The following is a 51,683-nucleotide window of genomic DNA, read 5'->3' on the forward strand; positions in this document are numbered from 1 at the left end:
TAAAACGAGCAGCATTAGGAAGCAATTCTAGCCTCCTTAAAAAAATTTGCCAAATTGATGCCTATGATTTTACTCTATAATACATTTATGTAATACTGCAAAATTGTTAACTCGTACAGTTACCCAGTATGGACAGAATAATAATTTTCCATATACATAAACACAGCCGCACTAATGATTCTATGAAGCAATTTTAAAATATTTCGATTCTTTTTAAAATCCAAAAGCATCTTCTATTTCTTGGATTTCAAAGTTCAAAATTATTATTTAACTGAACTTAATAAATATATTTGCATGCCTTTTGTGTTTCTGACAATGGCCAAGTTCATGATAAACGACAATTTATTGTTAATGTAATGTCATGAATTGTTACAAAACTATTGTAGTATCTTTATAATAGGTTAAATAGTGTTACCTATATTTGTGTACATATTAAATACACCAACGTAACCAAATTTTATGTCTCTTGTACTCATGGAAACAAACATACTTCAACTTTAAACCATACAAAAAAGTCGTACGATGAAAAACTATATGAGCATTAACTACTTATGTTTTATACATAACTTACTTGGAGAGAAGAACATCATCATGTAGTACAATTGAGTACAACGGGGTTTTGTCCCGCATGGACCAGGTAAGGTAATAACATTAATTTCTAATATATTTAGGCACGAAATTTACCTTTTAAAAAAAGAAAATGTGCAAACCCATCCAATAAATGATTATCAATGCTACAGAGAATAAGAATAATTTATTATAGATAATATTTATTACGACTAATTTAATTTTCTGAGTGTTTTTTTTTTTAACTTATTAAAATAATTAAAAGGTTAAAGTATTTGTGAGTTAGTAAGTCCATTTACATATAAGCCTATGACCTAACAACTTAAAATATTTTCAAATTTTAATATTTAAGTTGTTACACGTTTAAGGTTTCAAATGGACATCTTTCACAACTTTCATCGATAAGCAATGAAAGTATTTCATGTTTACACAAAAAGGCTACTATTTCCAGCGAACACCGATCAGTGCGATGGAGACCAGATGTAAAAACCGTTACTGATAGTCTAGATATGACATTAATGGCTCTTTACAATCATTCGAGTATGACATTTCCCCAAACTAACGAGGTCTACTTACAAGAAAAAACGTTCACGTTAAGTTTACAGTAAGTTTTTAAAATTCGTGTGGAAAAATTATATAGCTAATTAGTACATTTATTTATATTAATTAAGTAAAGTTATGATGAAATAGAAAATTATTCTTAGTATACCTTAGTTTCATATATATTTCGATTTATCAGTTATTAATTACTTTTGGCATCATCCCATATAATTTACTTTAAAGTGTAAACTTTTTAACTTCAATGCGAAGCCGAGAAGGTATTAATTTTATTATGATGAGGTTTTTTTATGTTTGTCTCCACATTTTCTCAGCTCTCGTCATACGCATTTCTTACAACAATACGTCAAAATATCACAAATCATATCTAGTTTAAGACATTACCCTTAAAAATAAAAAAAATTTCACTCGTTTCCTTTAAATGGAAAAAATCCACAAAAAATTACAATTTTTGAAATCGGTAAATTTTTACATTTTTTTCTATTAAAACTTTTTGAAAAATGAACATACCAAAATAATAGTTTTNACTTTCACTTTAAAGAACAAAAAGAAGTAGGTTCAAAATGATTACTTTTAACATATTAAAAATCAATAATAATTTGAAAATAATTAATTATAAAAATTATATAATATATAATTAAAATAATTACTAATCTGGATATAATTAAGGAAATAGGAGTTGATGTTGGGTTGGGTTGGTTACATTTTTAACTTTATAATGCTATAACTCATTGAAAAGTGTACGAATCAACACAATTTTTTTATGAGAAATAATATTTTTTAATAATCCCTTTTTCATTCGACATACTTTATCTTAATCAGGGTATTAATAAGAAACTAGCAGATAATGTAGCTTTTGTAATTATCCACCAATTTCTTAGAATTAAACACTATCTACTGATTTGCATCGAAGCGTTTCTTATGATAGTGATTTTAATCACTGTCAGATTAAATCTATACTGGACCCAACTATGCAACATCTCCACTATGCCGCGACTCCACTGTGCTGGGTTTTTTGATATAGAAACTTTAGGTATTTCCCTTTTATTTTACATACATTTTTTGAAAATCTGATCCTTTACTAGCCCTCGGGGGGATTCAAAATAGAAACTTTTTCACAAAATTCAATTTTATCAACTTAATTTTTGAGAATGTTCAAGAAATTCTTCGTCGTTTAAACATATGTTAAATTAAAGCTTATGTTACGTACTATGAATTAAAAAAACAAAATTTGTTCCGGTGACTTGTCTTTTATATACAAATGGCAGTGAAAGTTAAACAAAAAATAAGAGTTAATTTTGCTTTTGGAATAATCCACCAATTTCTTAAAATTAAACACCATCTACAGAATTTCATTGAAGTGTTTCTTATATAGTGATTTTAATCACTGTCAGATATCATCTATACTTATGATATTTCCAACTATGCCACGTTCATATTGTGCTACGACCCTACTGTGCTACAGTTTTTATTCATATCAGTGGCCATAAATTAAAAAGTCTCTGAATAACTTATTTTAATGTAGTTTAATTGATTCACTTTTTTAAATAAAAATTATATTTTTTGGTAAATATCATAAACAGAAGGCAAGGGATATAGTTTCTCCTTTGAAAAAAATAACGGTTAGGGTATATAAACGGATTATGTCTCCAGTCACTCAGCGACTTTTGTTAATTGCTAGGAAACCCACCTCCCTATGATATATTATAGTTTTAGCCTACTGGACATTGTATGAAGCCCGTGCATGATATAAACAGACAATGATAGTTGATAAATTATATCAACTCCAAACGTTCAAAATAACTCTAAAATTGCAAAAATGTTAGATAACAAATTTTATCAGTGGCAAAATGCCACTGTTATATGTGGATTTATTATTTTAAATGTTAATTTTTTTATTTGAATTGCATCTATGTAAATATTTTGTAAGGTTATAAAAAAAGGTTTTCTATTATTTCCGTTTTTTTTTAAATTTACCTGTTTCTTTACTTTTTAAACAATTTGTACAACGAAGTCTACTGATTTATGCTCCTTCAAAATATTAAATCATTCACCTCTTTATAAATTACAGTATAACTTAAGTATTTTTTAAATTTAATAATATTATTTCTTTCCTCTATTGTAATTTTCAAATATGCCGTCGGTGAGCACGGGATGCATAACAGTAATTACATTAAAATTAAACCAATAGTATAACTTATTATATTTATTTTTTTATAGAAAACAACAGAAAAATAACCAGAAATTTGAAAAATTATTTAGAAATCATCCATTGAAAAAAGGCGGTTTAATTGGCGTACGCAAAGATGCCAATAGCATAAAGCTTGGGCAAGGCGGAAGCCATATTTCACAGACAAACCATGGATATTCTAGAAAAGAAGATGGAACATTTTATAATTATTAAAAATAGTTTTTTTTTCCCAAAAAATAAAATTCTCTAAAAAAGGCATATCAAGATATAAGAGATATACCGGGATTTATATTACAATTATTTTCGACACTTTATTTGATTTACATTTAAGCACTTTTTCATAAAATACATGATGTTTGAAGAGCTTTTACAATTTTACTGTAGGTAACTTTTTAATTTCTAGTATAATATTAAATTTATATTTAATATTAACACAGTACTTTTTATTGTTATTATGTATTAAAATCTTTAATAAAAATTGTATCTTATTGTAATAATATTTATATATTCTATAATGTACTTTTAATAACTTCTGATTACATACAAACGCTCTTCAGTAACAAATTTGAGTTTTTCAGATTTTTATAACACGCCTAATAATATAATAGTTGATTCTAATGGAATTTCGCCGTTGATTACAAATCTGGTCTTGGAATTTTTAGTTTATTTTAGTTTTTGCGATAACCAAGAATTAGTGAAAACCAAGTGATAAATTTCTCATTAAAAAAAATATTTTTCAAAAAACCCTTTTTAAAACTTTTAATGGGCTATATTTAAGAATTATTTGTAAAATTTGAGATCTATATCTTAAGTTTAAGCCACTACACATTGTCTTCAAAGTTGATTTCAACTGTCATTTTACAAATAAATATATATGCAGTGATCTGTTTTAAGTTTAACACAAGGAAAACACATGTTTTTTTTATAAAAAAAAAACCCAATTAATAAAAACACATGAAAGTAAAGAAAGTTTAGAATAAATTTAATAACTACCACAGTTTAAAAACCGGCATACTTCAAAATTTACTTATTAAATAGTCAACTAAATTTAAATTGTAAACCTATTCAGAATAATTGATGGATTTTGCCGGGTACTAAAATTCATTAAAACTGTTTTGTTAAAATTATATTAAAAATATTTAACTCAAAATAGCACAAAAAAAATATTTAAAACTAATGAAAGTACAAAAAACTAATTAACTAATACTTAATAAAAGTCGATAAACATTTAATAAATGTGTTAATTGATATAGTTTTAAAACTCCTACAGCAATTATTTACAATTTGTATAAACAAATTGTTTATCAAATAAAAGAAATATAAAAAATACAACATATAATTTAATAAATAATGATAATACGTGAAACTTAATTAAAATATTTTTCGGAGTTAAAAAATGTATAGAATTGAGCACATATTTATTTTAAAATACATTTAAGTTTAGAATTAAAGATATAAATTTTTATAAAAAATTTGTGATATTATCGAAATATTAAGCTTTTCACATTTTTTTACTGTTAATAGCAATTATTTTGGTGTCTAATTATGCTAGATACATAAAAATTATATTTTTAAAAACCTTATAAAATTACCTGTCAGCCACAAAAAATATATAATATTGGGTTTAAGCAAAAAAGTTATAAGAAAAAGTTCAGCTATGATTTTTGCAAAATGACCAACAAAATTAACTTTTAAGGCCATATGTAGCAACTTAAACTTGGGATATAAATCTCAAATTTTTGAAAATATTTAGTAAATATATCCTAAGGGTTTCTTAAAAAGACTTTTAATATTATATGTGGCCTATTAAAAGTTTTAATAGGATTTTTTTTTAAATGACTAATTAATTAGGTAATTAGTGGTTTTCTCTAATTATTAATTATTGTAAAAACTAGAAACAACTAAAAATTCCAATGTTACGCAGTGAATTTTGTATAGAAAATAATATTTTTTATAGTTTTTTTCATAAAAATACTAATAATATTAACAAGGTTAGATTTCTTCACTTTAAAATTTTACTAAAATTGTCATATCAGGTGAACAATAGCTATAGAATTGATGTTTATTTTTTAATTTTACTAGAATTATTGATAATTATTTTAAACTCAAAAGGTTAGTTTATATCATTTTTATTTATACACAAATTTTTATTTTTAATAAAAATATGTTAAAATCTAACATTTATCTCAGATCTCTAAGGATATTAACATAATTTACATAACTAACACAAATAATATAATACTGAAAAATTAAATGACTGGTAACCAGTAGCACAAAACAATGTGTAACTCATATTTTTAAATATATCAATTTGTTACAAACTTGAATATTAAAACTTAACTAAAGCTTAAATTATACACAATATACGACAATACAATTAGTTTTAAGTGATATAAATCATTAGACAATAACTTAAACTATAAAACATTAAATAAGTAAAAGATAAAGGAACATAAAATAAATAAGAAAATATATATTAAATATTTAGGCAATAATAGATATTAAATAGTAATGTACATATAACAAAATGAATGTGTTACATATTAAAACTTAAAAGAACAATAAATTTAATTTGTAACAAAATATATTATGAATAAAATTTAATTATGAAACAATTAAACAACAGTACATAAATATAAAATGTTTAATATTATAACATTTAATAGCAATCAAAAATAATATCAATTTTTTTTTATATAATTTCAAGATTGTCTTAAATTAAATCTCAAGATTTAGTTTTTTTCATTAATATCAACAAATATTTATTTTCATTTAAAACTTCAATATATACTATTTATAATTATTGCTCAATATTAAGAAATATTATAGATTATAAGTTGTAAAAAAAATATTCATGTATAAAAATTAATAAATTATGTATAAAAACAATATATATATATTGCTTAAACATTTATCTAAATATAGAAAGGGAATTTCAAAATATTTTTAAGAAAAATTAATCATTAAAACTAGAAATATATGTGTCAACTAAAACGCTATAACATGCAATATTACACATGCAGTAGTTAAAATTTAAATAAAAGTAATTTAAAAATTTATTTAAAATACTCTAATGGCACTAAAATAGTAAAAAATAAGCAATTGAATTAACTCAAACTATTCAAATGGCCAATAGATTTTTTAGATAATTGAATAACAATTTTCTTTATGAATTTTAAAACATAATCAAGGACAACAATAAGCTTCTTTAAAATCTTGAAACATAAATAAATATAACAAAAAATAAATTATAGTTTAAAGTAATTATAGAAATTCTACTTTATTTACATATAATGGAAATAGGAAAATTTCTGATGGTTCTGGGGGTTATTATTATTATTATTGTTTTTTTATATAATAATATGTACTTAAAACTACTATATCGGAAGTTGCTCAAAATTGCTCTTTTAATTACAGATAAAATTATAGCTATTTTTCATTTTTTCTTAGTTTAAACTGGTATCGAAAGAAAAATTAAAAATCGTTGTTTATTAGAAGTTGTGCTTTTCAAGTTTTTTTAAGACTCAAACGCCTTTAATCATATATTTACGAAATAAATTTGGCAGTCAATTGTATTCTGATGAGAACTTTGAAAAAAATGTAAAGGGAAAAATTAAAGAATTTTTGTAGTTCGTTGAGTAAAAAATGGAAGGTATCAAATTAGAACATGTCAAAATTTTTAATTAAAAACGAAAACTTGCTTGAATTACATTTTAACTTTCATATTAACGAATAAAATGTTTGTCAGCTGTCAACAAGACATGCTAGGCCACGAAAAATTATTTTCTGATTTAAGTGATCATTCAAAACGTATAAGGAACTATTTCATGATACGAAAACAACGTTATACGCGGAATTTAAACGAGTAGCATCTGAATTATTTTTACAAGTAACTAAATATTCTCCTCGAAGATATCCTTGAAATTAGAAAAATGCATACATTTTCATTGGATATATATAAAATTATCAATTCTTATACAGAATAGTATTATTTACTCAATACTCATAGGACGAAAGATTAGATTAGGGGCCAAACTATGTGGAATTAACATTTATCGTTCTTATGATCGCATTTGTTTAGCTAAAAAAGATGTTACCCCGAAAACATAGAAATTAGTGAAGTAAAAGCTACCGTTTCACACCAAAATTTATTAGGTCATCCACTGAATAGATTATGATAACATCTGAGTTTAATAATACTATAATTTTTGTATATGATTACATTAAGTTTGATTTTCTTTGTAATTGGGGTTGTGACGGAAATTCCGAACATAGTGGTGGGTACAATTAAACTTTCGAAATTTTGAAAAGCGGTTAAAATATAACAGACTAAATGTTTTAATGTTTTCCTTTATCCTTGCGTCTAACGGGTACCACTGAAAATTCAATAGTAAAAATAATTTTATGGGAAAATACAATACCTTTGTCTACTTGCTACTGTAAACTAAAATAATTTATGCATGAAGAAGACATAGGAGGCTAAAAAAAATGAACTAGAAGTTAAAAAAGATATTTCAGAATTAAAATTGTTTAAGTTAAAAATGTGAATAAGGATGCCATAATTAATTATACAATAATTATGACAATGGTGGATGAAAAAATAATTAATACTTTAACTGATCTTTAAAACAATTTTCTTTATTTGAATGGGCTTATATTAAAAGGTCATCATAGAACAGAGGTATGTTTAAAAGCATTTTTTTCCATACCCTGTAGAACTAAAAAACTAGTTCTACAGTTTTTTAGTTCTTAGTTTTTAGTTTTAGTTAGTTTTTAGTGAGAATACAACTATTGCTTATGCCAAGTCTCCAAAGGATCAAATATACTATTTCACTCGAAACACTGCTGTTAGTAAGAGATCATATCGAAGGTTTTTCTACTTAAGAAACTCATTATCTTGATATGGTTATAAAATATTTGAATAGAAGGTAAAACATTCAAAGAATATATCAAATGTTTTAAAAATTAAGCACCCTAATGTTAGAATTGGCAAATCGGTTTTTTTTTAATTGTTATAAAAACCAGTATGATTTTGGATTTTATGAAGTTTGGATCACCCCCACAGGTTGATTTATACAAGGCCTTGGTTGTGAAGATAAAAATTCTAATTTAAGTAACGCCAATAAGCGTGTTGCAGTGGCTAAAAAAAAAAGTAGCGAGGAGCTAAGAAGTTTTACAATCAACTTAAAAATGACACGGTAGACAAAAACCATAATATCCTATCGTTGTATTTCGACTTCATGCAAAACCGGACAGTTCCATTGGATCCCAATGCCAGAAACTTACCATTTATATCAAGAGAATGTTAATGTTTTTGGTATACATAATAATAAGAACAATGCTAAGATTTATTTATACCATGAAGGTCAGGGGAAAAAAGGTCCAAAGGAGGTTTGCTCTTTTCTTATGGATTATTTAGTTAATGAAGTACCCGTCAAGGTGAAGGAATGTATATATAATCAGATAACTACCCGTAGCAAATTAAAAATCATGCATTTTCTAAATTTCTTTGTGCCCTAACTGACATAAAAAGATTAAAGAGATGGAGCACTCCTACTCAGTGAAAGAACGCAATTATTTACCCTGTGATAAGGGACTTTAGTTTGATTAAAAAATTTCTAAAAAATTAAATCGATTGTATTCAATATACCAGATCATAAATCAATTTTGCACTGCTCAACAGACATAAAATTTAGGCCCCATAACTATATAAAATCTTCTATGTCAGATAAAACTTGGGGCCGCAAAAAAAAAAAAGAAAATCGTTTTGTTATATTTTCATTTTCAGAATTTACGTATGATAAGCAATATAAAGGTATAGTTACGACAAGAACTTTTATTCATGGTTTCATAAAACATACATTCAAGATTTCCTACATAGGACTCTCTGTCGCACTTCCAACAATGTTAGCATATGAATCGAAAATTCCTATAAAAAAAGGAAAATTATGTCGTTCTCCAAACTTTTAGAGATGGGAGAATTTATAAATTGAATTAAATAACTTTTGAAATTGTAATTTATAAATAAATTTAAATTAAAGCATGTTTAAAACTATTCACTGAAATGTATTTTAGTAATCATTTTTTTTTTATTATTTGTAGACATCTTGAAGAAAAATTATTCTACAAGAATTATAATTTGAAAAGTTTGTATTTTTTTTTTAATTGTTTTTCTAACAACCATTCATACTTGCTAATTATTATTGCTATTTTTCATACTAAAGAATAAAGCTAATAAGAATTTTAAATCTGTAATTAAACTGATGACTACTACTTCCATACTGTGATACTAAAAATTCAATGAGCAAAATGTGAAATGTATAAATAAGCCTAAGTGGTAGGCTTATTTCTTTAGAAGGTGATACTACTACAATAGCATGAGGAACAATAACAAAACATTTTTTACAGCAGGTACATACAAACACTGAACTAGCCTTTTTCAGCTTTTACTAATTCTCAATCTAAAAAAGAAATGAAAACCAATTCTATAAATTAATTTTGTTATTAGTGTACCTGATTGGGTGCACATCAAATTTATATTAGCTTAAACATTTGTTGAAGTTTTAGTTCGTACTTGTCTTTTACGATCTGCATATATTAAACAGTTCATTTGAGCCTTATCACCAACAATAACATTTCCACCAATATCTTCTGCAGTTTTTTCTTGAAATTCAAATTCACTATCTTCTTCTGAGTCCCAGTGTTGCCATTGCCTTGAATAAAGAAAAATATCATGAATAAAGACTCTAAGGTTTATTATTTTAATATAAATATAAGTAGTTACTTATATTTAATATTAATTAATTAAATTTTTGAATTTAATATTTTAATTAAAGTAATGCTTACTAATAAACAATAAAATTAAAATAATATTGATGAAAAATTGGACTACTACAAAATTTAAATAACTTGCTCTGGGATTTTCTTTTTTAAGTTATGGAAATTATATAAAACTAGTAAACAAATGTACATAATACAAAAGTTTACATGTAATGATAAAAAATCACAAAATATAATTTAACTATCAAAAATATTTGTTAGTAAACATGTTTACAAGAAACTTGGGCAAGTATTTTGAAGAAGGGCATAAGTCATAATATACCAATTTTTAAGAGAAAAATTTTCATATTTTATCATAATAAAAAATAGAGCATAGATGACATTGTGAGGTAGCTAATTAAATTTTTATATTATTGGCATCATTTAAATGTAATACTTTAAAACTGCTAGAAAAAAGAAATTTTCCAACCTGTCCCTCTAGTTTAAAAACATTAAAAATTAATAATAAATTTTAAAATAACTTGGTAAAAAACCATTTTAAGTTTATTTTGATATAGTTATAATAGTTTTTCAACATTTTCAATAAAATTTAAGTATAAAGTAGATTGTTGAAAATGTATCTTAAATCTTAGCCAAATAATTAATAAATTAATGTATTATTTTTTCAACTTACTTAAGTTCTGGTCTCATTTGAACTTGTTTTCTCTCAAACTGATCATGTCTTTCGCTTTTTTTCCAGAAATAGTAAAAATGTACTAACTCAGCAACCGACCTGGTTTTAACCTAGAGAAATAATTGAAACAAAAATTATAATCAAGTAATTTAAAATTTATTAAAAAATAAATAATGTTATATATATTATAAAACAGTTGAATTACCTCTTTTTGTATCGCATGAAAATTTTTTCCATTTAATATAAGCCCCATTTCAAATTTCTGTGTTTCGTCTTCTGACCAAACGCTTAATGATTTTTCCGTTGGTATAACATTTAAAGACATTCGGCGAATAGCCTCAGCAACATCATGTCCACATTGAACCAACAAATATAATGCCTAAAAATTATAAGAAATTCAAGTAAATAAAATCTTTACAGACTTCTTAATATTAGTTGATTAAATATACGAAATAACATAAAATAAAATATATAAGTATATATATATTTCATTAAAAAACCTAATTTCAAATACAAATATAAATCCTTCTCTCCATATTCTTTAGCAAGGTTAAATATAAAATTTGAAAATTTCTTGTGGGTCACCTACTAAGTAGAGAGTAAGATAAACTCTAAAATACAATTGGTAAATTTTGTAGTGAGCTTCATAAAAATTTTTTAAAGGCTGTATAGATGTTATCACTGTTCTATAATAAGATTTAACTTATTTCTATCTAAAACTTTTTATAATGACTCTGTTCTATTTATAGGTATTAGTATACAAGTTAATTTAACTAGTTTTTTAAATTGTTTAATATTTATGTATCCATTTAAAAAAATAAAGTAGACATGCTTATAAGTTAATGATGCTAAAAAGAAATTAACAACTGATAAATTAAGAAATTTATAACATGCGAAAATACCAAAAATAATTTTCTTATAATATTAATTTTTTTAAGAGAAATTTAGTGGTTAGCGTTACAAGAATCATTCTGTATAATAAGGCGTCAGGGTACCGACCTTTTTTCAGGGGTCAAATATGGGAAAATTTTCGATTATTTCATGTTACGCGGTGTCATGTGAGAAGTAAATGATTATTAGTGTGAGTGTCCATTATTGGCAGTATTTCCGTCGTGTCATGATCGATAACAAAACCGGTTGTGTACCTGCCTACCTTTTTGATGCAATACGATTATATTGATCTAATAACGACACACGTTAATTTTATATAGTATAAAATTCATAGCTTATCACCAGCTTCACAGTAAATACTTATAGACGCCTTTTGATTTCACAAATTTTAATTGGCTATAAAAATAATTAAATTATCTATTTTCGACGAGTATGAAAAACTAAATATTTACAGATTATGCGCTCTGAGTACAATTGTACAAAATAATTATAAAAACTAATATCTCCAATTTTTCAATAAAAAAAAAAAAAATTTTCTAATAAATTATATTTTAAACTTGCCCTTCTTTAATAATTTTTTATTATGAAAAAATTACTCACTCATTTATTAAATTCTTCTCGTTATTTGTTTAAGGTACGTCAAGTAAAATTTTGGTTTGAGAATTGAAAACATTCTACCAAAATAATACAGTGGGCCAAAAGTCTCCGTACACCGATGTCAAATTTATTCAACAACATAAAATAGCGACTCAAAAGTTAAATAACTTCATATTTATAACACACATTTATTCAGAAACATGTTAATATTTGTTAAAAAAAAAATGATGCATATATATTAATTAGTTTACTTTATACATATACATATATATATAAACAATTTTAGGAAAATTATAGCAAAAAAGTCACCATATATTTAAAGATGTCTATGAATTACAGATAAAAATAGGACTATAATGGGGAAAACCCATATGAACTTTTACGTATGGAGCACCACATATCTGAGTGCATGTCATCATTGTTTCTGTAGCCATTAAGGACGGTAGACAAACAGCGCGTTTTATTCAGTTTATATACATTGAACAATTTTTGAAGTGTCGAAAAGTATTGACTCAACTGTTACATCAAAATTATTAGAATCCATGGAAAAACGTACGAATGAAGTTCTTAGGGCTAAAGGAGGGCCAACTTATCATTAATAATAATTATTATTATAATTAATTAAGTTTAAAATATTATTGTTAACATGTTCGGAGACTTTTTTGCTATTACTATTTTTAAATTGTTTATATATATATATATGTATATGTATAAAGTAAACTAATTAATATATATACATCATTTTTTTTAAACACATATTAACATGTTTCTGAATAAATGTGTGTTATAAATATGATGTTATTTAACTTTTAAGTCGCTATTTTAGGTTGTTGAAAAAATTTGACATCAGTGTACGGAGACTTTTTTGACCCACTGCATGTATAATATATTGTATTTATTTTTGCTTCGATGCGAAGCTTAGATGGAATTAATTTTATGTCTGCCACTTTTTCTGAGCTCTAGCCAAACCGATTTCTTACAACAATACGCCAAAATATCACAAATCGTGTCTAGTTAAAAACATTAAAAATTCAAAAAATTTTCCTCGTTCACTGTAAATGAAGGAAATCTTTCAAAAAGTTACAATTTTTAAATACAGTAAATTTTGACATTTTTTTTTTTAAACTATCATAACTTTTTAAAAAATGAACGTACCAAAATAGTTTTTGATATAGAAACTAGTGATGGGAAATATCGAATAGTAACTATTGAACTATTCGATAGTCATTCAATATATTTTAACAAATTATTTTATTATTTGAGCAAGTAAAAATAATTTTTGAAAATTTTCGTAAATACCATTTTAGAAGAAAATATTAAAATCTATAATTTATATTCTTACATTGTTATGCTAAGTGTGTTAGTTTTAAAAATAATAATCTAAAAATGAAAAATTACCTTTTTTATCAAATTTTCATCCCCGATTCGGACCTGAAGGGGATAAGTAATCAAAACCAAATTTTACACAAATAACTTTCATATAATAAAAAACAAAATTGGCGGGTATGGAGATTGATCAATGAAAGTTAATAAAATAAGAGCCACCCTAATATATACCTGCGACTCACCCTAGTTCATTTTTTAAAATGCTATAGCTTCTGAAATACTAGTCCAAAAATTGTTATCGATTAGTAATTTTATTAATAATATATTATTATCTAACTTATAAGTTAGATAATTATATATATTACCATTTGAAAAAATAAATAATGATACATTTACAAGGCATAAGGGATGAACCTAAAACGAATTTAATAATGAATTGACCCATATTTATCAGATTTTACCAATGACTCACAAACTAAAAATAAATAAAATGGTAATTTTTAATATTATTAATTGTATAATAATTTATTTTAAGTATTTGTTAATTATTTTCTTATTATAATTAAGTGTACTTAAAAAAATGTTTAGATAGAACTAATCGAATATTTTTTGAAACCATTCGAATGTTTTAAAACTATTCCATAGTTTATGCTAAAAACACATTATTCGGTTCATTAAAATATTCGAAAATGCCCATCACTAAATAAAACCTTAGATATTTCCCTTTTATTTTACATAAATTTTTTGAAAATCTGATCCTTTACTTGGTAACAAGGAGGATTTTAAAGTAGAAACTTTTTTACAAAATTCAATTTTATCAACTTAACTTTTGAGAATGTCCAAGAAATTCTGCGTCGTTTAAACATATGTTAAATTGAAGCTTATGTTACGTACTATAAATTTAAAAAACAAAATTTGTCCCGGCGACTTGTCTTTTATATACAAATAGCAGNAAACATATGTTAAATTGAAGCTTATGTTACGTACTATAAATTTAAAAAACAAAATTTGTCCCGGCGACTTGTCTTTTATATACTATTTTTTGTCAACAAAAAATAGGAGTTAATTTTGCTTTTGGAATAATCCACCAATTTCTTAAAATTAAACACTATCTACAGAATTTCATCGACTCGTTTCTTATGATAGTGATTTTAATCACTGTCAGATATCATCTATACTTGTCCCAACTATGTCACGTTCATACTGTGCACGACCCCACTATGCTGCTGTTTTTTTTATTGTATGTAGTTTAAAATTCACTTTTATAATTAATGTGAAAGATTTATGTATTTGATGATCAAGTAGTTTACTAATGTGTTGAAATAAGAAGCTAATCACATTAAGTTACTTAGTGTTAGTTCTGGTTGAAAGCATATTGTGCAATTGAGAAAAACACGTTATTGTGTCAGATTTAAAGAGAATTTATTAAAATATAATGCTAAATACATCAACAAGGTTAATTTTTTGATCTTTTGGCGTATCGTTGAACAATAACAGTCCAGTAAATACAGATATGGATAGATACAGGCAGAAAACACATCATAGTAAAACTAATACTTTCTCTGTTTTTTATCGAAGCTAAGAAACTGTATGAAAATTATTTTTATATACACGTAACTCCCAGGTATTTTTTTTGAAGCCATTTATTTAATGTTAATACATTACCTCTATTTTATTTTTGATATTTGTTTTATGATTCTCCATTTCTTTAGCAACACTTATATTAGAAAATAACAACAAAATTTGATTCGTACTATGCATTGATAGCTTTTTCGGTCATTAGATAAAAGAAAAAAATCAAGTATCATATATACAGGTGTAATATCAGGTACGTATTAATGTGCAACTATTTTTACGAATTTGGTATTGCCCTACGCAACTCTAAGGGCAATAAAATAGCTGCTGCGGATAACGCACATATGAGTACGAGCATGTCAGAAATGATAGCTACTGTTTGAAAACCATTTGTTAGAACATATAAAATTACCCGTTTTTATTCAATCAGTACGACAAAACTACTGATACGATAATAATTCTGAAAACAAATCTGAATTCAGCATTATATTACGTAAATATCGGTCAGGCTACTTTTTTGAAATTGTGATTCTTCAACAAAAATATTTATTTTGAAAAAAAATTGTAAACTGTACTTAAGGGTTAAAGACATCAAAAATTTCAAAAAAGGGCCTGAACGATACTTAAGTAATATAATGCTGAATTCAGATTTGTATTCAGAATTCTTATTACATCAGTAGTTTTGTCGTACTAATGAAACAAAAACGGGTTGTTTTTTTACTAAAAAGTGGTCGGTACACAGACGTCTTGAAATATAATACATTTTAAAATCAGTTATTAATATTTAGTGTAATGATTTATAAATTATATTTAACTACAAAACATTAAGAATATAGAAGTTTTGTAATTTTTGGAAATTAGTCTAAATAATGTTCGACTAATACAGCTAATATTAGTCTTAACCTAGTCAAGAAGATAGAAATATATGATACCTAATTAGACATTAAACACTGCACTTTAATTATAAATATACATACTTTTTCATTATCACGGATTTTTTGTTCTATGACTTTGTTAGATGGTTTTAATGCTTTTGTTATGTGTTGAATCTTGACCAAATAGTCTTCTATTAATTCTTCGCATAAAACATTTGGATCCCATAACAATTCATCATTATTTTCATAAGGTAAAGCATCACCATAAGTTGACAATCCATCAGTTACTAAAGCTTGGAAATTTAATCCCACATTTACACTCTTAAAAAAAAAATTTCATTTAAGGTTTATTATAAATACAGTAGAACCTCGATTATGTGGGGCAATGGTAGGGAAGGGGTCACACGGATAAATGAAAATCACAGTTAATCAAGACTTTATAATAACAAATTTTTTTAATTCTAAATTTAATCATGATTATAAAAACAATAATGTTATACATTCATACATATTACACATAATAAATTATCAGGGCTTTGATATGAAGATATCAGTCTTTGTTTCTTTTGGTTTGAAATAATTTTCCTTAGTTTAGTTCTTATTTTTCTTAAATCAATAACGAAATGGAAGTCAAAATCTTCCTATTCGTAGAAGTTCAGAAGGATATCAATTGCTTACATTGGTTGACTTGTCCGTATTTTTTTAAAACTATCGTAATTATCAGTCTCAAAAGAAGAATCAGACTATTGTAAAGTAGATGATGTACTTATTCTGCCAAAACGAGCTACTATGTCATTGCCACTTAAATGTTAAAATCCTTCTTCGTTATGATATTTTTGTAGCCAATCAACAATGTCGTCTTTATCAACGTTAGTGAAATCTGGAATAAATGTAGCCAAGCTACATTAAGTTTTTTCGATTTTTTTCGTCATCATAGTCTTGATCTAAAATTTTTTGCCCGGGAAAGACTTAACATACTTGCAGGTACATTTTCCCAAGCATAACATACTGCAAAAATGGCATATTTTATGGTCTACTTTTTAAAAGTTCTTTCATTGAATCAAAACAATTTTCTTTTAAAAGATAACGAAGACAAATCTTTTTATACCTTCGTTTCAAACAAGAAATCACACCTTTACCTAATGGCTGTATTAAGGAAGTTACGTTAGGTGGTAGATAATAGACAAAAGTTTGACTATCCATTAATTTCAGGGTAGAGTTTAAGGGTTGTGAAGGAGAATTAACAAGCAGAAGACCAGCTCTTTTAGGTATTTCTTTTTTATCCTGAAATTTCGTTATAGATGGTACNAAGGGTTGTGAAGGAGAATTAACAAGCAGAAGACCAGCTCTTTTAGGTATTTCTTTTTTATCCTGAAATTTCGTTATAGATGGGGTAATACAAAAGCATTGAAAAACCATCTACTAAAAATAATCTGGTTCATCCAAGTATTTGAGTGGTATAATAATCACATGAGAAATATTTCATTTCCGTCCCTTTAAAAGATCTTGGTTTCTTAGCATTCCCAATAACAGTTAATTTAATCTTATATGTATCGATCGCGTTTAAACATGTCATAATAGTAAATAGTTCTTTGCTAGATCCAGGAGCTGTTTTTTACAAATCATTGGCTTGAAAATTGGCGTGTCTTCAATATGACACGGCCCGCGTCGCTTCGTTATACACGATGCCCCGCGACTCGTGCCACCTTTATCAGCCGTCGCCCTACTATGAATATTTGACTGACCAACACCGCGTGTTATACGCTACGGTGCAAAGTCCAGCAAATGCCGCACGGCCGACGACGACCCGCCGCAAATGGTGCGAGAGTCTTCCTCCTGTTGTGAAAGCGACAACGCCGACCAACCGAACCGCACCCGCGCACCGTCGCCTACAACGCTGCTAACCATTTTGCCGTTCAAGGTTTACGCCGGACATCGCGTCGTCGACGCCAGCGAAAGTGCCGCGATATTATGCGAAGATTATTATTACTGTGTTTATCTTTTCGGTTTGTTTTATTTTTGTTAAAATAATCTGTTGTCGCTCATTTAATAAACGGCCCACGGGTCTCTACCCTCAAACCAGTGTCGACCACATTTTTGCGACGTAAGTCGTGTCAAATACTACTCAAAAAGAGCACATTTCATGTCAGATAATGATAACTTTTTCATAGTTTTTCTCGTAGCTGATAATTCTTCACATGATATGAACTTGAAAATTTTTATTTTTTGTTTAATTAAGTCACGCACTGTCTGTTGACCCACTCCGAGCTCACCGCTAATTTTTGTACACTTTCACCACAATCTACCGTCTGGTTAATAATCAACACTTTTTTCTCTAGAGAAAGAATGATACGTTTTCGTTTAGCACATTGTATGGTTACGTCGGAACAGCTATGTTGAACAAATATGTTCAAAAGTAAACTAAAGGTAATTGATAAATATAATTCATTAAACAATCTATAATATTGCTTATCTTTATATTGTTATAGTCAAAAATGTCATTAATATATTTGTCATAATACAGTCTCTACTTATTTCTTAATTTTTGGAAGAGTGAGCAAGGTTAATCGCGAACACAGTTAATCAATGTTCTACTGTAATAAAAGTGAAAAAAAAAATTAAGAAATAATTTTATTAAAATGCCACTAAATACAGTTTTAAATATTGTCTCAATTTCAACAAAATATTTGGAGGGACTTATTAAATCCAATGTCTTCTCAATAATATATTTTATATAATTATATGTTTTTCTGAAATTTTAGAGGGACTAAATCCTCACAAGCCTTCCAATTTGCGTCTGAGGCATTTAAAACTTTTTGAGCCTTTTATTACATTAAAAAAATAGAAGCATTTTATACATTTAGATTGTTAATTAAAAAAACGGTAGCACAGTGGGGTCGAGGCACAGTGTAGACAAGGCATAGATGGGACAAGTATAGATAATATTTGACAGTGATTAAAATCACTATCATAAGAAACGCTTCGATGCAAATCTGTAGATAGTGTTTCATTTAGAGAAATTGGTGGATTATTCCAAAAGCAACATCAACTCTTATTTCTTTGATTATATCCTAATTAGTAGTTCTTTCATTTTAAAATATAATATATGAATAAATACTAATTATNTTCTTTGATTTTAAAATATAATATATGAATAAATACTAATTATAATTATTAAATTTAGTATGAAATTGATATTCAATAATTTAATATTGTAATTTAAACGGAGAAATTATAAAAATAATAAAGAAGTTGTATTTAGCTTTATTTTTACGTGTATAAAAATTTAAAGGGCTTGATACAATAAATTTAAATAAAAACTGTTTGTTAATATAAATAAATGCACTGAACTACAAGGAACTTTCATCAGTAACAAAAATATACCATTCTAAATCAACTTTTCGCGATTATTTCAAATCTGCAATTAGACTTTTTCTATCACTTCTAAGTTTTAATATTATTAAAAATTAGTATTTACACATAAAAAATTCGCATCGAAGCTAAAATATTGGCTATTTAAGCTAACTCAAATTTAAAAAATTTAATAAGTTTAATTTCTTATGTCTTACNTTACTTTTTCGACTTTAAAAAAGTAAAAAATGTTAATAAGTATAATATCATATGTCTTATGAACTTTATTCTATGTCAATTAAATTATATAATATTCATGAAAGTCAATATATTCTCCTAATAAGATATTTTAAAATAAAATAAAATACAAAACCTAGAATATTAATAGAAAAATAACATATTTTTGAATACGGTAGCCATTTGCGCATAGAAGATAGGTCGTCGGGACAAATTTTTTTTTTCATTTTATAGTACATAAAATAAGCTTTAATTTGATATATGTTTAAAGGACGCAGTATTTCCGGAACATTTTCAAAAATTAAGTTGAAAAAGTTATTTTTTGTAAAAAAGTTACTATTTTAAATCCCCCCAGTGAACAGAATAAGTGGTAGATTTCCAAAAAAAATTATATCAAATGAAAGGGAAATATCTAAGGTTTTAATACAAAAAAATATTATTTTTATTTGTTAATTTTTGAAAAAGTTATGGCAGTTTTAAGCACAAAAAACATCCCGATAAAAGGTAATTTTTATCGCAATCATTACATTTTTTTTTAATTTTCGACAGCCATTTGCACATAGAAGATAGATCGTCGGGACAAATTTTTTTTTTTTATTTTATAGTACATATAATAAGCTTTAATTTGATATATGTTTAAAGGACGCAGTATTTCCGGAACACTTTCAAAAATTAAATTGAAAAAGTTTTTTATACAATATTTCAAGTTTTGAACGCCCCCTATATATGGGGACATTGTCCAATTTTAATAAAAAGTATGTCAAATGAAAGATGTACTTATAATGTATTTAAAAAAAAAAAATTTGTGCTGATACTTACATTTTTCGAAAAGTTATAGCATTTTTAAGTTGAAAATTTAAAATCGAAAATTTTAACACAAAAATAGCGTTTTTTAACTACGGCAGCCGTTTGCATGCAGAAAATAGTGTCGGGACAAAATTTTTTTTTTTCATTTTACAGTACATAAAATAAGCTTTCATTTGGTATATGTTTAAAGGACGCAGTATTTCCGGAACATTTTCAAAAATTAAGTTGAAAAAATTAGTTTTTGTAAAAAAATTGCTATTTTAAATCCCCCCCCCCCAATGAGCAGGTTAAGTGTTAGATTTTCAAAAAAATGATATCAAATGAAAGAGAAATATCTAAGGTTTTAGTATAAAAAAAAATTATGTTGATTTGTTGATTTTTGAAAAATTTATGGAAGTTTTAAGAAAAAAAAGTGAAAAAAATGACAAAATTTACCGATTTTTAAATTTGTAATTTTTTTGGATATTTCCCCCATTTGCGGGGAACGAGGAAATTTTTTCAATTTTTAAGGGTAATGTCTTCAACTAGATACGATTTGTGATCTTTTGACGTATTTTTGAAAGAAATCGGTCCAGTGAGAGCTGAGAAAAAGTGGCAACAGACATAAAAAAAAAACACATCATAGTAAAATTAATACCTTCTCAGCTTGGCATCGAAGCTAAAAAATAAATTGAACTATCATAATACAGAAATGCAGAATTTTCATTAATTTGAAAGACAGCCATTATATATTCCAAAATACGTAACTTATCTATCAACATCAATAATTAATGATTTTATATAATTTTAGTCAGTAATAAGTAAAAAAAATTGTGTTAACATTAACTTAAACTAAGCTATTTTTTATTAAAAACACCAATATATGAATAATACTAAGAACTTATTACTACCTTTTATTTATTGTGGAATTATCCTGATATTAAGTTATTTAAACCCTTCAATGTACCTTGCTGCACATTAAAATAAGTATAAATCTAGAATTATTTCATTTATTAGGCATGCATTTTATAAGTAACTAATTTTAATAAATACATTATTAAATGTTTATAATCTATATGTATTTAAATATAAACCATTTTTATGTAATAATTTTAATGTTAAATAAAAAAATATTTTTTTTAATTTTAATTATTTTATTGAAAAATTATTGATGCAGGGTTAATTTACTGATATTTGAATGCTTATTTTTTTAATACACCAATTAATAATTAATATATTTTTATTCACCTTCCAATGTATTTCCCAGTGTGGTTTATAATCTTCATCCTCTTCTTCACTTTGTACTTGATCTAGAAAATAGTTTAGTAAAAAGGTCAAATGTGAACAGCAAGTGATTAAAAAATCATTGTTATAAAATTCTTGGGTGGTTAAATTTACAATAGTTTAAAGATAACTTTCAAAATAAAATTATGATTTTTAGCTTTGGTAAAGATAGGATAAGGAACGAACATATAAGAGGAAGTAATATAGGTGTAACATCAATCGTAGATAAGATGAGAGAAAAAAGACTTAGATGCTTGGTCATGTTATGAGAAGAGAGGAATCGGAAACGTTAAGAACAGTTATAGAAATTAATGTTGAAAAAAGATGAGGTAGAGGAAGACCAAAAAAGAGATGGAGTGATGTAATTGAATGCGATATGAGGATAACTGATGAGAACGTAGATGATGTGGGTGATAGTGTCAAGTGAAAGTTTAGGAAAGGGTAGCCGATTTCAATTAGTTAGGACTAAGCGAGGAAGAAGAAGAGCTATGGTGGTCTGTGTAACTCATATAAATAAAATTTTTGGATAGTTTTTCTTTCATCTTAAAGTGAATTTTAATAATTATGAATCTATATAGGTTTAAAGAAGTTAGGTAATTTGAAACATTATCAAAACTGTTTGTAACTTTTTAACTAGCACTTTTATATTAAGATGGAAGGAATAGTGCAGTTCATAATGACCAAAGATAAAAATAAACAATCTTTCTTTACCCCCCCCTACCCAAATATAAAAGTGCTAATATCTTTTAAAATACTGGTTCAAAAGTTGTTATTGACCAGTCATTTTCTTAATTAGATCATGATTTATAAATAAGCTAGTTAAATAGGGGTGTTGCCATTTGAGAAGTTATTGTTGAAACCCTTATAAGGTATAAGTGATGGACATAAATAAAACTTTACAATTGAAAAATTGAGAGAAATATTGAACTAAAATAAAATAAATTTTTCAATATTATTATTATTTTTCGATTAATTATGGGGTTCACAATAAGTGAATCACCCTGTACACAAAAGTTATGATAAAAAATGTATAAATTAAACAACACAAAAATACATTTAGCCAATTTATAACTCACACAACAATTAATTCAAGTTTCCCCAATGTTAATACTAGATGACACCTCTACCCACTTCACTTCAAGACATGGGAAATGATACCATCTAGTACCTACATATATATAGTAATAAGTTTTACCAAGTTCTGCCAAATACAAATCAAGTAATTTAGATGGAGTTTCGGTTTCTTCATCACACTCATCAACATTTGTTTTGCTATCAACAGTTTTATTTATTTTTATTTGGTCCTAAAGATTTAAATAAATAAATTAAAATTTAATCAAATAAAGAATCAATTTATAACAATATCTTTTTTATTATATAATAGAACAAGAAAAAAAACGCTATTCTGAAAAAATTAGTTAGCATGCTCGGATTTTCAACAGAAGTACTTGGTCACTAGACTACGAGAAAATTATTGGCGAAGGTCGGAAAATTTTTGAGGCTTGCTCGCGAGCGTTTTAAAATTTCGACCATTTTCGAGAAAAACGTTCGCTGACGCCAGTGTTTTATGACTTAAGGTTTGAAATTTTCACCAGACCCGCCCAATGATATTCCTGAGATATGATAGAAAAATCAATTCAATCCGTTCATTTTTTTTCTCATATATGATGTATGAGTCTATGAGTTTATCGTTTAAATTGGGAATCATCTAAGACAACTATGCTGTCTAACGTTAAATCACAGCTACCAATATTTTTATCAAAATTAAATTTTTTACATAGTCCCACGTATTCTATAATATAAACACGATTATTATAATTAGAATATTAATAATTTTTGTGTATACCAGGGGTGTATTTAAGGGAGATATGGGTCCCCTTTGAAACAGTGCTATCAATATTTTTTTATGCAACTTCTAAGAAATAAGGACCTAATGTCCTTTTTTGATCATCACTTTGTTTTTTAGTAAAAAAAATTCTATAGCATGTTTAACAAAGTAAAAAAATATTAAATACCCTAAATTAAATTAAATTACCCTACTAAAATAATTTTTGAATACGCCTAAAGGGAATACCTCATTAACAAACGTCAACCTTATACCCAATACATTTTACTATGTTCTCTTTTTGAATTTTTCTGATTTTGGTAATAACATTTTTAATATATTTTTGTTACACTGATTCTGATGTAATATTTTTTCTGCAAAACACTTATTGTTCCCGGCATACCCGGGTACTTCTAATGTAATCAGTAGCCTTCTTATGATGACGGCCCAAAGAGGCATAAGGGTCATAGAGGCTCAGTTCTGGAGCGGAGCTCTAGCTAAGTGGAGCCTAGTATATATATATATTAACTTATAACATAGCTTAAATGCTTAAGTATTAATAAATGTTTATAAAATTATATAATTTTAATATAAATAAAAAATTCTTTTTACATAAATAAATCTAAGATTTAAAAACCAATGAAATGTTGAATTTTTTCCATCTCAAAAAGAATCAAGAATAAAATGCAAAAAACGTCACTTTGATGCGTGAGGTTTAAACCTCGTACCCCGAGCATAAAGATTTAAGTATTACTGACACAGAAACCATATATCACATTTATTGATTGATAAAATGGATAATTTAAGCTAGCTCAAAATTTCATAGTGGTTTTTTTTTTCTTAATTGAAGAAAATTATTTAAATAAATTTAACTTATATATTCTATGCCAGTTAAATTTATATAAATTTTATGAAAGTCAGTGGCCTCCCTTTGTAAGGTATTTAAAATTAAATAAAATCTCCTAATGAAACATTTTTTAAAAAGCAACCTTGGAAAATTGAAATTGAAAAAAAAATTTGCACAAAGAGAATTTAAATAAAATTCTAATATAAAATTTAAAGGTGAAAAAATGAGTATTATTACCTCTGTTGCTCCTTCGGTATCCTTAAGAACAGATTCATTTATAGTTGAACCTTCTTCATTTAATTTTTCCTGTTTAAACTTATCCTCTTCTCTTAATTTTATCTTTTTCTCTAAAAAAAAATTAAAATATAATTTAAAATTAATAAGAACGAGCTCATTCCAAAGCTATTTTTACCTGGTATTTTATGAATGGTTGTCACTGACACCTTCTAAAAATATATATAATTATATAAGCATATTGCATGATGTAAATTATAATAAAAATTAAATAAAACAAATTTGTTTTATTTTTTACATGATTGAATTGAATTTTAAATGAAGTAAATTTTATTTTTATTTATGATACTTAATTTTTCAACATTAAACAACAAATATTTCATTTTTTAGGACTATTTTAATATGGTTCAATAAATTTTAATAAAAAAAATCAAACTCAAAACGGTAGTATGTAAGAACTAACACTACAGTAATATTAGAAAAATGATAATTAAAAAGGTTATATTATTTTACTTTTAGTTTTTTATTTTTATTTTTTTTAGATAAACTTCTTTTTTTAGTATTTTTATTTCCAGCATGCGCAGTTTCTTCTAAAGCACCATTTGTATAGCCATACATTTTCATAAGCTCATGAATAGGCATATTACTTTCCTATTATAAAACAATTTATGATTATAATTGATATTGAAAAATTTCTATTTGTATCAGGATACAATATATATTTCAATACCTCTTCAAGAAATTTAATCTCTCGTAATGGATCCTCTAATTCAGGTAGAGCTTCTTCTTCTTCCATTGTAGTTTCATCATCATTTTCATCACCACGGTTCTCATAATCTTTATCTTTATTTTTATCATCAGTTAACTCTTCAGTATTCAATTCTGCCAATTTAATTAATATTATTTATTATAGAATTTTTTCACAATTACACTTGTTTAAAATAATGTTCAATAATTACCATTGAGCTTAGATGATACATTGGGCAGCTTAGAGTTTATCTGAAAAATATTCATAACTATTATTTTAATTGAATCTTAACACTAAACTAAAAACAAGACACCTTAATTCAAAAACACTATAAATGTTTTTAAGAATTCAATTTTTTTTTCGTAATATGTATGTAAACTCAGGAAGAAGAGCAAGGTTAAACTACTAAAAATTAAAGTTCACCTTATTTTTTTAATAAAGGAATAATTTTTAATAATTATTTAATGGATTTTAAATCTACAATAATTAAATAGTTAATTTAAGGTAGAAAAAACGTACGAATACTAAATTATAGGCTATATTCAGATATTTTTATTATTTATTATAACAATTATATTAATACTAAGGTAATAATATATCCACTGACGCGGGCTAAAAAATTCAATTGATTAGAAAACTTACTGATTAAATAATAATTATCAAATAATTACCTCATCCATAGTGATTAGAAAATGTTGTATGATGAAAAGTTATTTTAAAGAATAATTATACGGTAAATATAGGAAATAAGATTGTATCAAAACCAGTAAACAGTTGAATCTCATTTACACATATAATAGAGAACTTGAATAATATATAATTAAAATGATGTTCTACAAAAATAAATTGTCAAGTGAATTATGAAATTTTAGTAATAATTAAATTTCTGAAATTAAATGTTGCGAAGTTACCAAATGGCGGTCAAATTGTTGATAGTGTAACACAACAAACCGCTGATAACGCTTACAATGTTTGTTATTGTTATTTTCCATAACTTTACCACCAAAATGGCCGACGTAATTATAGTTTATTATATATAGTAGGAAAGGGCATGCAGTAGTTGTATAAACTAGTGGGAACAATCGAATGGTTAATAGTCGAAATTGAAATTTATTTCATAATATGCAATAGTCAAAATTGGATACGAAATAAAGATTGTTGACTTTTATTAATAAATGACTTAAATAATAATACGTAAAAAGATAACTTGACCAAACGGGTGTTAGGTACGGAGGTGCCATTCGACAAAATCAGGCAGGATTTTAATCAAACAAATCGGACGTCACATGTTATTTAAATTTAATGATTAAATTAGAGTACGCTGCATAGTGTCTTTATAATTTATTTTGTTTTTAAACTTAATTTAATGATTACTTTGTGTTAAAAATTAAATTTAAAGATAAAAGATTATTTTCATTTATTAAATTACAATTTTACGGTTTTATACATTTTTATCAATTTTGATTATGTAATTTTAAATAATCGTATTATATTTTCAATTATTTAAAATGAATGTTAAATAATACCACTAGAATAAAGTAATAGTGGTTCTATTATTTCAGCTTATGTCGATTTATTGTCTTATACAATTTTTTGAAAATGTTATACTTATTGATATATATATATATATATATATATATATATATATCGTATATAATTAAAGGACAAAATTTATTGATGAACTGTTAATTTATTTGGCACATTACAGGTTATTTCTGTAAACAGTCAAACAATATTTTATGTATCAAAAGAAAACTTGATTGATTTGAATCACTCGTACTACAACTCTAATGCATTGGTGGTAACAAATAATTTATATATGCGAAAAAAAGAAAAATCATAGGATAACAGAGTTAGTGAGCCTATTACCGACCAAAAAGCGCACTTTTGGGGAAACTCAGATCATATAAACACCCCTATTTTTGGAGATATCAAAAAAAATTTGTAAATTCTAATTTTGCGATTAATTATAAATAAAAAGCCTTGACGTTATATATAAATATTTAAGCAGTTCCAAAGTTTAAATTGAATGCGCACATACGAGTTCACTTATTATTTTAAAATAATGAACATATTTTAAGAAAAATAGATTTATTTTTTATAAATAAATAAATTTTAATGTGAATATCGTATTCTTAAAGCGCTAAATACTGTTATAATATAATTTTAAAAAAATCCTTAGTAAAAGAAAGTCATTTTGCATAAACTATTAATAGTTTACAACTGGAATCTAATAGTTCACTATTTGCCCTAAATATTAAAAATACTTAAAACATATAGTAGTTTAGTACTAAAATTAGTAATGGTAAATTTTTAGTCTAAAAAATTTGAAATATAATTTTTCTCAGCATCCTTTCAATTGTATACTTATCCTACTATTCAATTATTATAGTAATCACTAGTTTTAATGCTTTCACAGAAAAACATTATTAATGCATTAAAAATATATAATTTTTCATAAGTTGAACTATATGAATACACATTACTCAGGTTCTATACACACCATGAATAACTAGTTTTTTCAATTAAATTTTTTTTGGGGATCATTTGTTTTTTTGAAACTTTTTACAAGAAAATTTCTTAATTCTATTTCACTAAATACCATGAGCATTAGATAACCAACTAGCTTTGAAAGTAACTTTTGATTGAACGGACAATTAACCAGTTTATTAAAACTATTCTATTGGTAAATAAATAACTATAAATCAAAATATACCATTAAAGAAATTTTACAAACTGAATTAGCACTAAAATTATTTGTATAAGAAGCTGCATCAATTAAAATTTGAGTATCATCAAATGTAGTTATTTGTTTATTTATTGGATCTGTATTTTGAATAATCATTTTTCAATATGCTATAATTTTCATTATTATTATTTATACACAGACTAAAGTAATTTAGAATTAATAATATAAAATATAAATAATATTGCACTAACCAAATTAGCACTTAAATTATTTAGGTTCATTAACGTTTTCCTTAAAATGTGTGCATCAGTACACATAGACAATTGTTCATTTAAAAGATCTCTATTTTAGGTAGTCAATTTTTCTACTTGATATAATGTTATAATTATAGTTAATATGCAAAATTATGTATAATTAATGTAGAAAATTGTAAAAAAATATTTATTACTGAAAATTTATAACATGTTTATCAAGTATTTGCCTCGTATGTATCTTTTTCACCTTGCATCAAACTATATTTTGATGACTTTAAAGATTTATGGATATATCTATAATTTTTAATAAACAACATAAAAGTTTCAAAAATAACTATTTTAGAGTACCTTCATTGATTGAATTACCTTATTATCATTAGGGATTGATCTAAATATATCAATACCAATGTTTGCAATTCTGGAAATTTGTTTGCCACTTTAGTGATTGGGTGTTCATTTTTCAAAATTCAAAATAAACATTCTTATCTTAAATATCATAGTACTTAGATTTTGATTTTAAGTTGCAAAAAAATCTCAAAATACAATAAAATATTAAGAAATATGAAGTTTAGAATAGCTATATACTTTTTATCAGCTAAAACATGCGGAAATAATGATAAATATATAAATGTTAAAGTGCTTTTTAGTTTAAACAAGTACAAAAAGTCACAAACATATATCTTTAGCCTTGAAGTATATACAGAATTTATGTATATTAATAATTCTACTTAATAACTTTTATTATGTTATTAAGATTGGTACAAGTAAAATCAGTGATGAATTATTTGAATAATTGAAAATAATAATAGTAATAATTTTAAATATTTTTTCTCACATTGGGATGCTTCTATAATAGCTTGTTGTTTAACTAATTGAGTTCTCAAATTTTTGTTTGCATATTGTTAAGTTTTTATTTTATTAGCAAGTTCAACCTTGGTTTCTTCCCAAGTTAGATTCTTTTCATTAGTGTGCTAAAAACACCAAAGTAGAAAATGTGAATCACAATGAACACAGAATGTAAAATCTTTAACAAACCAAAAAATATGCACTGCTTCCTTTGACTGCTTTTTTTATTCTTTTTCTCTTATAATATCATTGTTCTTTTTTGTACTGTTTTTCATTAAATTTCTTTATAATATCATTGGATTTTAATTTTTTAAATAACCTTTTCCTTTGTCTTTTTTTTATGGATCTAAATAAATTACACAATATTATTGATTAGTATAATTAATTGGATAGTCATAAATATTAAACATTTTACTTATTATCTAAAAAATTCATTATTTAAGTAGACTTCAGTTTTAAAGTTTCCCATTAAAGTAACAGATTTATTAGTAATCTCATATTATGAAAAAATTTTAAAAAGGAAAACAGATGAGATTGACTTTCCCATACATATATTATTTCTTTAATTATTTGTACAAAAAATGCATAAATAGTAAATTATATTATGTACATAGTATATTTTTGCAATAGTTATGGGATATAGCTGAAGTTTGTGTTGTATGTATATAATTTAAAAAATATAACAGAGTACCATTAATATGAATAGTATTAGTCTTCCCAATTGTATCAACCTTATAAAAATGTATACAAAAAATTTTATAGGTATTTTACAGAGAAAATTTAGAACATATAAAAAAAATTTTACCATTTATTATTAATGTTGTTTTTGTTAATAGCATCAATCTTATGTCGTTTACATTTGGTATTACATATTAAATTCGTTACACCAAAGTTGATAACATGGTTACTTTTGTCATGCATTTTAACCTATGCTGTATTTATACATGATAAAAATTAATAAAATATTTCTTTATAAAAAAAAACCTTTGAATATTAAATATAGAATAACTTAATTTTTTCAGTATTTTGTTTAATACTTAAATCTTCATATTTATACATTCATAAATTGCATAAATACAGTATTTTTTATTAAACTAAATGTTCAAACTGGAAGACAAATGAGATATAATAAAATTCTAAAAAAATGTGTGTATTTTTTAGTTTTAGTTTAAATTGTTTAAGAGGTGAGCAAGAACTGCGTTCACCACTATAGGTCTGTTGTTCATACCTTGTGCATTTTTTTAATATTTATAGCCAATTAATATTTATAGAATGTAGAATTTAAAAAAAGAGTAGAAGGTCTATTATCTGTGTATAAATGTATTAAGAAACAAGTTGTTTAATAACAATTTGTAAAAACTTATAACCACAAAAAGCCGTACCGATTCATTGCTCCATTCAACTTGTTTATTTTTGAGCTGTAAGTAGACACATCACACACTGGCCATTTCATTATTACAACAATTTCATCATTATAGTTATTCTTATAATTTATTGTTATTTCGGCATAATCCATCTCAAATATCTTAGTTGGACATTAATATCACAGTACAGTCACAGCACAGTATGGACGTGACATATATGAATGACCTACTGCAGAAACCAGACATGTCCAAAAATCAAACTTTTCAGGAGAAGCAAATAACTAATTTTATCGTTGAGCTTATTTTTTTTTATAAAAAAATTAATCAAGATACATAGCTTGCTGGTTAATGTTTGATCATGTAAAACAATTAAAATTTTACATGTTTAATTAATTGAGTTTTTTTAGTATTTGTTTCGTGGACATGTCTGTTTTTTGTGGTAAAATTGTAAAAAAAATACTTAAAATGCCTGAAAAAGTTTTTAATAATTTATTTGACTCAATTGATATGCCGACAGACTTTGGATCATCCTTCCAAGTTTTGGTTATAGACTTTACCTTCTCATAAAACTTTTTTGCTTTTCTCTTATGAACCATTAGCTCAGCAACGGCAACTTTTTTTGCATTGTCATTCAGTGTAGGATTTTTTATTTTTGTTTGTAGCTCCTCGCATGTAACACAAGCGTCAACAACTGGTCTTCCAAATCCTAAATCATAGTTAACTCTAAAATATTCACAAAAATATTTGTAAGAGAAACGCTTCTCGTTTCCAAGAATAGCTAACAGAAAATCACGCTCTTTAGCGACAAACATGTCGTAGATTATTCTTTGGTTTAGATTGGCGGCCAAATAACGCCTTTCACTGTTTGAGTAGTGAGACACTTTTGTTGGGAAACTTTCAATGTGTTCTCTGACTTTTAAGTTTTCACTTTCAGGTATTGCATTTCCAGATGGACCTTTCCCTCTTTTATCTTCGGGGGTTTTGTTTTTTTGCAACAAATGTGACAGCCTTTCTAATTGATTTTTAGAGTAACTGTATGTCTGCATGAATGATTTCTTATAAACTACAGTACGTACCCCATTGAGCTGAATGGAGTACTTTACGTTAAAAGCCTTTGGTTTTGACTTTTCACCATAAGATCTTGGCCTCGGTCTTGCTATTGGCTCCAATTCCATCAGCGACTGGATATAAATATCTTGTTCCGTCTTTGAGTTAAAGCTATAGAGGTGATTGAAGATTTGCAGCATATTGTCCTCCGTAAAACTCTGTAGGCAATTGTAGCGGCAGCTAAAAACAATTCACACATAAAAATAGTAGAAGGGCCCATGTACAATTCAGGATCATGATCCTACACATAATAAACTATTTATATTGGTTTGATGTAAAGCATGCTGTGTTAGGTTATGTTGGGTTAGTTCAATTAGATTAGGTTGGAATAAAAACTTGGCTAGGCTATTGGTTAAAACACTTCAGTTTTCTCTAAAAAGCTGAATTAATAATGTTTTTACAATGTTCTTGTTAAAAAAACATGCTTGTTCTAAGTGTTATTTTAGTAGGCCTATATATAAAATAAAAAATGTCTTACCCGCAATTTGTTGTGCTAGGTTGCTTTGCTTGAATATTTCTTCCAGCCCAGTTAACATGTTCATCACCTTTAACTTTTGCTGTTTTTATAATATTCCTTTTATAGCATTCTGTATTCAAAACCCCTTTCTTTCTTTTACGAGATTCATTATCAACATCACCTTCTAAATTACTCATCTTACTGAATAAATTACGCAGTGAAATGAGATGTAGGTTAATAGTTGACAACAAGTAAACAGACTACGCACAGTGATGTTGGAAACGGGGAAGCGAGGTCCAAATAAAATAAAAATAAAAACAAAATCAGCTGTTGGGTACGTTTTTTCAGGTGCTATCATACACTGAGTTGGCAGTACAGAGAGTAAACACCAGCCACTCAAACCATAGAGTTAATTGCAGATATCAGACATGTCCTGGACATGTCTGATATCTGCAGTTAAGAGTAAATTTTAACCTGGCTTTACTCCTATACTAACAATGGTAGATGTCTGGCTGTTGCAGTAAAAGATGTGTCTATGTCTCTAGTTTCTAAAAATATGATAAAAGTAATTTTGATTTTTTGGACATGTCTGGTTTCTGCAGTGGGCCATTCATATGGGACAAGTATAGATGATATCTGACAGTGATTATAATCACTATTTTAAGAAACACTTTGATGCAAAAGTGTAGATCGTGTTTAATTTTAAGAATTTAGTAGATTATTCCAAAAGTAACATGACCTCCTATTTCCTTATTTATATCCTGATTAGTAGTTTTTTGATTTATAAGTATATAAATCCGAAAGGTTGGAGTAATTATATGATTGCATTAATGATCATGATATTCGAAATCAAACTATTGAAGAAGAGAGAGTCATTGATATTTATATAATATATAAATATTAATTATTAATATTATTATTTAACTGTTTCAGTCACATAATTTTTGAATAAAGTATTATCTTCAAGTATTAAACATACTTTGACTGAAGATAATTTGAATTTAGATCATCATTAAAATGGAAATGTTCTTTTTTAATGAAAATTGTCCCTGGTCTTCAAAAATCTTCATCATGTTAAATATTATATACATACATATGGCGTACAAGTACGGTAAAATAATTTTAAACTATTAGTATTTTCATCATTAATTTTTCATTTAAAATTTTATACTACCTGAGTCATAAAGAAATTAAGTTCCTCCATTTTTAAAATAATTAAATAATGAACAAGTACAAAAAAGTATTTAAGAAAAATAAATATACCGACTATACCAAATATATTACTTTAATAAATCCAACTTCTTAAATTTAAAATGAATAAGATAGTTACTGCTACGAAAATCATCAAACGATCACAAAAAGTGGCTCCATTGGATTAATATTATATTAATAATTGATAATTTTTTTACTGAATGACCAAATACCCGTGATCATTGTTAATAAAATTAAACATTGATTAAGCGGCCATGTTGGTTTTTTCTATTTTTGGAACTTAAAACAATGCAATATCAAAAATTATACATTAGAGTTGCAATATGACTAACTATTTTATGTTAATTTTTACTGCTTACATTAAATTAGAATAAATGTCATAAAATAAATAATTGTATTTTTTTTATCTACATCTATTTTTTTTCTCAGCTCTCACTGATTTTTAACGATTTTCGTCAAAAGATCACAAATCGTAGTTAGTCGTAAACATTACCCTCAAAAATTTTAAATATATGTTAACTTAAAGCTTATGTTACGTAAATTTCTTAAAATTAAACATTATCTACAGTTTTGCATCGAAGCGTTTCTTATGATAGTGATTTAAATCACTGTCAGATATCATCTATAATTGTCTCAAATATGCCACGTCCATACTGTGCCATGACGTCACTGTGCTATCGCTTTTTAGCTTCGATGCGAAGCTGAGTAGATATTAATTATACTATGATGGGTTTTTTTTGTCTGTTGCCATTTTTGTTATAATTTAAAATAACAAAGATAAATTATATATGGTAAAAATGTCTGTAAAGGTTGTATGGGTATTTTGACCAAGATTGGATATTTGGGGATTTAATCAAATTGTTAGCAACGAGGTTCTATCGGGGTTGTAGAGTCCGAGGGTTTAGAACAACAAAGACAAGTAGATATAAAAATAATAAACGCAATATTTCTTTGCCGAGATATAATAAAGTACAGTCTGGTTAGTATCTAGTAATATGTACAATGGCGACGGAACGACAAGCCAGTTCATGAATACTTGTAGTAATGCTTAATTTATACAGTAGAAATCACACTAGGTTATTAAAATTTCTTTAAGGCAGCGGAATGGCAGGCTAGTTCACAGATACCATGTAACGTGATTATGTATAAGACCTTAACCAACCAGTCTAGTATAATATTCTACAATATCAATATAATGAATGATCTATTGCTTCGTCGTTCTCTACTCATATTTATTAACTCTAAATAATTGGGATAACATAAATTTACTTACTTTTTTTTCGCAACAATGAATTGTAAATCAAAGACAATTCAACAATCCTTCTGATATGTAGAGGTATCAATTTCGTACATCGTCACAAAATAATAAGTTAAAACAAATTCTTTTCATATGTATGTAAGCAAGATGCATAAAAAGATAGCCGACAGCAATACGGGGTCCTAGCTAACAATTGTTTTCTTATTTGAATTTGGCAAAAGCGAACTGGTGCCTGAAAGGATTTTAGTGCTTTTTATAGTGCGTGATAGTACTCCCAATCTATGGATATTGTTGTCAGCGCTTTTAGTGATCTTTATAGTTTATTGTATCTAATTATACATTACATCATTATTATATTGAGATAGCATATTTAACAATGGATAGATTGACATATATATAAATAATAAGAAATTGTAAAAAATAATAAGAAGATAAGCCGTCGGGCTTATCTTTTTTTTTTTTTAGTTTAAAGTACGTAACATAAGCTTTAATTTGACATATATTTAAAGGACGCAGTATTTCCGGAACATTATCAAAAGTTAAATGTTACATAAATTGTAACATCACACGGTCAAATCCATATCTCAGGAAATTAATAAAATTAAAAAAAGAAGTTCACAAAATTTTAAAATAACAAATTCTCAACAGGATTATTCAACGTTTTCCGAACTTTGGAAAAAATGCAAATCATTATATAGTCAAATTCATGTAAATTACATACAAAAAATTGAAAATGGTGTAAATGTAAATCCTAAATCATTTTGCCATTATGTCCAGTCCTTGAGAACTAATAGATCAAATATACCTAATACAGTTTATCTTGATAAAGTTGTATAAAAAATATCAATGAAATCATTATATATTTTGCTAGTTAAATTAAGAGCTCTTGGTATTAATGGCACATTTCTTTCATGGATTGCGTCATACTTAACAAATCATTCTCAGGCAGCAAAACTATATTTTCATATTTCAGCAGATTTTTACGTATTATCAGGTGTCCGACAAGGATTACATATAGGACCACTTTTTTTCTTAGTTTTTATTAATGATTTGCCACAGTTAATAAATAATGACGTTAATATTTTATTTTTTGCAGATGATGCTAAATTATTTTGCTCAATAAAATCTTTTTCAGATGTTGAGGTATTACAAAAACAATTCTACAAATTTTTTTGGTGGAGTATTAAAAATTGTCTTCCTCTAAACATTGATAAGTGCAAAGTAGTTTCATTTACTCGTTCAAAAAACCCATTACTATTCAATTATAATTTAAATAATATTGCATTAAGTAGAGAAACTGTTATTAAAGATTTAAGTGTTCATTTTAAATCAGATTTATCTTATAAATTTCATCCCTAGTTTGTACCAACTCTGGATTTTGGCTCTATAATATGGTCTCAAAATCGTTTTACATATTCAAAAAGACCTTGAATATGGTTTTTATTTAATCTAATCTAATTTAATTTTAATCTAATTTATTTATTTATTCTTAATTATTTTATGTTTTATACTTGTTTCAATATGTTCTTATTCTTATTGATTACTATTTGTCTGTCCATAATGTAATTTGTCAACATGTCTTGTAATATGTATAATATACATATACATATAAAAAGGGCTAATGCTTGTAAATTTTTTTTATAAATAAAAAAGTTTAGTTGATAAAATTGAATCTATACTTGCCTCAAATATGTTACGTCTATACTGTGTCACGATTCCATTGTGCTACAGTTTTTTTTTTTTTACAGTACGTTATCAAGTATAGTTTGAGACAATAATTTACCCGTACATGTGTGAACGGACGGGTGACAGTATCTGTATACACTGGCAAACAAGTTAGTCATCCGTCAGGACCCAAAAAATTATTTTTGTACTCAGTGTATATTTGTTGTATTGTTCATTTATATCTTTTTTTTTAATGTTTTGTATAATAAAGTAATTAATAGTTATAATAAGTCATTTATTTTTGTTCTTTATTCTTTTTTTATTAATTAAATTTTATTTAACTTTTATATGCGCATTCAATAAAAAAATATATTTTATTATACTATTTATTTATATAAGATCTAAATATATTATTATATGAATATATAATAAAAAGTATGTTATATTATTTATTTAACATGTAGTAAGTATAATAAACATTGTTTAACTATAAATTATATAAAATTAAAAATATGGTATTCATCGTCTATATATATTTGATTAGTAAGTTTTGAAAAAACATACTAATACATTTGTTAATGAATATCAACAAGGTTTTTCGGTATTTTTACCCTTGAACATATTGTATCAATGACTTTGATCACTGTATCATCTGCATTTTTATCAATCACGCAAATATTGGCGAACACTACCAAATATTTTAATAAATATGGATTCTAAAAGAACACAATAGGATTTAAATATTATAAAATACGTAAAGAAGCACACTGAAGTAGATTAATTTTTTTTTTTTTACCTTGGGAATAGAAAAACATTTTTCTGTAATTTTGTTTAATATACTCCTATAACATTGAAATGTTTCCATAGATAGTCTCATGGATTCAGGGTTTTCAATTGTTCCAATTTTTTCTGAAATATCAGGTAATATCTGAACTATATATTCATAAATTTGTTTTATTGTTGCATCAATAACTGATTTCATCTGAAACAATTTATTTAGCGAGTAGCTCAGTATGGTTTAAATAGTTAGAACAATAAAAATAGTATATATATTTATATACTATTGCGTAGAACACTAAAAATTTACTTTCTTCATTGCAACTTTAATGAAAAATACTAATATTTCATTACAAAAATGCTCAGTAAAAAAAAAATAATGGATAGAATTGTATTTTATTCAACATAAAAACTCATTAAATTATTTTATTTTGTTTTCTAACCCCCCTTTTTTAGATTTAACATAAGTGTCCACATTTTAAAAATTTAAATACAGTTTTGTTATTAAGCAAATAAAATAACATAAAAAAGTTATTTTTCTATGTACCTCGAATGCTATACTCTAATATATTTTTTTTTTTTTGGATTATGATGATAGGCTATTAATTAATACAAAATAGTTTTGCTTCGAATTATTTATTAAATAATAAAACTTTTAGATAATGAAGTTAAAGAAACCGACTGAAGTATCAGCACTGGTTAGCCTCTATCAAGTCTACTGTCTCTATATGTTATTTTATATATTTGCTTAACATAAACATTACTTGTGCTTATCACAGATAATACGATTCCAAAAAAAAAAAATAAAATAAACAGACTTATATAAAATTTAGCGAAATTAATTATTCCTCGTCCATTTCCTAAAGATTCTATCCGTTAATAACACGTTTCAAATAAAGTTTATTTTCCAGGGTAGGTACATGCTTACGGTTTAGGTGTGATGTCATTCATTAGCACTTTCGAGAACGGGTAACCTATACTACTACTATGTTCAAAACAGTACATATATGTTTTACATCTGTAATTATTATTATTTACATCAAGATCAGATTAACTTACTTGACTTATAAGCAGTATTTTTTCTTTTAACGATCTTGTAGAGTCATTGGATTTCAACAATTGACGTTGCAGAAATATTTCTGTTATTTCGCGACTAGATATTGCTGACTAAATAGTATAAAAAAAAAATTTAATTTAAACATTAAAGTATGGAGTTTAAATCTGTATTTAAACATTTTGTACAGGGTGTTTTATACGCATATAAAGACTAAACTACGTAAAAAATGTTTCTGTATAAAACTGTAAGAAACATTTCTTCAAAGAGATATTATCATCCTTGAGCATCTTTTACTAAGTTGGACGTGAGTTACAAATTTAAGCTGTCATTAAAATAAAATTTATAAAAATTACATTTATATTATACAATTTAGGATCCTTATCGCTTTTTTTTAAAACGTGCTTATCATCGAGAAATCCTATAAATGAGGATAGTTTTTCGTAGCCCACATGAAAATCTCCATAAACCATTACATTACTTTGAGTCACAGCAGTTCGAGACTCTTCAAAATCTCTGAAAATTGTTCTTGATTTCGTAGTTGTTTCAAAAATAATCTACAAATTGTTTTAGAAGTTATTATTTAAATAATTGATCTGTCTTTAAAAAGTTTTAATAAACCTCATCTAAATTTTCCATCCAAGATATACTGAATAAATCCCCAAGACACGTGTTGTAATCTCCACATTCTTCTACTCCACAATAATATCCATATGAACTTTCCCTGGGACCCGATGCCGTGATTGCGATAACTAATGGGTTAAAATATTAATATATTTAGTTTTTAGTAACTAAGAGTAACTTTAATCTCTAAGGAAAACAGAAATTTGAGTAATCGAAAATTGTCAATAATATTATTATTTCCAAAGGAATTATGATTGGATAGATTAGATCATCAAGTATACTCTATATTAATAGAACAAGTTAGTAAAATTAAAAAAAAATGTATAAATATGTTTTAATTTTTTTTTACCTGATTTTTCATCATCAAGTAATCCGTCAAACATTGAGCCAGCTTCGCATGCTTCGATATAAAATACAATCTAGTATAAGTTATTGAAATAATTAATCAATCAATTATTAAAATATATATATTATTATAAAGTATCATAACAATATATTAATTAGATAATAAACTCCTAATAAATTAAATAAATTAATAATTAACTTATAAGTTTAGAAGTACAAAAAATAAAAAAGTTGTAAAATAATAATACAATTTTACTAAATTTATTTATTATTGAAATTATTATTGAACTAAAATTATTTACGTAGACCAATTTAGATTATATCGAAAATTTTACATATAAAAATTGTAAAATTAATTTATGATCAAAAAACTGTTGCTTTTATAGTTTTTTATATTAAGCATATATAGTTTCTGAAGTTATATTTCTAAAACTTAAATGTCAATTATATCACTTTTGTAAAATAAAAATATTTTATTCAATCTATTGATAAGTAATTCTTGTTAATATTTCTGAAATTAGACACATTTCTTTATATCAAAATCTCATTATTTATATTTTATTTTATTATTTTTTTAATTTTTGAAAAAAGATTACAGATTTTAACAAACCTTACTATTTAAAATTTAATTAATGATATTTAAAAGCTGAAGATATACTTAATGAAAAAAAGAAATAAAATATTCATCATATCTTCGGTTTATATATACCTTGTGATAATTTCTTTTGGCGTACATATATTTAAGGGCGTTGATTAATTTATCGGCATACAATAAATCATTTGGAAATGCTAGTAAACCAGCTGAACCATGATCCACAATGTTAATGAATATGTTATCACGTGGTCCACTATAAAACAAGGGGAAAGTAATATAATCAAATTATTAAGATTTTGTTTGAGAAGTTAAAATTGGCTCACGCGTGAGACTATTTTTCCGAAAAAAGGTAAGAAGTTGACCATTGTATTAATTAAATAAATTTAAAATAATAGTATATATGAGATATAGGAAATATAATTTAGCATTGAGAAACTACAGAAAATAAAATATATTATGGAAATCAATAAAAATTATCCATGCAAAAAAAAATTGACTATAATATTATATTATGAAGTTGTTATAATATTGGAATTTGACACTACGAAAGTTTACTTAATTACTTAATTTATTTTTTAGTATATTTTAATTTAATAAAGTTTCAATGCGAATAATAATCAATTAATAATTTTATGCTTATTTATGTTAGTTTTTTAACCAAAAACAAATAAAATCACCTTTTAATAACTCGACCCGATCCAATATTGGACATAGCTTTTTTATTGCCTTTTAAAATGTTCAGAAAATTTCGACTTGATACATCCTGTATTTAAAATAGTTGATTTAAATTATTGTACTATTTTAAATAAAATATAAACATTTTATCTATGAACATTAAAATTTACACATATACAACAACTAAATTATATGGATTGAAATACACTTACTTTACCAGAGTAATCTAATTTAATGCCATTGTATACGTCGGTTCCATTAGGCTGATTAATCAATGTTCCTGGAGCTGGATTGCTGTAATATTATATAGAGTAACAATTTAAGTAGAATTTTCATATGAAAAAATTACTATAAAAGTATATACTTCTATAGAATACTATTAATTATTGTTTTATGTGAATTTATATTATGAAATATCTAGACTAGGAATAATACAGTTACACTACAATTTACCTATTCGTAAATAATGTTATTAATTGTTCGTAAAACAGTAGGAATATAAAATTTCCTTAAAAGTTTGATAAAGTTTTTTTATTTAATTTTTTATAAGTTTTAACTAAAAAAATGTTAAATAATACTTATTAGTAAATGCTGCAATTTTATATACGTTAAAAATTATTTAAAAATGAAAAAACAATTTCTTTAGAGTATAAGTATATAGACTTTATTACTTTGATTAGAATTTAAAGATTCAATATAAACGGATAAAATAAAATAAAACTATATTAAAAATATTAATAATTTAAAAAAATAAATAATATTAAAAATATTTAACTCAAAAGATACACAAAAAAAAAAAAATGACTGAAAAGTCGCGGATACGACTTTTTAATATTTTTTAGTTTTTAAATTAATGATATTTTTAAAATAGTTTTAATTTTATTTAATTTATTAGCCACAAGTGATCAATTCTTATTATAATGGATAAAATTATTTATCAATTTTTATTTTAAAATATAGAATAGAGTTCTTTCATACTTTGTACTATTTACAACATCATTGACCATCATTACAATAATATTTTCATCTGGTATACCATTTCTCTTGACAATTTGGTAGGCATGGGCAACATCGGCCTAGAGTAATATATTATAAGTAAAACTATACAATAAATATTTATTACTTTAAGATGAATTATTTCGAAGCTTAATCTAATAATACATTTTGTTTGATATTTCCAATTTAAAAGTATAAAATCATTGTAAATAATATCATTTATATAAAATATCATTGTGAAAGTTTAGGATAAGGGTAACTGACCCTAAGTAGTTGTAATTAAGGCGGGGAAAAAGAAAAAGAAAAATATCATTGTACTACAATGATATTTTATTATATTCATGTATGTATGTATATATTAAGGTATTCCTTATTTATTTTTCGTGCCTTTTTTTTTAAGGATAAAAATCACCCTAATGCATATGTTAGATAACAGGCCGCCGAGTTACCGATTCCGTTGCCACTCCGACTACTTCAGTCACCGTCGAGATCCGCAAGGCGTAAGTAATTATAGTCAACGAATTATTTGATTTATTTTTTATTGTTATTGCGTATCGGTCTACAAATGATTTATTGTTCGTTTAAAAATGAGTGTTCATTAAATATTTCTCGTAGATCAAAACTTTGCTCATTTTGTATATTTGAGTCCTGTCATTTACTTTTTCTTTGATTTTCTTAGCGTGAGTTAATAATTTCATAAAGAGTTTATGGGCGTTCATCGTTTCCGCCAAACCGATAGTTTATACCTGTCTATAAATAGAAGCTTGAGAACCACTGGTTAAAATATATACCAAAATAACCCGATAATAATTATCTACTATTCATTTAATCGAACTTTTTACTATTTTTTTTATTGTTATTAGATAGCAGTGCATTGATAATTGTGAATCATTATTTCATTCACATTTTAATGAACAATTTTTTAAGGCGCATCCTTCTATTTATACATTTTTTTAAATTTTAATAAAAAATATTTAATCTTATAATTACATTAAAATACATAGTTTTGATAATGCCTCAAAAAGCGTACCGAATAAAATTGAAATCCGTTTCAGAAAAACAAAAGAGACAATAAATGAATTTAATAACAATGAAATTAGTTTTCAACAACTATTGAAAAATTTATAGATCATAGATCTATTTTTTATTATATTATTACAGGTATTAGATATTTTTTAAGCTTATTGTAAATGTTTGAAATTTATTTCAATATTTTGATGACTTTTTATTTTCTTATTAACTATATTTTTATTATTCATTACAAATATATATATATACATAAGATAATTATCTATTAGAATTTATTTACCTTAAGTAAAACGTCATATTTTCTTTATCAAGTTATGCCTATGTGATAAAATAAATAATTATTCAAATCGACATGACCATATTTAAAGGTGGTTATGGGGGTCAAAAATTCTTGGGGGCGAATGTCATTTGATAGTGATAGGACAAAAAATTACTTTATTTTGCTCATTAATATTAATACCCCACCCAAAAATCTTAAATACAGGCCTGAACGTAACAACAATAAAAGCCAAACAATTTGGTACTGGCAACTAACCTGGCCGTATGTTACAACCGATACTGGATCGTCATTGTGAACTATGGATAAAACAAAATGGTTTTCAAATTTTTTAGTAGTTGGACAGGTAGAAGATTAGTTTGGCGGAAACGAAAAAGCGACCTTATTCAGGTTTGGCGGAAACGATAATCTCCCGGAGTTTATGCTTAATTTTTTTTTTAATCGAATATTTGCATTTTAATGATATGGATCATTATATTATTAAGTGCAAGCAGAAATTATTTTGATATTATATGTAACGAAAAATATGATTTAAACTTTCTTATAATTTATTTATTACACCTTCAAACATTATCAAAAACTTTACTAAATTAAATTCTCATAAATTCCTATTTTCTGATTATATAATACCTGATGTCTGTAGTTCCACCAACCTTCTGAGCTAGCCACAAGAAGAACCCATTTTTTTCCAAAAATACAATTTTCTTCGGTTTTATTACAAAAAGAATCAAATGCATTCATCGCCAAAATTAATATTATTAACAAACAATATTTACCTAAAATATTTAAGAATAGTTAATTTTTAAATGGCTTTTACAATTATTAAGTTGAAAATTAAATTTTGATAGAGATTCTTTAATTTAATGATCAAAAATAATCCTATGTAATTTTTTATTTCATTTTTTTAGAAAAATATTTTATGTAAAATTATTTATTGAAGTAAAATATATTTTAGAGTCAAGTATTTTTAAATTAACAGTCTGGAAAATATGCAGAACATTATTTTTTTTGGTTTTAATGGGGACATTCTAACATTTTTGCTAAGACGAAAGCTATTTTTTATAAAGAACATTCTCATAGAAAATAATTGTAATTAGGGGAGGGGAGACATTGCTCTTATGGTCTATTGTATCCACGCCTAATAACAGTTTACAAAATTAAGTATTTTTATGTGGTTAATTTATTTTATTAGAATTATATTACAATTATAACTGTATTATAATGCGTAATGTTATTATTAGCACTATGTTAGCTATTAGCTTAGTTTCGATATGTTGAGAATAAATAGTTTTAATGTCATTAAAATTGAACGATATTTCAAATCGAATATAGTTGAACACATTACCCTTGAAAATTAAAATAAATTCTCCCATTCATCGTAAAAAGGAGAAACTCGTTAAAAAATTATGATTTTAAAATCGATAGTTTCAATGATTTTGTAACTTATTTTTTCATAAAATATTGATAACTTTTTTAAAAATTAATGAATCAAAAAAAATTTTTTTGTAAACACTTTAAGTATTTCTTTTTTATTTGAATAAATTTTATTGAAAATCTGACCCTTTTATCTCGTTTCACAAGGACGAATTCAAAATGGCGACTTTTATATAAAATCTAACTTTTTCAACTTAAATTTTGAATATGTTATGGAAATAGTCCATTCTTCAAATATATGTTAAATTAAAGAACATTAATTTAATAATGTTACATAGTATAAGAAAAAAAATTTTCCTGACAATTATTTCAATGTTCAAATGACAGTCATAGTTAAAAACAAGTTATTTTTAATTTTATATTTAATATTTTCAATTTATAATTGCTATAATTATTTGAAAAATGTGTGAATCAATACAATTCTTATTTTAGAAACGCTTGATACTTATCTTTCATCGACATATTTTTTTAAAAATCGGATCACTACCCTTATACAGTAGCATTTCAAAATTTGAATCATACGTATAAAAAATAGAACCATTTTATATAATATTTTTAAATATAAAATTTTAAAGTAATATGTGCAAAATGAAATAATTTATCTTTAATTTAGTTTTTCATTTTATTCAGCTCTAATCAAAAACCTAGTTTTGCTCATTTTAGCAAATCATTTTTAACATCTTTAAATTATATAAATTATGAAACAATAAAAAAATTTTATTGAACTATTAATGCTACCTACAGTAATAGAATGTTATTTTTATTAATGTAATTAGAAAATATTAATGAGGAGCATTGTAATAATAAAAAATAATATAAAAGATTCCAACACAAGTATATTTATAATATTAATTATTGGTTATTATTGACAACTACTTCATTTTTCGGGAAAAAAAATATTTTCCACAAATGTAAAAATTTAGAACAAAAGTTCATTTAAATTAAATACCGATATTTACTTGTATAATATTATTATAGTTAATATCAAAATTATCTAAGAAAATACTTTTCATATTAATGAACAAGTTAAGAAGTTGAAAAACTTTAATGTGAATAAATTTAATTAAATTTTACTTAACATATGTAATAACATGTTTTCACGTAAAACGTAAAAATTCTGGTATTAAAATTTATGTTTAAAAATAATTTTTCTTAGAACATTTTCAGAAATATTTGATAAATTTTATTATAATTATTGCGTGATATTGTATTATATTATATGATGACTCTATTTATTGCTTAATAAATTTTAGTTAGAATCTTTTAAAGTATGATAGACAATTTATTTATTAAAAACTCACCCATTGTATAAGAATTATGTTACATAAAACAATCTTCTGTACTTCTAGTATTTTATAGTTTATATTAATGAGAATAGACTAATTTTTTTTAAAGTGTGGCGATGTTTTTCTTTTAACAGCTTGGAAGATAATAATGTTTTATAAATGTTGAGTATCATAAGGAAGATAAAAACCAAACAATATCCATCGAAATGTATTTTAATATTACATTTTTGTTATGTACTTACCATTTATCAATATACAAATTCATTGTACTAAGACATCTTTTTAATAGAAAGCAAGAATAAGATAAGACCAAGAAACTCTTATGTCAAAAATGTTCTAGTTAGATATAAATATACTTGACTATTAAATCACTACAAGCATTAAAATCAATTCATATTATAAATACAATATTTTTTATTTAAGTTAGTTACATCGTTTATAAATACTACGATTGTGGTTGATCGGTAGCTTAATATTATAACATCCCTGTATACTAAAAATAACGATTTTATTTGCCATAATAGTAGTATAATGTAAACTTTGTTGATTGATAATACGACTTTGTTGTATCCCTATCAGCTTTATAAATAAATAAGAACTTCTAATACCATTACTTATAATGATAGAAAGGGTAAATAATTCAATTTTTCAATTCCAAATTATTTGTAAGTCTTACATACCCATAGTCTTTGCTATTAATAACACACCGAATCCCGATTTGAATCTATTATTGTTATCACTCATTTGCGCCGTAAATTATTATAGCTAATTTACCTGTCATAACTTGATCAATAAAATTTGGTTTATACAACAGCAAACAAAAATAATGACTTCTGTATTTAATACAGAAAATAACAATAGAAAATTGGACTAAAATCACTTAACTTTAACAAGCTATAACGGACGAACGGTTAATTGAACAAAAAATTGTATTAACTAAGTTGTTTGTAATTTTTTTTTCTATCATATTATAAAATTAAAAATTAGGGTTCCCATTTAAGACAATTATAAATAAGGGTTATTATACCTTATATAAGGACGAAAATAATAATGATTTGACTACATATTAATGTAGAGATTTTTGAACTTGATATTTTTTCTCTTTACAAAAATTTAAAATTCTCAATAGTTTCTGAGAAAATGAGTGTCTTACCAGACTTCTATCACTCTGTATATAAATACTTCAAACTTTTTATGTGAAATACAAAATATAGTAATAGGTAAATAAACTCTTTTAGATTCTAACATTTATATACCCAGGCGGGGGGAAGTGTGAGGCCAGAAATGTCTAGTGCTAAAAATAGAAGCATCTGCGCCTTACCACTAGTTAATATTTTACATTGTTAATAACTACTGAATACTCGTCCTAAAATTGTTAGTTTATTAAATTACGATTAAAATATACCCTATACTATAATTTTAAACTAGGTTTATAATACAATAGGGGAACGAATTATTTTTTATTTAAAGAAACGAGTCCCTATTTTAGAAAGTCAATGAGAAACGGAACAAGTTCCGATTAAAAATGAATTTTCCCAACACTATATACAAATTACGTTATAAAACTTTAAATTTAAAATTTATTAAAACAGCAAAAAACTTGTTTTTATTTTATTATATAATGGATGAAAGAAATTATTTTTATTATATTGATGAATATTATTACTCTCCATAACCATTACACAACATTATTACTTTTAAGTAAATATTTTAGTTGGGTTTATCTACTAATTGCCTAGAGGAAATTCAATATCTCCTTAAAAAAATAAAAGTTAATTGAATAACTCAAGTATTCAGATAATCTATTAGCTATAAAATTTTTTGTTAGTATTATATTTTAGCTTCGATGCGAAGCTGAGAAGTTATTAATTTTACTATGGTGGGTTTTTTTTTTGTCTGTCGCCACTTTTTTCCAGTTCTTACCGGACGATTTCTTTCAACAATACATCAAAAGATCACAAATCGTATTTAGTCGATGACATTGCATTTTAAAATTAAAAATTTTCCCTTCGTTCCCTCTATATGGTGAAAATTCCACAAATAATTACCATTTTAAAAATTGGTAAAATTCGACATTTTTTTCATTTTTCTTTTCTAAAGATTGCCATAACTTATTGCAAAATGAACGAATCAAAATAATTTTATTTTGATATTGAAACCTCAAATATTTCTCTTTTATTTGATATCAATTTTTTTTAAACCTGACCCTTTACCTACCCATAGGCGCGGATTCAAATTAGCAAATATTTCACAAAAGTCAATTTTTTCAACTGAACTTTTGAAAATGTTTCAGATATTCTACGTTGTCTAAAAATATATTAAATTAAAGCTCATGATATTTACTATAAATTAAAAAAAAAATTTGTTCTAACGATTTAATATCTACGTACTAAATACTATTCCAAAGTCAAAAATATGCTATTTTTGTGTTAAAATTTTCGATTTTATATTTTCAAATTTAAATTAGTATATCTTTTTGAAAAATGTATAAATCAACACAAATTTTTGTTTCTAAATACATTATATATATCTTTCATCCGACATACTTTCTTTTTAAATCGGGAATTGTCCTCTTATATAGAAGGGTTCAAAACTTGAAACATACGTGTAAAAAGTAGTACTTTTTCAATTTAACTTTTGTAAATGTTCCGAAAATACTGCGTCTTTGAAATATGTTAAAATAAAGCTTATGTTACTTACTATTAGTTAATTTGTCCCGACAACTTATCTTCTATGTGCAGTGGCCGTCGAATGGGATCAGATTTATTAAATATTTAATAAATAAATTTAAATTTGTTAAATATGTATTCATATATTACACTTATTTATCATTAAACTTATACTCAGTATACAAATAAGGAAATAAGAATTCATTTTGCCTTTGGAATATTCCACCAATTTCTTAAAATGAAACAATATCTACAGATTTGCATTGAAGCGTTTCTCATGATAGTTATTTTAATCATTGTTAGATATCTTTTTTTTAATGACAACTTCATTTCATTGATTTTTTTTAAGACTTCTTGGTTACTTCCCGTTTTAAAATCCAATAATAATTAGCCGTCTTATAATTGTATACAAAATAAGTTTCAAAAAAAATTTTTTTGTAGGGGAAGTGCATTGTTTTTTAATCTTTTATATTATTACGTTAATGAAGTTGACACTAATTTCTAAAAAAATTTCTTATGTTTTAACGGATGTTTACACTTAAAATAATATATTTAATAGTCTACACACGATTATTTTCAAAAAGTAATTAAAACAAAAACGTAACACGGTTTATTACTGTTTTAACTACAGAGCAATAAGTCCCTTGTGATAAGTATTTTTACCTATGTTAATATGTATATTATGTGATATATTTTCATTAAATTAATCATATAAAATTTATATACACAATTAGTGTTCAAAAAAGATTTGATCTTAAATTTTTATGCTATATTGAGTGTACTAACGAAATCTACCCGAACATTTACTTCCCCTATTTAAATTTATAGTAAAATAATTTAACGTTATTTAAAAACTATACGATTATTTTACCTTTGATGCGTAGCTAGNATTTAACGTTATTTAAAAACTATACGATTATTTTACCTTTGTTGCGTAGCTAGTAGTATTGACATGTATAAACTAGATGAATTATTGTTAAATTTATATCCTTATACGTGATTACTCTTCTCCTCCTACTGGATCGATTTTGCTCAACAGTTTCTTAAAAAATTACAAACGTATCTAGTTGAAGCTGATTGTGCCCTAATTTTGAAAAATTCCCATCAATCGATATAGAAATGTCCCAAAAAATTAATTTCCATAAAATATTCGTCTTCATCTCTTTAGCCTCTACTCCAGATATTTGTCGGCACTAATTTACGATTTGACAGATTTGACAGCAGCTTTCGACCTGACATAACCTCATTTTGACTGAGGTAGCCAATGAGAGGACGAGGTGTGTAACACTGTTCAAGCTTTTGTATGAAACCTATTCGGGAACTAACAGCAAACAATGTAGATGAACATCAGCGTTTAGTTTGGGACAGATTGATTCACTGGGTCACATCACGTCCCTAGATGTTAACATAAAACAGTCAATATTGATATTTTTAGTTTTTACTTTATATTGAAGTAACTTTTTGAAAATTGGAAGAAATACAGCAAAATTTTTATTTATAATACTTTAAACATTTTCCTTGCCAATGATATACTGGTTTTTGAAAATTTAATAATTTACCAAAGTATTGTGTTCATGATCATCATAACAAATTTGAATAATATTCAAAAAAACCTACCTTATTTTAATTTAAAGCTATTATAACGTAATTTATGAAGAAAAAATAAATATACCCGAAAACTTAATTTTTAGGTGTTATTGGCTTTCTAAAAATCATAAAAATTTCAGTAAAAAATGGCCGATGAAATGTTTTACATAGCAATGGAATATCTAAATCGTAAATCGTAAATATTATTATATGGAATTATTTTTATCTTAGCTAAATATTTTTTGTTTATCTATGAACAACACTGATGATTGCACAGATGTAACATTTATTAACACGCTTATAATAGTTTCACCTGTATGTATGTATGTATGTATGTTTGTAACTCTCCAAACGCCACGCGTTATCGCATATTCCGTCGTCTAGACTAGACTGTCATAACGCATTCACCCCACCCCATGCCTCGCTCTCAAACGACGGCACACTATTCCTATAAAAATTTATTTTTAGTTGTCTTACCCGTACGCGCGTGCTTGTCATTAATATTATATATATACAGGGTGTTCAGTAAGTCAGGAAACGGGTATCTATTGTTCTCATTGTTACAAACAACGAGAACAATAGAAACCCGTTTCCTGACTTACTGAACACTCCGTATATTCCTACCGCCGTTTATACCTCAGGTACAACGTTAGTCTAACCCGCCCGCCAACAAAACACGGCTATACCTAGTGCATGATACGTTTACGTACTTAAGACGCATTATTTGTATATATACAGGATGATTTTTTTATCATAACCCACTCAATTACTTACAGAATAATAATAATTTAAAAAATTTTTTTATTACTATCTTTAGTTACACATTATTCTTGAATTATTAACTATGTAATACTTTTTAAGTTCATCCCTTATGCCTGGTAAGGGTGTCAACTTTGTTTTTTTAAATGGTAACACATATTTTTAATTTAATAAAATGTTTGAGTTTTTAATTCAATAGTAAATGGCATTTGAATTTTTAATGAAACTTAATTTGTTTATTAGATATAAACATTTAAAGTTTCAAATTTTTGAGTTAATATATAGGTATAATACACAAGGGATTACAAATACAGGTAGCTAATTGGTTTTTTATGATATTGCTATCATAGTCACGGATTGTTTATTATCAATTATGACTATCAACATAGATTAAATACACATACATAGACCACGCCGTACACAATTTTGGCAGTCCAATTTTTAATATGAATTAGAGATGTTAAGTTCGTGAACGAATAGTTCATTTGAACTATTCACTTAGATGAACTATTCTGAACTGTTTCAGTACCTGTAACTTAACAGTTCACAGTTCGAAAAAAATTGGTAGCAATGTATAAATGAAATAGTTCGCGAACTTCTTTAAAATTTCTCTGTGGTTCGTTGTTCGAAATACTGTAAATGGTTAATAGCTGTTTACAATTAGATAACAAATAAATTATATTGTTAAAATGTTACACGGTTTTTAACTGTTTAACAATAAAATAAATTCATACTATGTACAAATATTAGATCAGATTTCTGATTTAACTTAGGACTACTGGTCAGTATATCTACCTTGAATTAGGTGATAATGATAACATGAGCCATGAGGGTATTGATAATAATTTTTTCTTAGTTTATGATGTTCAGGTTAAGGGTTAGTTTATAACTTAATTGCCCATAAGTAGTGTGAACTACAACTGAACTGTGTACTGCTATACTAATAGTGATAAAATGAATAGTTCATTGCCAAACAGTATCAGCATGATCAATAAAATTAGTGAACTTAAGAATAGTTCATTTGAACTATTCACTTGAATGAACTATGAACTAATGAACTATTCACAGAAATGAACTAAACTTTCCATCTCTATTATGAATGGTCGCAGGGAAACGATGTGCTGGACGCAGGCGATTATGCTGATAGATAGCGTAAATTTTGAGTGCTTCTATTGGTTGAAATATACGTGGTATTTTAAATCTTTAATAATTATTAAATGAATGTATGATGCACATAATTAAACTGTTATTGTTATGCACGTTAATTGCATTTTATGACATAATGTAAGGTTATTTATGATTTTAACTCTTTGTAATTATTTTTCATTGAAATTTTATTTAATTTTTTATTTTAATACTATACTAAGAATCCTTAACAG

The 51,683-nt window shown here is 25.4% G+C and overlaps 4 protein-coding genes across 10 annotated transcripts; 1 reads left to right on the top strand and 3 right to left on the bottom strand.

Moving 5' to 3' along the window:
* The first annotated feature begins 315 nt into the window (after nucleotides 1-315).
* LOC126897576 (protein CFAP276-like) lies at nucleotides 316-3,695 on the top strand. Its single transcript, XM_050671291.1, has 3 exons — nucleotides 316-637; nucleotides 936-1,171; nucleotides 3,346-3,695. The coding sequence occupies exons 1-3, from the start codon at nucleotides 629-631 to the stop codon at nucleotides 3,527-3,529; spliced, it is 429 nt and encodes a 142-aa protein (XP_050527248.1). The 5' UTR covers nucleotides 316-628; the 3' UTR covers nucleotides 3,530-3,695.
* A 2,597-nt stretch (nucleotides 3,696-6,292) lies between these two features.
* Nucleotides 6,293-29,259, bottom strand: LOC126897568 (mesoderm induction early response protein 1-like). 6 transcript variants are annotated; one of them, XM_050671270.1, is made up of 13 exons: nucleotides 26,017-26,629; nucleotides 25,557-25,596; nucleotides 25,328-25,479; nucleotides 25,111-25,248; nucleotides 24,776-24,809; nucleotides 24,601-24,710; nucleotides 22,887-22,995; nucleotides 21,656-21,717; nucleotides 16,136-16,354; nucleotides 10,975-11,148; nucleotides 10,770-10,879; nucleotides 9,830-10,029; nucleotides 6,293-6,531 (listed from the first exon to the last, which is right to left on the bottom strand). In XM_050671270.1, exons 1-12 carry the CDS (start codon nucleotides 26,023-26,025, stop codon nucleotides 9,861-9,863), a joined length of 1,326 nt encoding a protein of 441 aa, XP_050527227.1. In that variant the 5' UTR covers nucleotides 26,026-26,629; the 3' UTR covers nucleotides 6,293-6,531; nucleotides 9,830-9,860. The 6 variants fall into 6 exon arrangements, with proteins under 6 accessions (XP_050527227.1, XP_050527229.1, XP_050527231.1 ...); XM_050671272.1 differs by lacking the exon at nucleotides 6,293-6,531 and adding an exon at nucleotides 6,581-9,777 and having other exon boundaries at nucleotides 9,891-10,029; nucleotides 26,017-26,628; XM_050671274.1 differs by lacking the exons at nucleotides 6,293-6,531; nucleotides 26,017-26,629 and adding an exon at nucleotides 29,124-29,259 and having other exon boundaries at nucleotides 6,581-10,029.
* On the bottom strand, nucleotides 29,191-32,267 carry LOC126898238 (uncharacterized). Its single transcript, XM_050672177.1, has 3 exons — nucleotides 32,084-32,267; nucleotides 31,056-31,785; nucleotides 29,191-29,259 (listed from the first exon to the last, which is right to left on the bottom strand). The coding sequence occupies exons 1-3, from the start codon at nucleotides 32,257-32,259 to the stop codon at nucleotides 29,191-29,193; spliced, it is 975 nt and encodes a 324-aa protein (XP_050528134.1). The 5' UTR covers nucleotides 32,260-32,267.
* Nucleotides 32,268-36,633: 4,366 nt separating this feature from the next.
* On the bottom strand, nucleotides 36,634-45,444 carry LOC126897564 (legumain-like). Of its 2 annotated transcripts, XM_050671265.1 has the most exons (12): nucleotides 45,305-45,444; nucleotides 43,200-43,345; nucleotides 41,246-41,343; nucleotides 40,480-40,561; nucleotides 40,270-40,355; nucleotides 39,707-39,845; nucleotides 39,002-39,071; nucleotides 38,650-38,780; nucleotides 38,385-38,585; nucleotides 38,034-38,141; nucleotides 36,994-37,179; nucleotides 36,634-36,913 (listed from the first exon to the last, which is right to left on the bottom strand). In XM_050671265.1, the coding sequence occupies exons 1-12, from the start codon at nucleotides 45,306-45,308 to the stop codon at nucleotides 36,773-36,775; spliced, it is 1,392 nt and encodes a 463-aa protein (XP_050527222.1). In that variant the 5' UTR covers nucleotides 45,309-45,444; the 3' UTR covers nucleotides 36,634-36,772. The 2 variants fall into 2 exon arrangements, with proteins under 2 accessions (XP_050527222.1, XP_050527223.1); XM_050671266.1 differs by lacking the exon at nucleotides 43,200-43,345 and having other exon boundaries at nucleotides 45,305-45,425.
* Between the last annotated feature and the right edge of the window lie 6,239 nt (nucleotides 45,445-51,683).

Source organism: Daktulosphaira vitifoliae, unplaced genomic scaffold (genome assembly GCF_025091365.1).
Source record: "Daktulosphaira vitifoliae isolate Bord-2020 unplaced genomic scaffold, ASM2509136v1 Scaffold_2, whole genome shotgun sequence".
Lineage (NCBI taxonomy): Eukaryota > Metazoa > Arthropoda > Insecta > Hemiptera > Phylloxeridae > Daktulosphaira > Daktulosphaira vitifoliae.

What these genes read in the sequence shown, in the direction of transcription:
- LOC126897564 (XM_050671265.1), bottom strand. An exon ending in GGTGGAACTACAGACATCAG is followed by an intron (nt 41,344 to 43,199) that starts GTATTATATAAT and finishes ATATTACTCTAG; the next exon opens with GCCGATGTTGCCCATGCCTA. An exon ending in GGATGGAAAATTTAGATGAG is followed by an intron (nt 38,586 to 38,649) that starts GTTTATTAAAAC and finishes AACAATTTGTAG; the next exon opens with ATTATTTTTGAAACAACTAC.
- LOC126898238 (XM_050672177.1), bottom strand. Translation starts at nt 32,259, where the DNA reads ATGAGTAATTTAGAAGGTGATGTTGATAATGAATCTCGTAAAAGAAAG. An exon ending in CCTAGCACAACAAATTGCGG is followed by an intron (nt 31,786 to 32,083) that starts GTAAGACATTTT and finishes AATTGTTTTTAG; the next exon opens with CTGCCGCTACAATTGCCTAC. An exon ending in CAAAAAAGTTTTATGAGAAG is followed by an intron (nt 29,260 to 31,055) that starts GTAAAGTCTATA and finishes TGGTGTTTTTAG; the next exon opens with CACACTAATGAAAAGAATCT.
- LOC126897568 (XM_050671270.1), bottom strand. An exon ending in AGATTAAATTTCTTGAAGAG is followed by an intron (nt 25,249 to 25,327) that starts GTATTGAAATAT and finishes GTTTTATAATAG; the next exon opens with GAAAGTAATATGCCTATTCA. An exon ending in AACCATTCATAAAATACCAG is followed by an intron (nt 24,711 to 24,775) that starts GTAAAAATAGCT and finishes ATTTTTTTTTAG; the next exon opens with AGAAAAAGATAAAATTAAGA.
- LOC126897576 (XM_050671291.1), top strand. An exon ending in ACGTTCACGTTAAGTTTACA is followed by an intron (nt 1,172 to 3,345) that starts GTAAGTTTTTAA and finishes ATTTTTTTATAG; the next exon opens with AAAACAACAGAAAAATAACC.